Source organism: Medicago truncatula, chromosome 5 (genome assembly GCF_003473485.1).
Source record: "Medicago truncatula cultivar Jemalong A17 chromosome 5, MtrunA17r5.0-ANR, whole genome shotgun sequence".
Classification (NCBI taxonomy): domain Eukaryota; kingdom Viridiplantae; phylum Streptophyta; class Magnoliopsida; order Fabales; family Fabaceae; genus Medicago; species Medicago truncatula.
Genome location: NC_053046.1, coordinates 21,084,729 through 21,156,817, shown reverse-complemented (window position 1 = coordinate 21,156,817; position 72,089 = coordinate 21,084,729). Strand labels below are relative to the sequence as shown.

The 72,089-nt window shown below is 30.9% G+C and overlaps 1 protein-coding gene, 6 long non-coding RNA genes and 1 pseudogene across 9 annotated transcripts; 1 reads left to right on the top strand and 7 right to left on the bottom strand.

Annotated features, from left to right (window-relative positions):
* Positions 1-9,935: 9,935 nt before the first annotated feature.
* On the bottom strand, positions 9,936-11,191 carry LOC120580641 (probable tetraacyldisaccharide 4'-kinase, mitochondrial; annotated as a pseudogene).
* A 5,451-nt stretch (positions 11,192-16,642) lies between these two features.
* Positions 16,643-24,512, top strand: LOC11431634 (transcription factor BIM2). Its single transcript, XM_003614291.4, has 8 exons — positions 16,643-16,802; positions 16,894-17,039; positions 18,048-18,132; positions 18,813-18,882; positions 18,978-19,073; positions 19,654-20,069; positions 22,765-22,894; positions 24,032-24,512. The coding sequence occupies exons 2-8, from the start codon at positions 16,937-16,939 to the stop codon at positions 24,137-24,139; spliced, it is 1,008 nt and encodes a 335-aa protein (XP_003614339.1). The 5' UTR covers positions 16,643-16,802; positions 16,894-16,936; the 3' UTR covers positions 24,140-24,512.
* Positions 24,513-31,618: 7,106 nt separating this feature from the next.
* LOC11435364 (uncharacterized) lies at positions 31,619-32,135 on the bottom strand. Its single transcript, XR_003012193.2, has 2 exons — positions 31,975-32,135; positions 31,619-31,875 (listed from the first exon to the last, which is right to left on the bottom strand). It is a non-coding gene; the product is annotated as an uncharacterized lncRNA (long non-coding RNA).
* A 9,623-nt stretch (positions 32,136-41,758) lies between these two features.
* On the bottom strand, positions 41,759-44,813 carry LOC112421737 (uncharacterized). 3 transcript variants are annotated; one of them, XR_005646468.1, is made up of 5 exons: positions 44,545-44,813; positions 44,444-44,471; positions 43,048-43,463; positions 42,473-42,542; positions 41,759-42,043 (listed from the first exon to the last, which is right to left on the bottom strand). It is a non-coding gene; the product is annotated as an uncharacterized lncRNA (long non-coding RNA). The 3 variants fall into 3 exon arrangements; XR_003011957.2 differs by having other exon boundaries at positions 43,089-43,463; positions 44,545-44,811; XR_005646469.1 differs by lacking the exon at positions 44,444-44,471 and having other exon boundaries at positions 44,545-44,812.
* Positions 44,814-47,491: 2,678 nt separating this feature from the next.
* Positions 47,492-48,148, bottom strand: LOC112421697 (uncharacterized). The gene is made up of 2 exons (XR_003011904.2): positions 47,989-48,148; positions 47,492-47,745 (listed from the first exon to the last, which is right to left on the bottom strand). It is a non-coding gene; the product is annotated as an uncharacterized lncRNA (long non-coding RNA).
* Positions 48,149-51,278: 3,130 nt separating this feature from the next.
* Positions 51,279-51,959, bottom strand: LOC11431633 (uncharacterized). Its single transcript, XR_003012601.2, has 2 exons — positions 51,796-51,959; positions 51,279-51,552 (listed from the first exon to the last, which is right to left on the bottom strand). It is a non-coding gene; the product is annotated as an uncharacterized lncRNA (long non-coding RNA).
* Positions 51,960-58,420: 6,461 nt separating this feature from the next.
* LOC120580480 (uncharacterized) lies at positions 58,421-59,101 on the bottom strand. Its single transcript, XR_005646182.1, has 2 exons — positions 58,938-59,101; positions 58,421-58,694 (listed from the first exon to the last, which is right to left on the bottom strand). It is a non-coding gene; the product is annotated as an uncharacterized lncRNA (long non-coding RNA).
* A 6,454-nt stretch (positions 59,102-65,555) lies between these two features.
* Positions 65,556-66,236, bottom strand: LOC11423473 (uncharacterized). The gene is made up of 2 exons (XR_003012270.2): positions 66,073-66,236; positions 65,556-65,829 (listed from the first exon to the last, which is right to left on the bottom strand). It is a non-coding gene; the product is annotated as an uncharacterized lncRNA (long non-coding RNA).
* Between the last annotated feature and the right edge of the window lie 5,853 nt (positions 66,237-72,089).

Here is a 72,089-nt window from a genome sequence, read left to right as displayed (position 1 = left end):
AGTTGTCCAAAAAGATTCTTTAAATGATGATTGTCCTGGAAACGTCTTCCTCCAATTTCCATGGAATATGTGATGATCACTGAAATCTATTCGATCAACATAACGCACTCCCATCTGCACTTTAGACATGATAGAAAGAGAAGTAAGAGGAAAAGAAAAGGAAAGTTTACTTAAAACATTATAGCTAGATAGCATGCAAGACACAAGGGTTGCTCTGTGCTACTTGGTTAATTGATTCATGCATCAACTCTTTCAATTATTTTATTTATATTAGAACCCTTTATTGTCAACGAATTTCATGAATTTAAACAAAACGGTAGATAGGATTGTAACATGTTAATATGAAATAGTCAATCAATATGTTTCGATTTAGACTCTCTGCATAATGGATTACAACAACATCTGCTCGTCTGAGTGCTACAGTCAAAGGCTCTGTTAAAGATCCGAGTGGGAGTAGTTTACCGTTACCCCCAAAGAGTTAATCCATTGACCATCACAATATCCAAGTCTCGCCATAACCTCCAATGCTACATTGCATATCAATGATATGACTTAGAGAAAATGCCATGAAAAAGAGTACTAACAACAACTAAATTTTATTTCGTTTTCAGGTTCGTAAGTAAAAAGCGAATCATGTAATAGTAGATTAACACAAGGGAATAAATATAAGGGTAGTGCGGGGGAGAGTTGTGCTACCTGCATTGCATCATCAAGAACTACAACCCCATTTTTTTTCTGACTCAAGAGAACTTCGGGCCTTCCTATCAAGGTTTTGTTTCTCATACACTGAACTCTAGCGAATATCAATGTAGCCGTATTTTTGGATCGACTGACTTGCAAAAGCAGCTCGATTCACACCAACACCAAACTTAGTTAGTGTTCCACGTAACTGCCTTCGAAGCATGGTAACTTCGTCACCACCACCATAACCCTGCCAAAGGAATGTAGAAATTAACTTACCGTGTAAAACGTTATTAAATGAACATAATTTGAGTACTTTGGTTAGAATTTGACATGAATGGTGCAATATCTTTGATAACTTGAGACATGAAAAATCAAGAAAATGGAAGTAAATCCTACAGGGTATGGGTGCGTAGTACCATGGAAATAAACTGAAAACAAGTTAGGAATATGTCATAAGTTCTCCCAAACAGTCTGAAAAATGCTTATGCTTGTAGACAAAATTCAAATAAGTCAATCCAAACAAATCGTAATCATTTTCAAGTACATTTTCCATTGTATATTATTTCATTTTCAAATTCATAATTAAAAAAATTAACAGTGTTAGAATATTACCCTAAAAAGAAGTAGATGAAGAGGTGAAATTTCGGAACGGGCAATGAATCCAACCATTACCTCTCCATGTCAAATTTCCAACGAAGAAAGAAAGAAAAAAATGTTCTTTCTCATTTTTTCATCAAACTAAAAAAATATGAAGAAAGAAAATGAATTAGTTAGTTACTGGTGGATTTGAAAATGGAAGAAGCGGTGTTTGTAAAGAAAAGGGAGAAGAAGATAAAGATGAAGTGTGTGGAGAGTTTAGTGGGGTTGTTGGACCCGAGATCTACGACTGCAAAGAACTTTAACTGAGAATATAGAACTTTAACTAACACTCGATATATTAACATCCCTCCCTTAAGAACAATTCATGCTTCCCTCACAAAGTCGAACCGGGCTATGATAACATTGTTGGACCTCATGGGGGAGCTAACTTATGTGTGTCGACACATTGAACATAGAGGAGTCACATAAATAAGAATGGTACACCATCTTCACTCAATATTTTAAGTAAGACGAAGTTTTACCCTTTAGACTTGGTGTGAGTAATACCATTGTTTACCCTTTAGACTTGGTGTGAGTAATACCATTATTTATTCTTTGTATTTTTTTATCTTTTCTCAAGAGTTTGGGTATGTTAAAATATTTAAGAAAGATAAAAAAAAGATAGTCAACAAAGAAATAGACGCAAAAAGTCGTATGGAGTTGATTAATACAAGTTAAAAAACAACGAGGGAATCGCTTAATTTGGACCGTAGTAGCACTACCAGAGTTTTTTTAAGAAATGTATCACTTAAATGATTTTATTCTTTGTATTATTTTATCTTTCCTCTATTTGGAATTAAGCTATATCTATATACAATTCCAACTAGCATTGAGAGAGATACTTCTTTTGGGTATATTGACAAGGACTCCTTCATCAAAGTACTAAGACTATTTTGTCTCAATGTATTTACTCCCTCAACAACCAATTGAATGCGATCGAATCTCTCATATTCTTAGTTTATTCTTCTTTTGTTACTTTTGATACAAGAAAAAGATGAAGGCAATGGAGAGGATGAACAAGACTCAGGTTCCTTTTATTCTGAATTTTGATTTCTATCGATTCTTTTTACATGATTTAACCTTTTCTTTTCTTTTGGTTGTTTTTGCTTTTAGGTGACCTCTTATTCTTCTTTTGTTGTCGCTAATGTTGTTGCTACTCGATTGAGAAAAAATCAAACCCACCTTTCAGGTAAGCCTTGAAATTACCTATATCTTCAACGCAATGTATTATTTTTATTTTGTGTTCCTTCACAAACACTAATATAACTTATTTTAGTACACAATTAATTGCATGCTTTTATAAATTATGCGAGCCATTTGTTTTTTCATAGGTGAGATCTCCTCAAACCTTCCATTTTCCTGTGCTTTTGTTTACCTCTACAACATTGTGGTATAAGAGTGACTTGTATTCTTTATTAGTTTTTGAATAACTTCGTTGTAATGAGTTTTTATGATGGTTCTAGTAACGTAATTGTAAGTGTTTGTTTATTAAATGGTCATATTCATAATGACAAATTTAGTTTGCTTAATGTCATGATTTGGAGTGTAAATTTACTCTCTAGATCTGCACAAGGACAAGTGAGAAAAATAAAGTTTTTATGAGCTATTGTTGTTTATAATGAATCAAATCCATGTGGTTATATACTTGTTGCGGCTTTACATAGATTTCCAACAACACAATGCTTGATTTATTTATAGTGTTAGATATAAACTATTTTGTTATTAATTTCTTTTTTGAAGGTACCATCATTGTGATGAGGATCCTTCTTTTATTGGTTTCACTGGCGCTTGTAGGAGGGGATTATACATCGTCCCCTCAGAACCCATTTGTTAACGTCACTCATGTTCCCTCTCCTCCAGCAGCTTGCATACCTTCATCAAATGGGAGCTCTCTAGCTGCTCCACATGGGTTCACCTTTACCACAAAGAAATTGGTGCTTACAATACTTGGGACAATTGTCGGGACTTTCCTAATGCTAGGTGCTATTGTGGCATGTATTTGGTTTATTGTCAAATGCCTTAGGAAAAGGAAAAATCAAAACCGCTCAAGCAGAACAACCGTGGCGGTCAATTGGCCGTCAATTGGTGCTTATTTATTATGTAAATCATTGCAACACTTCAGTGCATGTTTCATATATAACTAGTAATAAACTGAAGTCTTTAAGGTTACTAGTAACACAACATGAAGATAATCATGAAAATAAGAAGTAGTTAGCACAATAACTTGCGTAGCAAGTTATCTAGCTTTAGTTAGTTTCTGTTAGTTACAAGAGTTTTAATACCCTATGATATGTCTCATTGTAATATAGTGCACCTCTTAGAGGCTATATAAGTTGTAATCAACACTGATTCACATATTAATGAGAATAATATTCATTGACTTTCTCTCTCATAATTAATTTTGTCGCGTCATTTTTCGGAGATCAACGCTATTTGATTAGCTTTTGACTCACTAATTATTTTACGACTGAACATTTAATTTTTATTAAGAAAAGGGGAAAAAAGTTCAAACTACCCATATTTGAAAAGATTTTGGGTTCGGGGGTTAGTTACATAAAGGGAAGGTATCAGCACCCTTTATGTCCGTAGTACTCTACGGGAACCTTTTGATTTTATTTAATTTTTTGTGCTATAAATTTGCTTGCTTTTGAAAAGAAGGAATTAAAGTGGAAAAATAAAGACCTAAATATCTACATTTTTATTGTTTGGAAGGACGAGTGTCCCTTGCCTACGTCCCCGTGAGGGATCAAAACCTCGTAGTTCGGGGTAAAAATTGACGTTTGATTGGTTTTTGTGTTTTTTATTAGTTTGAAAAAAGGTTTTAAAATGAAAAACCAAGTGGCAAATGAGAATTGGTTTGTATTTTTTATGTTTAAAGAAAATGGACTCAAATATGATTAGATTGATTGAAGTTTGATTAAGGAAATAAAAAAGACGATCACTTGATTTAGGATCAAGGTTTGTTTATGAAAATGTTTTTTGATTTTTTTGTTATTTGCATGTTTTAGTGGTTTTTTGAATATTGGACTAAAATTGAACTAACGGAGCAGAAAAAGCGTAGATAACTCATGGTGGCGCTGGTCCACCACAAGGACTTTTGACCTAAATTACAAAACAAAGACAGATAACTGATAAGAGGCATACACACACGCACGCACACATGTACCTACGACTATTACATAAAAGCCTATTTACATTCTAAGATAAGAGGCATACACACGCACGCACACATGTACCTACGACTATTACATAAAAGCCTATTTACATTCTAAGATAAGAGGCATACACACACGCATGCACACATGTACCTACGACTATTACATAAAAGCCTATTTACATACATTCTAAGATAAGAGGCATACACACACGCACGCACACATGTACCTACGACTATTACATAAAAGCTTATTTACATTCTAAGATAAGAGGCATACACACACGCACGCACACATGTACCTACGACTATTACATAAAAGCCTATTTACATTCTAAGGTCTGCAATAAAATAAATAAATTACATTAAGCCTATATTTACATTCTAAGTTCTATGCACAAAATAAAAATAAAAATAAATTACATTAAAGCCTATTTACACATTCTAAGTTCTATGTAATGAAATAAATGACTAAAATAGAAATAGGTATGCAATGAATAAAAATAAAAGCGGAACAATAAACCTAAATAAATAAAAATGAATGATAATTAGGAAATGCAGTGCTAACGGGAAAGAAAGAAATAAAATTACAGCAACAGGAGGTGCAGGTAGCATCATGGGGGTGTGCAGTAAGTGAAACAGAAACTGGGCTTTGAAAAGTAAGCGCGCTGTTGGGCCTTACGGTTGGGGAATTGGGTTTAAACCGGTTCAGTTCAAGCCTGGTTTGGTTCAGGAGAACCGAACCGGTCCAGGGAAGAATATAAATATGTTGTGAACTGGTTTTCTTTCATTTTAACACCTTCATTCTCTCTCTTTCCTATTTTCTCTCAAAAATTGCTCTCTCCTCTCTCTTCCTATTCTTCTTCTCCAACGGCAAGGTGAGGGGTTCCAGCGGTGGCTGGCCGGTACGGCGGCACCGCCGCGCCGGAACCCTGATTTATTATTTTTTCTTTCTTCTCCTATTCTTTTCTATTTATTTCTACGTGAAACTTTCAGAAGCCAAAATGAAACAAAACTAGATCTAAGGAACTACCTTTAGCTTGTGTTTGGACCCGTTTTGGTTTGATGATGTTGCTTGGTGCCTGGTTCGGTTTCTTTGTGGTGCTTTGGCCGCTTGCAATTTGGAGTCGGATTTGCAACTGGGTCTCGACGCCGGTGACTGGATGTGAACGCCGGTTGCTGGACTTTGGTTGTTCGCTGGTCGTTGGTGTAGGGGCGGTTGCAATTCTCTGCTCCGTGTTTTTCCTGTCTGGTCTTCTGGTTATTTTGCAGGTTGTATTTATAGTCTCAGGGTTTGAGGCTAGGGTTTGTTGAGAAGAACAAAAATTCCGGACAGATTGTGATGAGGAGGATTAGCTATGTTGGATTGGGATGAGAATGAGAACTTGGACGCAAAAGGAAACAAAAAGGAAAAAAGTGACTTAATAAAAAATAAAAATAGAATCAGAGTTTAATTAATTAAAAAAAAGATTTAAATAAAAGATGAAAATAATTGATTACAAAAAAAACCGAGTGAAGAGGGCCCGATTTGGAATCAAAATGAGGTATTTTAAAATACTTTTTGCCGAATTTTTACTAAAAAGTCAGGGATTGATCAGGATCAAACGACACATGAATGTAGACCTTAGGTCAAAAATTGGGGTATGACAACTTTTAAGTGTAACTAGACTTTTCACCCGTCATAAACATTTGGAAACATTATATGTCGAATAATATATAACGTTTGACAAAACCCCCCCTCCAATTATGTTATAGTAATGAACACAAACAATCTTACATCATAATAATTGTTTTAAACGTTCCTAAAAACCTCTCTAAACACAACCTTTGTAGTTTCGTTAACGGTGTTGTTGAGGAAGATATATTCCTACTTGTTTCAATGACTGGCCTTGAATTTTGTTGATTGTCATTGCAAAGGACACATATATAGGGAATTGTCAGCGTTGAAACTTGAAAGGAATCCTTGCATCAGAGGGATTTAGTGACAATCTATGTATGTAAACCTTCTCTCCAATGTTGTCACCGGTTATGCAGCCACGTAAAAGCCGCATATTAGTTGCAAGTGTCAAAACTTCACAATAATTCCACAACGATGAAGAATTCATTGGTGCAAGAACTATTTCTTGCCTTGTTCCTTTTGGGATAACTGGTAGGATTTTTCAAAAATCATCATCAAGAATTAGCTTAGTTTCGTAAAAAGCATTAGCACGTTAAACAATTTAAAGATGTTTCTTTTGAATTTGGTTATTTTCATCATACGCACATAAATAATAAACTGTGTCAACACTCCAAAGTAACGTCAATAAGGTTGCTTCTTTTGCCATTAACCTCTTTGATTTTCAAGGCATCCCTCTCAACAACGTGTCTTATAACATCTGGAAATAATAATGAGGATTAGTGATTTTATTTGGATAAAGATTATACAATTCTCAACATCAGAAGTTAATACATCATACACAGTGCTCAAAGAGAGTGCAGTAAACCAAGGTATGCTAATAAATGCGCACAACTCATCATGAAGGGTAGCAGTTCTAAATTGGCTGTTTAGTATTCCCACACTAAAAATCCTCAACAACTAATTATTAACAAAGAGAGTCCAGATTTTTCATTAATAATTTTCTGCAACTAACAATTTTATACTTCCCACTAAACTCAGAGAATTAATTACGGTGGACAAAATGGATGAGGTGTATGCATTGCTAATTATATATAACAGTATATAAACATCATACAATTAGCATGTTTATCATACAATAGTGCTGAAAATATTTAACTATAGCAAGATTGACAAAATATATAATTAAAAATTACATAAAATGTACATTATGATAAAATCTCACATTTCATTTGACGTAACTTATGTTACTCTTAAACTTATAAGGTATTAGACATTTAGAGCACATTATATAGTGATTAAAGAAACTATTATAGTGGTAGGATATGGGAACGTTATATTGTTTTATTCATTTCTAAAAACACAATACCAAGTAATCTAACTAATGCCAAGTAATGTACATAATTCTTTACACTAAAAAAAAAAAAAAAAAGCATGCTTCTTGTATATATATTTTCAGAACAAACGATATAAAAGCATGCTCAACTCATAAAATAAAAGTTAGCAAAGTGGTTAATTGAAAAAAATAATATAGAAGAGGCTCTGAAAGGACACTATACAAATGAAAAATTACATGGATAATGATCATTGTACCTAGATGTATATTGCTGCAATCCCACTTAGTTGTTTGTCCTTTCATATCCATAATTCACATTAACCAATTGAAAACTTAATTGACTTGTACTAAAAAATTTAACAATTTCATTGCCAGCATTAAAAAAAAAATTTAGAGAGGTACTGTCGATTTTTTTTTACGCAAGATCAAATGATTGAGTGTGTTAGAAAATTCTCACGTTCATTCTAAGTTAAATTCGACCAGTTTACTCTATATGCTACTGCTTGAATAAATATTAATACAAATTGAGACAATGATGAAACATAAAGGCCATTGCTTCTCTTCATTTCATCATCAATGGGTCCAGTATAAACATATAATAGAGAACAAACTTCTACTAATTAAGAAGGAAATACAACTTGTTAGACAAAACATAATGAAAATACTAAATGAAGATAGGGATTACTAAAGACATAAAAAAACGAAAAAAACCAAAACAACTTAGAAATAGACAAAGTCTTGCCAATTTAAATCAGTCCACACTTGCAGAGTATCGTTACTTCGAACAACCGGTGCACCAACCATCACATTAGAACCTTCACAAAGCCTTCTAGCAAGAACCATTCGATTGAAACCACTATCAATTTTAAACTGAACATAAGGACGTCTCTCAAAGACCAGAGTACACTCCCACAAATTTTCACAGTCATCTACCATCTTCAGCGCAGGCATCGCTATATCAAGCGTGAGCTCACAAAATCCACTATAAGCAAGGGTCTGTATGATGAAAAGAAGGAAAAAATATTAGGAATACTCCTTGTCATCCAATTAAACCATGTTTTATGTACTGAATTATGGATATTAGAAAGAAAACAAAAGTATACATGACAACCTACCATATAGCCATCCTTAATCTCATCAACTGACAACTTTTTCTCATAAATAAATTGGAAATTCATCAAGTCATGCACTAAAGGCAAAGGAACAACATGAATCAAATACGTTGGATTGTAGTTTCTTTCAATTTTAAACTTCATTGGAGGGGTAAATGTTGGACAACGATTTGTCTTACCAAACCTATCTTTGATCCTTATATCCAAACATGGTTAGCAGCATGACTACACCCTGAAAGTGCAAAGATTCAACAAAAAATCAGTAATAAAATTTACACCGGTCAATAATTGTTTCAAAACAAAAACAAACATGAAAGAAAACTGGACTAACATGATCAACGTCAAACTCTATTAGGTAAGGCTTGTACTTCATCCTCAGCTTATGGACAACCCGGTCCAACTCGTCCACAGGATTCAGATTCAATGGTGCTGGAAAAAAAAATAGAAACAAAGATCCTGTCATAAACCATGCATAATAACAGTAAATGGAAGGGAAGATAGGTTAACAAACAGACAAACCAATCAAACAGTTGAATAATGGCAAGTTTCAATATCATTGTTTACCATCACTCAATTGGTTGAAACCGAACATTAGCTTTGGTGAGATGTGATCAGGATATGAGTAATTTAGAGGCACTTTCAATAAGGAAGCTATAAGGTTGCAAGGGCTTAGGAAATGAAAACAACATTTATGAGGGCAAGCATTACTCTGGTTAGTTTTCCAAGCCGATTGTAATTTGGGAGGGTATTTGAAAGGTGTAGATCCAAGGGCTAGGATTGTTTGGCGCCTAAAAAAGTAGAATTAGGGTTTGGAGTGTTAATTGGAGTGTTAACTAGGATTGGGAATAAGTTAGATGCAATGTTTTTTCTTTTGTACCATTAACCCCAAGAAAGAACAGGGGATAATAGGCATGCGCAGTAGGCAACACCAAGAAAGAAACAGGGGATTTCAGGGAGCAAAGATACGGATTGAGATTTGCTGCGGTAAAAGGAATTCTGCAGTTACACACAGCTAAGTAAATCTAGACCATTAAAGTCATCCAATGTACCAGTTTGCTTCTCTTATATTTTATCATTTTTAATGTCCAAAATCCAAACGACGTCGCTCCATCGGCACAAAGTTGATGGCAGAACGACGGGATCTAGGCATAAAGTCCTTAATCTAACAATTCTAGCAGTCATATAGAACTTTAAACCCTCTATAAGGGATATTATAGGTTTGTCCCTATGTTCTAAAATTGCTTTGTTTAAAGCTTCACACATGTTATTCACCTGAAAGTCACAATGAGACTGAACGCTATAAGTTGACCTAATCCACATGGAAGGACGCAATTGTATCATATCCTTCCATGCCTCTTCATCCAACTTCTTCATATTCTCCATAACTTTCTCCCATTATGGAATTGTGGTAGCTCGAGCAGTTGTCCAAAAAGATTCTTTAAATGATGATTGTCCTGGAAACGTCTTCCTCCAATTTCCATGGAATATGTGATGATCACTGAAATCTATTCGATCAACATAACGCACTCCCATCTGCACTTTAGACATGATAGAAAGAGAAGAGGAAAAGAAAAGGAAAGCTCACTTAAAACATTATAGCTAGATAGCATGCAAGACACAAGGGTTGGTCTGTGCTACTTGGTTAATTGATTCATGCATCAACTGTTTCAATTATCTTATTTATATTAGAACCTTTTATTGTCAACAAAATTCATGAATTTAAACAAAACGGTAGATAGGAATGTAACATGTTAAAATGAAATAGTCAATCAATATGTTTCGATTTAGACTCTCTGCATAATGGATTACAAAAACATCTGCTCGTCTGAGTGCAACAGTCAAAGGCTCTGTTAAAGATCCGAGTGGGAGTAGTTTACCGTTACCCCCAAAGAGTTAATCCATTGACCATCACAATATCCAAGTCTCGCCATAACCTCCAATGCTACATTGCATATCAATGATATGACTTAGAGAAAATGCCATGAAAAAGAGTACTAACAACAACTAAATTTCAATTCGTTTTAAAGCTCGTAAGTAAGAAGCGAATCATGAAATAGTAGATTAACACAAGGGAATAAATATAAGGGTAGTGTGGGGGAGAGTTGTGCTACCTGCATTGCATCATCAAGAACTACAACCCCATTTTTTTTCTGAATCAAGAGAACTTCGGGCCTTCCTATCAAGGTTTTGTTTCTCATACACTGAACTCTTGCGAATATCAATGTAGCTGTATTTTTGGATCGACTGACTTGCAACAACAGCTCGATTCACACCAACACCAAACTTAGTTAGTGTTTCACGTAAATGCCTTCGAAGCATGGTCACTTCGTCACCACCACCATAACCCTGCCAAAGGAATGTAAAAATTAACTTACTAAGTAAAACGTTATTAAATGAACAGAATTTGAGTACTTTGGTTAGAATTTGACATGAATGGTGCAATATCTTTGATAACTTGAGACATGAAAAATCAAGAAAATGGAAGTAAATCCTACAGGGTATGGGTGCGTAGTACCATGGAAATAAATTGAAAACAAGTTAGGAATATGTCATAAGTTCACCTAAACAGTATGAGAAATGCTTATGCTTGTAGACAAACTCAAATAAGTCAATCCAAACAAATCCTAATCATTTTCAAGTACATTTTCCATTGTATATTATTTCATTTTCAAATTCATAATTAAAAAAATTAACAATGTTAGAATATTACCCTAAAAAGAAGTAGAAGATGAGGTGAAATTCCGGAACGGGCAATGAATCCAACCGTTACCTCTCCATGTCAAATTTCCAACGAAGAAAGAAAGAAAAAAAAATGTTCTTTCTCATTTTCTCATCAAACTAAAAAAAATGAAGAAAGAAAATGAATTAGTTAGTTACCGGTGGATTTGAAAATGGAAGAAGCGGTGTTTGTAAAGAAAAGGGAGAAGAAGATAAAGATGAAGTGTGTGGAGAGTTTAGTGGGGTTGTTGGACCCGAGATCTACGACTGCAAAGAACTTTAACTGAGAATATAGAACTTTAACTAACACTCGATATATTAACATCCCTCCCTTAAGAACAATTCATGCTTCCCTCACAAAGTTGAACGGGGCTATGATAACATTGTTGGACCTCATGGGGGAGCTAACTTATGTGTGTCGACACATTGAACATAGAGGAGTCACATAAATAAGAATGGTACAACATCTTCACTCAATATTTTAAGTAAGACGAAGTTTTACCCTTTAGACTTGGTGTGAGTAATACCATTATTTATTCTTTGTATTTTTTTAACTTTTCTCAAGAGTTTGGGTATGTTAAAATATTTAAGAAAGATAAAAAAAAAAAGATAGTCAACAAAGAAATAGACGCAAAAAGTCATATGGAGTTGATTAATACAAGTTAAAAAACAACGAGGGAATCGCTTAATTTGGAACGTAGTAGCACTACCAGAGTTTTTTTTAAGAAATGTATCACTTAAATGATTTTATTCTTTGTATTTTTTTTTTATCTTTCCTCTATTTGGAATTAAGTTATATCTATATAGAATTCCAACTAGCATTGAGAGAGATACTTCTTTTGGGTATATTGACAAGGACTCCTTCATCAAAGTACTAAGACTATTTTGTCTCAATGTATTTATTCCCTCAACAACCTATTGAATGCGATCGAATATCTCATATTCTTAGTTTATTCTTCTTTTGTTACTTTTGATACAAGAAAAAGATGAAGGCAATGGAGAGGATGAACAAGACTCAGGTTCCTTTTATTCTGAATTTTGATTTCTATCGATTCTTTTTACATGATTTAACCTTTTCTTTTCTTTTGGTTGTTTTTGCTTTTAGGTGACCTCTTATTCTTCTTTTGTTGTCACAAATGTTGTTGCTACTCGATTGAGAAAAAAGCAAACCCACCTTTCAGGTAAGCCTTAAAATTACCTATATCTTCAACACAATGTATTATTTTTACTCTGTGTTCCTTCACAAACACTAATATAACTTATTTTAGTACACAATTAATTGCATGCTTTTGTAAATTATACGAGCCATTTGTTTTTTCATATGTGAGATCTCCTCAAACCTTCCATTTTCCTTTGCTTTTGTTTACCTCTACAACATTGTGGTATAAGAGTGACCTGTATTCTTTATTAGTTTTTGAATAACTTCGTTGTAATGAGTTTTTATGATGGTTCCAGTAACGTAATTGTAAGTGTTTGTTTATTAAATGGTCATATTCATAATGACAAATTTAGTTTGCTTAATGTCATGATTTGGAGTGTAAATTTACTCTCTAGATCTGCACAAGGACAAGTGAGAAAAATAAAGTTTTTATGAGTTATTGTTGTTTATAATGAATCAAATCCATGTGGTTATTTACTTGTTGCTGCTTTACATAGATTTCCAACAACACAATGCTTGATTTATTTATAGTGTTAGAGATAAACTATTTTGTTATTAATTTCTTTTTTGAAGGTACCATCATTGTGATGAGGATCCTTCTTTTATTGGTTTCACTGGCGCTTGTAGGAGGGGATTATGCACCGTCCCCTCAGAACCCATTTGTTAACGTCACTCATGTTCCCTCTCCTCCAGCAGCTTCCATACCTTCATCAAATGGGAGCTCTCTAGCTGCTCCACATGGGTTCACCTTTACCACAAAGAAATTGGTGCTTACAATACTTGGGACAATTGTCGGGACTTTCCTAATGCTAGGTGCTATTGTGGCATGTATTTGGTTTATTGTCAAATGCCTTAGGAAAAGGAAAAATCAAAACCGCTCAAGCAGAACAACCGTGGCGGCCAATTGGCAGTCAATTGGTGCTTAATTATTATGTAAATCATTGCAACACTTTAGTGCATGTTTCATATATAGTTAGTAATAAACTGAAGTCTTTAAGGTTACTAGTAACACAACATGAAGATAATCATGAAAATAAGAAGTAGTTAGCACAATAACTTGTGTAGCAAGTTATCTAGCTTTAGTTAGTTTCTGTTAGTTACAAGAGTTTTAATACTCTATGCTATGTCTCATTGTAATATAGTGCACCTCTTAGAGGCTATATAAGTTGTAATCAACACTGATTCACATATTAATGAGAATAATATTCATTGACTTTCTCTCTCATAATTACTTTTAAGTGTAATGCAATGTTTTTTCTTTCTCTCTCAAGGGATAATGGGCATGCGCAGTAGGCAACACCAAGAAAGAAACAGGGGATTTCAGGGAGTAAAGATACAGATTGAGATTTGCTGCGGTAAAAGGAATTCTGCAGTTACACACAGTTAAGTAAATCTAGACCATTAAAGTCATCCAATGTACCAGTTTGCTTCTCTTATATTTTATCGTTTTTAATGTCCAAAATCCAAAGGACGTCGCTCCATCGGCACAAAGTTGATGGCAGAACGACGAGATCTAGGCATAAAATCCTTAATCTAACAATTCTAGCAGTCATATAGAACTTTAAACCCTCTATAAGGAATATTATAGGTTTGTCCCTATGTTCTAAAATTGCTTTGTTTAAAGCTTCACACATGTTATTCAGCTGAAAGTCAAATTGAGACTGAACGCTATAAGCTGACCTAGTCCACATGGAAGGACGCAATTGTATCATATCCTTCCATGCCTCTTCATCCAACTTCTTCATATTCTCCATAACTTTCTCCCATTATGGAATTGTGATAGCTCGAGCAGTTGTCCAAAAAGATTCTTTAAATAATGATTGTCCTGGAAACGTCTTCCTCCAATTTCCATGGAATATGTGATGATCACTGAAATCTATTCGATCAACATAACACACTCCCATCTCCACTTTAGACATGATAGAAAGAGAAGAGGAAAAGAAAAAGAAAGCTCACTTAAAACATTATAGCTAGATAGCATGCAAGACACAAGGGTTGGTCTGTGCTACTTGGTTAATTGATTCATGCATCAACTGTTTCAATTATTTTATTTATATTAGAACCCTTTATTGTCAACGAATTTCATGAATTTAAACAAAACGGTAGATAGGATTGTAACATGTTAAAATGAAATAGTCAATCAATATGTTTCGATTTAGACTCTCTGCATAATGGATTACAACAACATCTGCTCGTCTGAGTGCAACAGTCAAATGCTCTGTTAAAGATCCGAGTGGGAGTAGTTTACCATTACCCCCAAAGAGTTAATCCATTGACCATCACAATATCCAAGTCTCGCCATAACCTTCAATGCTACATTGCATATCAATGATATGACTTAGAGAAAATGCCATGAAAAAGAGTACTAACAACAACTAAATTTCATTTCATTTTCAGGCTCGTAAGTAAGAAGCGAATCATGAAATAGTAGATTAACACAAGGGAATAAATATAAGGGTAGTGTGGGGGAGAGTTGTGCTACCTGCATTGCATCATCAAGAACTACAACCCCATTTTTTTTTTCTGAATCAAGAGAACTTCGGGCCTTCCTATCAAGGTTTTGTTTCTCATACACTGAACTCTAGCGAATATCAATGTAGCCGTCTTTTTGGATCAACTGACTTGCAACAGCAGCTCGATTCACACCAACACCAAACTTAGTTAGTGTTCCACGTAAATGCCTCCGAAGCATGCTAACTTCGTCACCACCACCATAACCCTGCCAAAGGAATGTAGAAATTAACTTACTGAGTAAAACGTTATTAAATGAACAGAATTTGAGTAATTCGGTTAGAATTTGACATGCATGGTGCAATATCTTTGATAACTTGAGACATGAAAAATCAAGAAAATGGAAGTAAATCCTACAGGGTATGGGTGCGTAGTACCATGGAAATAAACTGAAAACAAGTTAGGAATATGTCATAAGTTCTCCCAAACAGTCTGAGAAATGCTTATGCTTGTAGACAAAATCAAATAAGTCAATCCAAACAAATCCTAATCATTTTCAAGTACATTTTGCATTGTATATTATTTCATTTTCAAATTCATAATTAAAAAAATTAACAATGTTAGAATATTACCCTAAAAAGAAGTAGAAAAAGAGGTGAAATTCTGGAACGGGCAATGAATCCAACCATTACCTCTCCATGTCAAATTTCCAACGGAGAAAGAAAGAAAAAAATGTTCTTTCACATTTTCTCATCAAACTAAAAAAAAAAAAGAAGAAAGAAAATGAATTAGTTAGTTACCGGTGGATTTGAAAATGGAAGAAGCGGTGTTTATAAAGAAAAGGGAGAAGAAGAGAAAGATGAAGTGTGTGGCGAGTTTAGTGGGGTTGTTGGACCCGAGATCTACGACTGCAAAGAACTTTAACTGAGAATATAGAACTTTAACCAACACTCGGTATATTAACATCCCTCCCTTAAGAAAACTCATGCTTCCCTCACAAAGTCGAACCGGGCTATGATAACATTATTGGACCTCATGGTGGGAGCTAACTTATGTGGACTGACACATTGAACATAGAGGAGTCACATAAATAAGAATGTTACAACATCTTCACTCAATATTTTAAGTAAGACGAAGTTCTAGCCCGTAGCACGGGTGTCCATACTAGCATTAAGAAAATGCAATAATTAAAAGTATTAAATTATCCTAATCAACTATTAGTTTATTTTTCAATAAATATTTTTTTTTAGAAGTAGTGTATATAGTATTAATTGAAGGGTACAATTGAAAAGAAAAAATTATTATTGCATTGGAAACTTAAATTGACAATCATTTTGAAATAAATATTTTTGACCAAAACGACACTCATTTTGAAACGGACGGAGTAAATTATACTAACTACTACTCCCTCCGTCCCAAATTGTATGTCGCTTTGGAAAAAATTTTGTCCCAAATTATATGTCGCTTTACAATACCAATGAAATATTAATGTTACTTTTCCTATTATATCCTTCACTATTAATTACTCTCTCTTCTTTCAATTATTTCATTTATCTTTTCCATACAATTTATTAAGGATAATATTGTAAAACAATTAATAATTTCTCTTCCCCACACAATATTAATTACATTTCTTAATACGTGTGAAATGGCCAAAACGTCATACAATTTGGGACGGAGGGAGTATTAGACAATTTGAAAAAGAAAAGAAAAAAAAGAGAGTAGAGATAATTTAAAGTTTTTTTTGTTAGAGAATGATAATTTAGAGATGAAATTGAGTTTTTATTGAAAGTTAATTATTTTGAGGAAAGGTCACGAGACAAGCATGAGTCGAACCACATGCTAACTTACTTTCCTCTCTCTCCGGCGCTGGTTACTCATGTCCTTTTCCCGCCGGAGAAACTCAACAACGGTGTAGATCATCATCCTTTCAGGTTCGTTCCAAACCCAATTCCTCTTTCTCTTTTCATTTCTCATCTGGGTTATTCATTTTTCGCTCAAAGTTTTCATCTTTTTCGGATTCAGAATTGTTGAGTGAGTGAGTGAGTGATACCCTTTGCCTACAACAATGAAAGCAGGGAAAGTTAATCATGAAGAAGATGAGTACGATGATGATGAGTTTAATTCTAACAAAAAACAAGCTACTTCCTCTGTCCCTAACACCAACAAAGGTACCCTTCCTTAAAAACATGTTTTTGTACTTTTCTTATGTTATTGTTAGATCTAATTATAAGGATGTTTCTTATTGTAAAAACAAATCATAGGGACTAATTTGGTATTGTTATTTGTCGAACTGAATTCGGTTCGGCTGCAAGGAAATTTTGAAGAACCAATGAGAAAATAGGATAGATGCTAACATTGTAAAATAATTTTACACTGTCATCCAATAACCACCGTGTGTTCTGTAAAATCACCTTCTACCTACAAGGCACGCATACGGACACGACACATACCCTAACACACTAGTAATTTGAGAAAATCACATAATTCAGTGTAATCATTGGTGTTAGTGTCGGACACGACACAAACACTGGCACTGACATGCTAGTAATTTGAGAAAATCACATCATTCAGTGTAATTATAGGTATTGGTGTTGGACACGACACATGTCAGACACCGGGGCACGCCTAATCCGAGGAGTGTCCGTGCTTTATAGCCCCCATACACCACTTTAATGATATGACATGGAGACATAGTTGATTCCTATTACATGTCTGTGTAAAATTGATTTACATTGGCAGAGCATAATCATTAAACTCTTTTTATATTGTACGACGTTTCATATGTTTTTTTTTTTATTGTAAAAACAATGGTAGAGAATATGGTGGAAACTAGACTTAGGTGATTTGGGCATGTAGAGAGTCAGATCACTAGTGATAACATAAACTAATAGGTGTATGTTTGGTTCAGCTTTTACGATAGTAACCGTGAAAGGTTGGATCGAAATATGTTTGGTTCACCATAGATTAAAGAGTTGGATAGAAATATGGTTTATGATAGATCATTATGACATAATTTGATTCATGTATCCGACCCCACGTAGTGGAATAAGGCTTGGTTATTGTTGTTGTTATTGTATTGATTTTGGAAAAGTTATTGAATATGGTGGGGTGACTTTACTTTATGCATTTGAAATGTTGTTTTAGATTGATTTGTTGGGTGTTGGTATTGAAAGCAGATGGGAAAGCTACTGATAAGGCTAGTGTGATAAGATCGAAACATTCTGTAACGGAGCAGCGGAGAAGAAGCAAGATAAATGAGAGGTAATTGCAAGTGCAAAATATAATGGTAAAATATGCTGGAATTTTCTTGGTGTGCTAGTGTATGTTTATTCGGACTAGACGGTTTAAAATTGAATGTAATTGTTGATTCTCTTATGCATGTTTATTTGGTTTTTTTATTTGATAGAAAGTAACCGTGAAAGGTGATGGATTTCTTGCAGTTTTAAATTGCCAAGGATATTTTCCCTTCATTGCTTCAGTTTATTTTAGTTTTAACAATTTGTACTGTAGAATTATTTGCGAGCATTTTGGGAGTTTTGGTTTTGTTTGGTGTTTCTTTACATTTGGGATCATCTTCATGTTAATGAATGTGAAAGTTATGTAAATAAAATAGTGTTGGGAGAGTGTCAAAAGCATGGAAATCGGTGTCTTTTACTGCTCTTGTATTATTTTCTCTATTTCAGATCAAGAAGTTTTGATATCAAAATCTGAGTTATTATATCGTGTGCTACATATGAAGTTTATATGAAACTTTTTAGATCAAGTTGTTTATTTTTTCAATAAGTTTGAGAGCTTACCCCCAAAACCTAGTGGGAAGGACTTGTGTTGTTTTTGCCATGATCTTTTGAGAGCTCACAATTTTAGTGCTTTCAGACTTCAGTTGTAGTTTTTATAATTTGTCACTAAACTAGAGATTGATGATTGGTGATATTTTCCTTCAGATTCCAAATATTGAGGGATCTCATACCTCAATGCGATCAAAAGAGGGACACAGCTTCGTTCTTATTAGAGGTACATATTAATATCAGAAAAAAGCTATCTTTTTCATGTTTATATCATTTGAGAATAACTCTCAGAGCCTGTGGACTGGTCATGTTTCTCTGCAGGTGATTGAGTATGTTCAGTACTTACAGGAGAGGGTACAAAAATATGAAGGCTCATATCAAGGTTGGAGTCAAGAACCGTCGAAGTTGATGCCATGGGTAAATTAGATGAACTATAGATTTAGGACTCTGTGTGTTGACCATGCAAATCCCTAATTGTGTAATAATTATTAGCAAAAAAGAAAAATACTTATTAAACATGGTAAAATGATGACATAAAGTCTGGCTAACATGTGCACAATTTCAATTTTCATAAATATATATAGGTTTCCATAAATAGCGAGTATTTATTGAAAAAAAGTAATTATCAAAAGTTTGAGAAATAAACTGGCACAATTTCCAATACATAATTTCTACCTTTGGCATATTATTTGCCAAATTGGCCCCAACTATTTGTTGTATTATGTTTTTGTAGTGATTTTCATATAAATGATTTTTTACGCTTATTGTGTATTTGTCAACATGTTTATTGATTGATACCGTTGTGAGCTTTATTTTAACTATCTTATTTTTATTTCCATCGATTTTTATTTATATTTTTGCCATCATGTTGCAATTTCTCTAACTTATCAACTTGAGTAGTTAACTAATTATATAGAGTAACATGCATGTTAATGGAATCAATTTGCCGGTTTAAATTGTTATTGCTATAGAATGCTTATCTGCTATAATTGTACAGAGAAATAGCCATTGGCGTGCCCAAAATTTTGTCGGTCAACCTCCAATTGTAAAGAATGGTTCAGGTCCAGTATTACCATTTCCCGGAAAGTTTGATGAAAATAGTGTTGGTATCTCTCCAACGATGCTTAGTGGCTCCCATAATATGATAGATCACGATCCGACTCGGGATATTGTCGGCAAGACGGCGGAGAGGCAACCTGATTTGGCGAGCAAGGGAATTCCTCTGCCTATGGCTATGCATGCAAACATGTCTGTTCCTGTCAGAAGTGATGGTGTACTTTCCCATCCTCTTCAGGGAACTGTTTCCGATGCACAATCAACTGAATGTCCCACAACGAGTGAACAACTCAACCAGCAGGATGATCTTACAGTTGAAGGAGGGACAATTAGCATCTCGAGTGTATACTCCCAAGGGTAAGTATTACATAAAAATAATCCTTTTTGTTTGCCCTGAAAATATCTTACTACTTGTATGGCTTGTTTGATATCAATGTTTTCTTACTTTTCTACACAATATTACTTATTGTTTCTAAAAATATTTCCCTTTGTTACAGTTTTAAAACTCCAACCATGTGAAGTTCTTTCTTTTGATTTTTGAATGTAAAATTTTCTATCTGCTAATCATTGGTTTGAGCTATAATCTAATGCCTTTTTCATATGTCAATAATATACGTTCATTGAGATCTCAATAATGGTATGAAATTTGACTATTTCAAAGTTTCATGTGTGTTGATTTTGTCCTGTTTGTTACAATGAAGCACGGATACGGATACGAATACGGACACTGACACCGGACACGACACGGACACTGACATGCCGACACAGCTAATAATTTGAAAAAATCACATAATTCAGTGTAATTACAAGTGTCGGTGTCGGACACAACACGTGTCCGACTCCGGGACACGCCTAATCCGAGGAGTGTCCGTGCTTCATTTACAATTCATTCAAGTTTGTAAATTTGTCAAAAAATAAATAAATTCACGTTTGTGAATGACTTTCTTTATGGAAAAAAGGAACCCTGTGAGATCTGCCAGTTGCTCTGGATGAATTAGCTACTAAAGTGAATTGGTTCTACCAGTTTTTATTTTACTCAGTGGCTAGGTTATAGTATTTCGTAGGCTGCTCATCGTAATTATTCCTATGCTTCAACGAAATGTTGAAAAGCTAGGGATCACATTATTTATCGACTCTGAAGCTATAACTTTTATTGACTTGGTGTGAGTAATACCATTTTTTACCCTTTAGACATGGTTGTTTATTTCTCAAGTTAACGTATAGAATCGTATCTGTTTACGAGGTATCAAATCTTGTTAACTTGCTTACGGAATCACATGTGTAAACTCAATTAGACTTGAAAGTTTGATGAGGACGGCTGAATGAGTCTACACCAATGATGTTAAATACCCGGTATAGCACTGTTATACCGCTATTTTCCACAATACACTTTACGTGTAATAGTAATTTTTTCCTAGACATACCTTAGATGACAGTGGTTTAGTGTTTTTTAAAATCCATCTGCAACTACAATAAGATTTTGCAGTGCATGAAACATTAACCTTACTAGTTTAGCACTTGAATCCACATATGCATTTGACATCATAACATCACATTCACAAATGTGAATAATTTTGTATTGAGTTTCAACTCAACATTATTTAAGTTGCAAACTAGAGAACTTGAACAAATGCTTCATTGCTAGTTTGCAATGAAGCCAAGAATAGACGCCAATGAGTTGAATGAACCAACCTAACTCTGATGAGTTGAAACTGAACCCTACTTGTATTAGCCGAATCCAACTCCACTGAGGGTCTAGCACACATGTGGTTGGTGCGCACTACGTATGTGTGAGTGCTGTAAAATATGGGGGGTACCGAGTTTGATTGCTACTTATTTTAAAAAAGAACTTCGTGATTTGTCATTTCATCCATTGCTAGGATATTGAATAAAAGGGATGTAGAGTAGTAAAGAGTATAGTTACATAATTCGCTCTAACACCTTACAAACCGCAAATTGGTACGCAGGTACCGCGAACGGGCACATTTACGAATTTGGTTCTCATGAATTCATGAAAAATTTGTAGAAAACAGAGTTCCTAGTTACATAATTCGCTCTAACACTGACCCACAATGCGCACGATACAACGCAATGCACTTTTCTTAACCTAGACCTCATGTTGTACACATATGTATAATGTAGTTTGCCTTTGTAAGCTTGCATGACCTCCGATGTGGGATTTTTGTTAACTCTCTATGTTTGATAAAGCTCATGCATAGCGATTTGTTTTCTTTTACGGATAGTAAATAACATGAAGGTTTTTTTTGCGACATATAGAGAATGAAATTAATAATTTAATATAACATTATTAATAAGTACTCGCAATTTTTGTGACTGTACTATCTTTTTTGTGCTGATTGTTGTGACTATATTGTCATTTTTGAACTTCTTATGCTTCTTGTGTGCTGTATTGTGAACCTATCTCCTGGCCTGTGAATTTGGTCATTAGTTTTCAATTGTGATGCTATGTTTATTTTGGTCTGGTAAGTTCCGACCTTGTGATTTGTCTATTTATCCATCGATTCCGATCTTGTTATGCTCTTTCTGTGCTCTGAGTTGTGACCATATCTGGACATATGTCAATTTCTCCATCAACTTTGAATTGTGATGCTATTTGTATTATGCTATGATTTGGTCTGGCCTGTTATGCATTTTTTGTATTAAGTAACTGTAATGCTCCTTTGGTTCGGACTTTCCCAAGGTTAACCTTGCTCATTGTTGTCAACCTCGGATTGTGGAAAAACAGCAATTTGTTCCAATTCCGCTATGTTACATTGCTATTGCGCTGCTATAGCAGCTATACGACACTTTGTACTAAATCATGTCCCACATAATAATAGCGGTTTGTCAAAAGTTCACTACGCTACAATGCTATAGTGCCACTACATTCTCTATTTGTCAACACTGACGTTGCCTCTTAATTTTATTTTTTTACAAAATGGCTTAGATTAATATTTATCTGCAAATGCATGCCTATTAAGATTAATTTTGTAGCTTATGTTGAAGTCTCTGTGATCTCTTTAATGAGACTTATAAAATCTTCTGTAAACAGGCTGTTGAACAATCTGACTCAAGCGCTACAGAGTGCTGGGTTAGATCTGTCAAAGGCCAACATTTCAGTTCAAATTGATCTTGGGAAGCGTGCAAACAAAGATCCAAGCGGCACAGCCTCATCTCCCAAGGTATACAGAATGGCCTTTTGTCTTCATTAATATTTGTACCTTTTAATTGGCAAGGCGTCTAAAAAGAAGTTTTATTATTTATTTTTCATGTTATATACAATAATATAATCTTTGTCCTCGACTTTTAAATATAAAAACATGGAAAGCATTATATATTTCATGAAAGATTACTATTATTACTGAATTTAAGGGATTGATTTGACAAATATTAGTGCTGAGGTCTGATTTTATCAAAGATAAAATTAGGTTTGAAGTTGTAACCAAGGCTATCAAATGCAAGTTCAAACATAATCTCAGTCTGCATGAGAGTGATGTTTTAACTAGAAATTCATTCATTCTTATATATTGCATAGACCATCATCATACTCCTATGTACCGAGGTTATCATATTGCATAGACATTCATATATATTGCATGAGAGTTATTTTTTTACCAAGATTGCCTTTGCATTTTGCTGTTCTCAGTATTTATCAGAAGAGCATTATGTCTGACAATGATAAATAACACTCATTGTGAGAGTATTAAAATTTTAAAGGTGTAATTTTACTTTTGGTCATTCTGTTTGGACTATGTGTAATTTCAAAAGTAAGCAAATACAGTACTTTCTGTGAATTTCCGTTTATCTAAAACCTTCAAAACTCACTAACATGGTGTTGTAAGAGTGACTAAGGTTTGACTAAAGAAAAGAACAAGATGTTATAAAAACCAGATGCCCCGCTGTCTTCTTGCGGGTTAGCATCATAGAGGGCCTACAGAACCCGAGCCTATGGCGCGCTCAATGGTTGTTAGATTATGAAAGATTTGGTTAGACTAGCAGTAAAAATCCTTAAACATAGTCTATCCTTCTACTAAATACTCTTGCTTTCTATGGTTGTTAGACTATGAAAGATTTGGTTAGAATTTGTAATATTTAGTAGAAGGAAAGTGACGAAAGGACACTGTTATAAGAATTAAAAAAATTGAGGGATTAAATACACTCAACACATATTTTGATATCCTCAAAATTCTCAAAATTCGAAGTTAATGATTATTTTAGAGGCTATCAATTGAATAATATATATATTTTTTTGTATGATTGAAGTTAATGAAGCATTTCCCTTTCAGGACTAATTGTTTTATTTTATTTTTATACTCCAGAATCATGATAACCCTCTTTGTTGCAATCAATCATTTGCACATTTTAGAGATGGTGGCAATAGAGAAGACTCAGATCAAGCTCAAAAAAGAATGAAAACATACAAGTGAATAATTCATGTGGCTCTTTTATGAGCCTACATTTTCATCCTCATTTCTTACTTTGTTTCTCTCCCTTGTTCCTTTGTGGTTACTGTAAATCCTTCCCCATTTGTTTGAGCTTAATTCCTTTCATGAAGGTTATTTTAAAGCTGCAAAATCCTTTACTACATAATTATTTGTGGAGATGATTAGGTTTCTGCTCTACTGCTTATGTCATCTATTTTCATTGTATCCTTACTAATTATGATTATGCAGTTTTATTAAGCTTTTGGGTTGCAATTTTATGTAAGTAATTGGTTATTTTGTGGGTGTATCTGGACAAACTAAATGTGGGCAGTTTTTTATATCTAACGCCCGAAATCTAGGTTTTTATTTCTCTTTACATAATGTCGCAATTTTGGTCGTAAAAGTTGTTACTTTTTGGCCTAAAAGTGTAATGTTTTGGCATTTTCTCTTCAAATTCAATATTGTGGCCATAGTTCACCACTTTTGCGGTCATATATGAAATTGGAGGATAAAAAATCTGGGTTGTTTTTCTTTGGGACAAATTTTGGGTGCATTTCTTATGTTTTTTTTTGTATGGTTCTTACCTAAAAATACATCTTTTGTGGTTAAAACATTGAGAAACTTATGGATTTAAGGAAACCATGACGAATTGAAAAGCACATAAAGAAACTTTTAGTGCTTAATGTGTTTTATATTTACATTGTGCTGATGTTTGATTGGTACTGTATGTATACCGTATGGTTGTTGTATGTATATTATGTTAAATGGTAAATATTGTATTGTATGTATACCCCTTTGTATAATTATTGTATTTGGTATGTACTATGTATACCTTTTTGTATTTGTATTAGGAACTACATCATATACATTGTTTAGATGTATTCACACTGTTTTTATACATTGTTTTAGACTATGATGTTGTTTACTGTGGTGTTCAATACCAATGGTAACTTTGTCAAAGACCCTAAGTTAAAATATGAACGGGAACTAGACATTGATATGTGCTCAGGCAAGAGACAACATGAAGATTCCTAAGGATCATATCATCATAATATAAGTTTTTAATATGATTTTGTTGCATAAATCTTGGGTTGGAAAATGATTTTAATAAAAACATTGGTTAAAAAGAAATTTTCACATTTTTATGACGTTTTTCTACTTGTGATTTGAATCATAAATATCTTGAACCTATTCAAGCCTTAATATTTCAAAAATTTAACTTTATGTTTTGAATGAATCGATTCATAACATATGTGAATCAAATCACAAAACTATGAATCTTTTCAAATCATGATATTTTCAAATTTCATACTCTTTCGAGTGAATCAAATCCCAGAATCGATGAATTAAGTCATGAATCGAGTCATTCTTTGTCAAGATCATTTGTTCTTGGTGATCAATAGATACAATCTTCATATGAACAAATAATTCGTTTTTGAACTTCTGAATCGAATCATAACGTCTCTGAATCGATTCATGTCCTGTTTTATCACTATTTTTCAGCTTTCATTTGTTCTAAACCACTCCAACTATAAATATATCCCAAACAGATAATTACTCACTTTTGAAACAATCATTTCCTCACTTTGTTTCACAGGATCTTTCTCTCTAAACTCTTGTCAGAACACTTATTCAAGAATCATAGTAGAGATAGTTTCTTAGATTGAGGGTTCAACTAGGTGCTTATAATGATTTTGTTCTCTCAAGGATTTTGATTGTGTGAATCAAGAGTCTAAAGGTAGATGATATGATTGTCTGTTTTAGACTTTTAGTAGAAAAATTACACGATTTAATTATTGTATTTTTTTTATACTGATACAAACTATAAAGGTTGAAACAAAGTTCGAAAGAAAGTTAAGATCTTGTTTAGTTCATATTTTTAGTTTAAAGAAAAATAAAGAAATGAACTACTATTAAGTTTAGAACGATATTGGAGCTGCTTTCGACGGAAACGATATTGCAACCACTTTTGAAGAATCCGAAGGTAAGGGGAATTACTACTAATAAGTTTTAAAGATTTTGCATAAGTTATGTGCTTAAGTGATTATATGTGACTAAATAACTCTACTTGTGAGAGTTAATTTCTCGATGATGTGGTAATTTCTAGCGATCAAGTACATGTCAAAGGACATCGACTTATATGTGTTTTAGTTAATATAATTAGGAGTTTTTGAAAATATAATACATAAGTAGAAGAAAAAGTTTTGTAAATGATGAATTGATTAGATAGTTATATTATGTTTATTTGGTATTACTCTTGTGTAAGTGAATGAGTATATAAATTTCAATAACTGTTAAGTGATTTCGATGAGTGAAATTAGTTGGAAATATATGATTAAAAGTGTCATTATGATTCGACGCGATAATTTATAATGTTAATCGTGATTAAAAACTTCTCTAAAAAAAGAAATGATCTAAAAGAGATAGTCTCACCTCATTAATTTTATGGTATCAACTTAATAAGACCTTACTCATAGGTATGTTGTAAAGGAAAGAAACTTAAGAATGCCAAACTATAATCACTAACTTAGTACATAGACATAGTATATATAGTTATACCGTACGTACGTGTAGGAAATTCTTAAAAACAAATGTATATGTGTTGTTTAACTAGGCAACCTGAATTATTCTTTGTTGAAATATCATGAATAAAAAGAACATGTACTAGTTTAATTGAATTACCTAAATTCTTACTTACTGCTGGAATTTCTATGCTTATAAATAAATGAAAAAGAACATATGATGGTCATTAACTGTTGAGTTATTATGTACTGGCTTAACCGAATTTCCCAAATTCTTACTTGCTGGAATTTCTATGCTTATACATAAATGAAGAGGAACATATGCTGGTTATTATTTGTTGAGTTATTATGTACTGGTTTGATTTACATCACTGTCCTAATTGAATAAAATTATGAAGTGGCTAATCAATTTTATAAACATAAATGGTTAATTGTTTGACATTGTTGAGTATGAGTGTTTTATCTTGTCTAAAAAGTAGGGACAATTAAGGAGCTATAACAGGTCCCTATACACTCAGGTGTAGATGGGAATGAGGATACTTATCCTATCCTATCTCTATTTTTCTGTCAAAATATTCTAAAACGATTTCTTTTTGAGAGGTAAAGAGATTTTTTTTTTTTTATTCTCTTCTTTTATTTTTCTGTCAAATATTTCTAAAATACCAATAAACATTGTTTTTATTTTTATTCTGTTATCTTTTTCTCCAAAATACCCAAAAAATTTAGTTTTATTTTGTTATATTATATTTGAGTCAAATATTCTAAATTTTTTAAATAAATTTACATTTTTGTTTTGACAAAACATTTTATTTTGTTTTGTTTTGTTTTATTCTTTAGTAAAATATTCTCAAAAATCTAAAAAATGTTTTGTTTTTTTTTTTGTTTTGTTTTATTTGGTTCGCTTTCCTATTCTTTTAATTTTTCCGTAAAAAAAATTTAAAATCCGAAAATCTTTACCTTCTAACCATTTTAGATCGCTAAAGTTACTTAGGTATTTATTTGATGCGTGCTCCAAGTTAATGTGTAAGAAAGTTTTACGCAATGTGATTGAGCCATTCTAACCTTTCTTAGAGCAACACCAATGCATGTTCTACATTATATTCTACACACCTAAAAACTGTTCTTGTTATTTTTTAGCATTGGAGAACATCCACTTGTCATCCAAGGTGGAGAACGGTTGCACCACAAGAACCGGTTCTACATAACCATAAGCTGCTTTTTATGTACAGACATCAGAACTTGGAAAATGCCAAAGCACAGATGCAAAATAAAGTCATATGTATTACTATTATTATTATAGATAGCTGCTTTAAAGTCAAAGCTCAAAGCACACATGCAAAAACTCATTATATATTATTATTATTATTAATTTTTTATTATAAAAGAAAAAATTATATTACTAAAAAAATTGAAATTTATTATTATTATTATTAATATTAAATAAATTAAATTTGTAATATTTTTGTAATATATGTATATACATATATATATATATATATATATATATATATATATATATATATATATATATATTACAAAAATAAGAGATATATATTACAAAAATAAATAAATAGAAATACATATATACTTTTTTTATTTAAAAAAATGTATATATATTTATTAATTTTTATTTATCGGTGAATTAAAAAAAGTTGTATTTAAATATAAGTGTAATGTTTCGTCAAAAAATAAATAAGTGTGATGTTTTTTACCAGCATGAGTTTTTTTTTTTTTTAAAATTTTTTAAGAACTTTAATCATAGTTTAATATTTGAAATTTGTTCTAAAAAAACATTTGATGAATCATACAAATAATTTCTTGTTACCAATTATTAATTGTGTTAAGGAAACATAAATGTTGATTGAAAGCAAAAAAGGAAACCTAATATTGTTAAAATGATCAAGAATGGTGACACACATGGTTATTGATAAGACTTAAATGTAATCCATTAGATTAAGATAAAATTAAAGGTGGAGATGTGGAGTAACTCCTTAGAGTTACTCTTGGAGTCAATATATCTTTTCCCATATATATATATGTGGGTCTAATCATGTTCATTTCTTTATTACAAAAATGCTAAAGTGCACGACAGTCTTTTTCGTGTCAAATGCACGACAGTACAAAATTGCTTTCATTTTAATTTTTTTATGACTTAAAATGATCCGGTTAGTGTTTAGGTAATTAATTGTTTATGAAAAGTCAAATTACAACTCTTTTTTTTGCCACTTATCTGAATCACCCAAACCTGGGCTTTATTATGTCTTATCTCTTTTTTGTCTTATTAATCATTGTACTTTATCCATTGGTTTAGGATAAGTACCAACATTCCAATACTTATTATTGTTAAAGTGTTAAGTGAATTAAATATTTATATTTGAAGTGTTAGATTTGTTTTTAATTACTTGTTGTTTCAATCTGTCGTGTGTATTCGTGTGTGCATGTGTGTCGTGCTATATAGCATGACTCTTCTTTATCATGGTATTGATGATAAACAACATATACCGAAGGGTGTGGTTTCTTAAGCCATAAAACTTTTATAGATAACTTCAACTTATATATATTTTTTTCTTTTGAATCAAGAGCAAAGGACATCAAGGAAAAAATCAAGATCCCAACTAGGTTGGCACCTCAAATAAAAATATACCTAAGGAAAGCGATAAATAGGAAGATCATATTTGTCTCTAAAAAAGTTAAGAGTTTCACTAAACAACATTATCTATTATGTGGTCGTGGTTAGCAAGCTTCTCTGCACAACAGTTGCTTTGCAAAAATTATGAGAGGAAAATTAAAACAGAAGACTTTGAAAGCAATTTGTGACTCGAAGTACCAATACCTCTAATATTCCAAAAAGGATCTTCAGGAGTATTTGTTTGTTCACCCTTGGATCGGGTTTATAGGCTGACCTGCTAATTTGTTTCTTTTGCTTTTTTGTTAAGTAAAGTATGAATGGCTTGTTTGCATCATTTGTTGCTTGCACTAGCACATGCCTAATTAAAACAAGATCTTTTTGAAGGACTTGGCACATATGGGATTTGTTTCCTTCAATTTGATGTGTTGTAGTAACCTTGACTGGTTCCCTTGACTGCACCACCAAGGGCGTGGATATTATCAGTGTGTTGCTTGATTTGCAAGCCAAAAAAATTATAAATCTTACTTCTACAATCATGCTCATTTCAAATTCATTTTGCATATGGTCAGTAAATTCCTTACACATGTTTTCATTTGTTGAGCCATAGATGATATTATCGACATAGACTTGAACGATCAACAAATGAGATTCACTAGATTTTCTGAAAAGTGATGTTTCAATTTGTCATCTTGAAAAACATTTTCTTTCAAAAAGGAACTCAATCTCTCATATCAAGCCCTTGGTGCTTGTTTGAGACCATATAGAACCTTAGTGAGTTTGAAAATATGATTAGGTTTTTTGTTGTTGATGAAACCAGGAGTTTGATGAACATGGTCTTTCTCGTTTAGAAATCCATTAAAAAAAATACATTTTTTATATCCATTTGAAAAAGTTTAATGCAAATTGTTCTTTATGTATCTCATATTGGTAACCAGACTAATTTGTTTCTTCTCAAAAGGCATATTGGATATAACTGTTGATAGGCTTGTCAATCTTGGAGTAGTTGGACAATTACCATTGGTGGGGTAGCCAGTGGCGGACCTTCTCGGGAGCGGAAGGTAGCCACGGCTCCCCCCAAATTTTTCCATATTTTCTTTATATACTACTACTGCTGTGCTCACTTATGTGATTGTGATCATCTTCTCCCTCACGGCACCCCCAAGTTCACTTTCTAAACCGACCACAACAACTCTTTCTGGCCGCCGCTCTCGAATTTCCGGTCGCCGCAGATTCCAAATTCAATTCCTTTCCTTCCTAAAGCTCTTGTGCCTTCTTTTTTTCGTTATCCTATCAACGACAGTGCGGGATTGTGATTTGGTTTCTGGAAATTCACAATTGTAACTTGAGTAAGAGAATGAATTTGTTGAGCGAAACTCATTGAAGAAGATGAAAGTGCTGGAAAAATTATTGAGTTGGATGTAAGAAGCAGATATGGGGGTAGAAGATGACAATGGAGATGGGTTACGATAAAAGCCTATCCATCATGCTTCTATATATCTATCTGCAAAAAGCACAAATGCAGTGTTGTGGGTTCTCAGCGTGTTTTATTTTGTGTTATTTCTCATTGTATACATATTTTTATTATTTTTTATTGGTTAATTTAATATTGAATTTTTATAAAATATGCATATCTCTGATCAACTTCAATGGTCACATATCAGTGGTGTTTGCGGCTCCCCCTAACATTTTGAGCAAGATCCGCCACTGGGGGTAGCATTCCCCAAGTGTTTTGAATGATTTCATTAGAAATTGACTGGGTTGACATGAATATAGGTTTTGTTAGCTTATGGATGTTTGATCACTACCCTATTTTTTCCCTTCACTTTTGTTTTATCCTATTGAATTTAACAGTGTTTTACCCCCTTTAATATAGGTCATTTCCGATTTTCCATCCTGTAAAATTTTTTGTTTAGTTTTCGTCCTTGTAATTTGAAGATTATTTGGTTCTTGGACCTTCATGGCAAATTTTGCACCCTTTAATTTGAGAAAATTTCGGTTTTCACCCCTGTATTTTGAGAAAATTTTGATTTACCCCCTGTTAATTTGAGCAAATTTCGGTTTAGCCCCCTGCAAAACCGTCTATTTTGTACTGTCAAAATTCATGAAAGTTCAAAACCAGAAACCTTCATATTACAAGGACGAAAACCAAACTAAAAATTTTACACGATGGAAAACCGGAAATGATCTATATTACAGGGGGTAAAACACTATCAACCCTTGAATTTTTAATACTTGCTTACTTGGGTTTTGATCTGGTTCCCACAAGTTTTTGTAATCTGTTTATTTATTTTTCCAATAATATATATTGAGTGCTGCAAATGATAGGTGCAATGGATGGAATTTTAATCTATTTGAAATGTCATTCTTTTCACACGATGCTTTTACACTCAATTTGTTTTTCATTTTTATTTTAAATAAAGTGAGACGTTCAAATACATTATACACTTATAAGAAAGATATAATAATTTTTCATATTAATGGTTACACTTTTGCTTACACGCACTCACAAACAAAATAAACGCACTTTGCAATTTCAGGAGAGCGACACATATCTTTTTGACAATCACTGTCATGTTTGCACTGCAACCCTGCAATGTTAATTAAAAATAAAGAATGTTACCAAAAGGTAATGAGATATTATTTAGAATATGAGGAGAAAAATATGAAACTAATGTCAAATTACTAACGCCTTATGGTTTCAATAAGAAGTAAAGAAATAAATATTGTCAGAGGATAAATAATTTTCGAAATTATAGCCATAATTTTTTCTCCTTGCATGTACAAATAAAAAGTTGTTTGAGTACTTTATAAGTACAAATATCATGATTATTTTATTTCAAGTAAATACTTTAGCATTTAGGAGGTGCCAAAAACCATTAATAAATTAGAGTTAATGTTAAATGTCTCTGAGATAGATCAATATGTTGTGTTTATCCTTTAGCTCACTGAAGTGATCACTTAACCTTAGTAAATATCTTAAATAAATGTATGATCATCAAAGATTCATCACATTTTTTATTTTTATAATAACCTTTCATGATAGGCTAGAGAAAAATCGCAATAGAAAAATAATATAGATGAACGATAAAAAATATATTTTTAGAAATACTGCATCAAAGAGGCCACAACATTGTTTTTTTTTGGTACAAGAGGCCAAAACATATTTATTTACAAATTAAAAGTACAATTTGTTTTTTTTGTTTGACAAAATTATAGCATTGAAGTTGTGACACCCTAAACTCAAAATAAAATACTTGGTATTTGTAGGTTGACTTAATTGTACTTTTAACCCCTGCGATTTTCAAATTTGGCAAGCTTATCCCTCTCATATGTCCATTTTTAATGATATGGTCTATCCAACTATGATCCACCATGCGAATTATTAAAAAAAAAACACAAAAATATAGGAGAACACGTGATGTTTCCCCCTTTCTTCTTCCTTTAATTTCTTCTTCCTTCATCCTTCCACTCAGGGACGGAGACCGAAATTTAGCTTAGGGGGGACCGAGTTTAAGAGTATAACTAGTAAAGAAAAGACAAATTTTTATATGCATGATAAATTCAAGGAATTTAAGAAATTATATGATATATCCAAAGTTAATATGTATCCCAAATTATAAAAAAAATTCAAAAGATATAAGAAAGATGAGTTCCTTGAGGCTTGCTTTTGTACGACGATACTAAAGAAGATTTTTGAACAGTCAAGAAAGAAAACATGAAAAAACAAAATGCATAGAGTAAGATGAAAAATTCAAAATAAAATCATGAGGACTGAATCATTGGTATGAGAGTGCGTAAATAACACTGCATGCAATAAGTAAACAAAATTGAGCGAAATTGTAACAAGGAATCATAAGTTAATATTCGTTAAGGATTAATATTCATTTGTAGTAAATTGCAAACAAAATTTTACTTTAGTTTTCATTGTTATGCATTCCAAATAATAGTTGGTGTAATTAAGGTTAGAAACTTGAGTGTTCAAGGCTAAATAAATAGGGTAAAAAAAATGCTCATTATACAATATCATATAAAGTTTGTAAAAAATAAATATAGTGACCAAAAAGTATAATAGCATATTAATATGAAAAGTGTTATAAATATTAATAGTGGATGTTCAAATGGCAAATGTGTTAGTGGGCCATACTACTAGGTTATTGGGCTTAATTCATAAGCTACTCTATATTTTCCTATAAATAGAGCTCATTTGTAACATTGAGATACACATAAGTGAATAAGAATACTTTTCTCTAGTATCTCTTCTTCTCCTTCTCTCTATTCATGTCTCTATTTACTTATTTTCATAACACGTTATCAGCACGCTCTAATTACTGAAAAGGTATTAGTATAATCTATTTCACTAATTCATAGTTTTTCCCCTTGCATATAATTTAGTTGTTTGTATACGTGATAGCATATATGATATCTATGTGCTTGTTTAATTGATATTATAAATTCATATAACAACATGACTCTTTTGGTGATAATCGTTTGTATTTTTGAATCGATGGTTTTAATTTGTTAAAAAGGTACATGACTCTTTTTAATTATTATAATGTATAAAATAAGGTGAAATTTTGTATCGATGATTTCCATTAATTGGAATCAGTGTCTTATAGATACACATAATTGTTATTGTGCAAGTTATTTATTCTTGATTCAACATCCATGCATCCCTGAAATCCTTGCATGATAGTGTAAGAGATTGATCACATCTATAATATAATTCCTGAAGAATTATATTATATTAAAAAAAAAAAAAAAAAAACATCCTTGAAGGATTGCTTATAAAAATTCAATCTTTCCTAATGAATTCCTAAAGTGAAGAATTCAACCATAGTGCATTCCTGAAGGATTGCTTAAAAACTCAATTTTTTTTTATGAATTTAAGAAAAAAAAAATCTATTTTTTTAATTCCTGAAGAATTCAATATGCACATCTGAAGGATTGAAACGAAAAAAAAATGATTTGATTATGTATAGTTCCTGGAGAACTTAAAAACTTTTTATCAAATAGTTGATTTAATTGTGTATAATTCTGAAGTAAAACTCATGTTTGTTTACCTTGAATTTCTGATTATTCAATTAGATGTTACATAGTTCTCGGAGAACTAATTTTTACTGTTTGAATTCATGAATAATTTGTAACCTACTTTGAAATGTATATTACTCCTAATTTGAAACGTATGTAACCTACTTTGAAATGTATATTACTCCTAATTTGAAACGTATGTTATTCTTAATTTGTTCCTAAGAATATATATTACTTTATTACCTGATTTGTTGCCTAATTTATGAAACATAGTTTGAAAAGTTTGATACCTCGTGAGATTTAAATTGGAATTTGAATCACCGATTCACCATGAAAGAAAAGGGTTTGACAAGATTTGGTCCACAATTTTGTTTTGTTTCGAAAACTGAAAATTAATTTTCCTATATTTATGGATTCAATTGGCACGTCAGTGTAGTGGTTGTTTGTTTCCTTAATCTTTGGTAGCTAATTTCTCTATAACAATCTGATTTTTTATTTTAAGTATACTAATGTATAGATTTGATTGTAAGTTTCCGAAGAGCTACGCATATATATATATGATATATGCGTTTGAGTTTCTGAAGAACTATTTATTTAACCTAAAAAATTTTGAATGATTATATGTATATAAACAAAATTTTCTTAATGAATTAGAATTCAACACTAATACTAATTCATCCCTGAAGGATTGCACATATAAAATCTTCTGAATGAATTCCTGAAGGATTCGACAGTAGTACTAATGCATCCCTGAAGGATTGTACATACAAATTTTTTTAATGAATTTCTGAAGAATTCAGTACCTAGATCATCCTTAAAGGATCAATTAAAAATCAATTTTTTATGAATTTCTGATGAATCAACAGTAAATGCATCCCTGAAGGATTGAACAAATGTTTTATCAAATTTGGTATATAGTTCTTGAAGAACTTAAAAAAAAAAATACTATTTTTTCAGCTATGAATTCCTGCAGAATTCAACGTCCACGCATCATTGAAGGATTGGTTTTTTTTAGAAGGCATGAGGATTCAACTCATATTGAGATCTATTATAAAGTTACTGTAGAACTCAGTGAATTCTTGCAGAATTCAATCCAATAGTGAAGCATCTTTGAAATATTGGCAAAAGAATTGATATGATTGTTTATAGTTCATGAAGAACTTAAAAACTCAATTTTTATTGCTTCCCCGCACGATTGCATAAATAATTGATATTGAATGAATTGAGATCAATTACGATTTATGCATGGAGTAGTGGATTTTTGTGTTGCGTGCGTTATTGTATTTTTTTTTAATTCAATTAAAAAAAAAACGTTGTTTATTGTGTATTGATACATGGTGTTGTGTTTCGATTATTATTAGTTTTAGATCCAAAATTTTGGCTTAAAAATCTAGTATACAGGGGCGGATCTTCCTTGGGACAGGTAGGTGCCATGGTACCCCCCAAGTTTTCTATATATATATTAGATTAGGCATAGTCTTAATGCTAGTATTCAGTTGGTGCAGCGGAAATGAAGTATGGTTTTCATATGGAGGTCGCGTGATCGACACTGCCATCCCCTTTTTCTTTATTTTTCTGTTATATTTTTTCTATTTTGTTAAAAAAAAGCCCTTACACAGATTCGAACCCGCACCCCCACCCTGCAATCAAGCAAAATAAACCACTGGACAAGTTAACAATTATGATACTTTCTTCACACAGTTTAAAATATATTTCATACAATACTGACACCCCCAAGAATTTTTTTCAAGATCCGCCACTGCTAGTATAAGTAACAAACATAGAATTATTTGGTTGACCGGGTAGACAATTTATTTAGCCATAAATTATATTTTACCGATTGCTGCTTTACTATCGTTAATTACGTCTTGATTTTTATAATTATGATTTTTATTATTGTAATTATTAATATCATTGATTGGTTCTAGATCTCTTGTGACATTATTTCGAATTTGAAGAACTAATTTCTTGTATTATCAAAGCATATATGAAAGATTGGTCAACGAAGCAATTTTTTCATTGATTATTAATATCATTTATGATATACTCCTAAAGAACTACAATTTTTTTTTAGAACATCCTTGAAGGATCGCTTAAAGAATGATTTTTCAAAGATCATTGCTTATGAACATTTGTGATATAGTTCTTGAAGAACTAAAATAAACATATTATTAAAAGCATTCATGAAGGACTACTCAAGGAATGAATTATTTCAATCATTGTTCATGAAGATTTGTGGCATAGTTTCTGAAGAACTAATACTTTAGTATCAAACACCCTTGTCATCGTGTTTGTAAATTTGATGTTGAGTTCCCGAAGAACTATACATTTAAATCATAATAGAAACTTTTTATTTGATCATCATATTAATCTGGAAAGAAAAAGAAAACTAAGAGGGGATGTATGTGTGTAGTTCTATACCACTCAACTATGTGTTCTTGAATTAGTCACATTTGTAATTGAACAAATAGTGGGAATTGATTAAAATGGTGAAAGGTCACATCATAAATTGAACGTCATTCGCAGAAGTGAATGGTTCATGCTATTTGTTTTATATATCCAACACTGTGGTTATGGAAGTTGATTTAGTAGATATTACTATTGATATGATACATGTCAAAGTCATAAAGTTCCACTAGTATGAACTTAGATGAGTTGAAAATTAGTATCAAAGAATTTTTGTTTGAGGTAATATTTTAAACTTCTATGCTTTGTTTTCTTTCATAAACTTGCAAGATTGTTCTCTTATTCTATGAACAAAAATATATTTGATTAAGATTTTCTTCTTCCTTATTCCACAAGATTTTTATCTCGTAAATATTACATGAGAGATATCCATATTTTCTTCTGTCAAACTTTGAAAATATATCTTATTGACAGTTTGTGTTGCCTTATTACTCACCTGAGAAATGTGTATGCTTTATAAAGTCTTGTTTATTGGAGAAATTTTGTGTTAATCTATATTTCTATCTATGGTAATGCAAAAGATAAATTTAGAATATTTATTATACTGTTTCACTTGGATATATTTTTTTTGGTCATTATTGTTTCAAATAGATAAGAACATATGAAACACGTAATATTGTAAACCAGAAGTTTACAAATCATGTTTAGAATGCTCATTTTGAGTGTATTAAAGATTGCTCAAATAATGATTTATCTTGATCATTTATGATATAGTTCCTCAAGAACTACATGATTAATGAAGGCTTCTGAAGAGCATGATTTTTTCTTTTGTTATTCGGTGAAATATACTCTGAAGAAAATAAGTGTTGTGGAAAAGTTATTTTCCTCTGATTTGTACTACACTTATATTAATGCAACGGAAGCACATATTATTGTAAACCAAAAGTTTACAAATTATATTAAGTTTTTAGTTGGCAATACCGGTTGGGTTATCCCGGATTCGTTATGATGCGAAAAATAAATAAATTTTAATGAATTTGTATTGAAGAGCCAGAAGATTCTTCAATAAAATACTTTTTGTGTCTTAACTATTTTTTTTTCGAAGTAGAAAATTTGAGAATTTTGGTCTCTCAATATATGTAAATGCGTATAAGTTGATATTTGTGAATCAATATATCGAAAGTGTAGATGAACTAAATGACGTGTATGGTTATTATTAACCCACAAACCAGAAGTTTGTGCGATTATCTTGTCAACAAATTTGACAAAGAGTTTATTTTCTGAACTTTTCAAAAAAAACATTTGATAAGTATCATTTATCAATTGAAATTGATATTAAACAACTTGTAGCATATGCTCATAAAATGGACTTGAAGATCCATTCTTTAGACGTCTAAAGTTAATTGTATGATTTATACTTATGAGACCATACCTTCAAAACTCTACTTTGGGAATAACTAATATGTTGAAATATTGATTCGCATCAAGCCAACAAGTTACCATATGTAAGTCCTCCCCTTATTTTATAATTTATATTTTGGTTGAGAACTTAATATTTCTCACCTAAGTAAATTTTTGGATGTGTTGTGTCTATCACAATTACTCCAATATAATGCACTTAGATTGAATATGATAGAATATTGGGAAAATCTATTTGATATGAATCTTCATCTATTATAAATTGTATTGAGCCAACTTGTTTACAGCCTAGTAGGCTGATTAGTTTTCCCAATATTAGGGGGAGAGAATAAGCAGCTGAAAATGTGAACCTGAAGTTCAAATGAATTATTTGAAAGAAAATATTATTGTCTCATCTTGATCCTCAAAATATAACTCGTTTGCAAAGTTAATCAAATAAAATAAGCAGCTGCTAATGCTCCAATCGAAATAGATGTCCCTATCGATTATTGTAAATGAGTCTCAACTGCGCATGAAGCGTGGTAGACCAATCAGTTCCACATATAAAATCCTCAAACAATAAAAGGAGCTAAAAATAAAGATAACCCAAATAAGGATGTGTAAACTCTAAAAGAGTCATCTGACATATTTGATTTTAAGTTCCAGAAGAACCGACCAGGTACCTGAGATGTATGAAAAATAAAGAGATCTCGATAAATTATGTCATGAATGGAATGAGGTGGAACAAAATTTAAAGTCAACGTTGACGATGTTTTTGCTTATAACATAACGCTATATGTGATGAGTGTTAACGAGGATCATGGATTAAAACATGAAATCAAACTCGCTTTGTAAAGTCGAACTTTTTGGACTTGTGGTCCGCACACTTGAAGATGTGAAGTTAATTAGATATATAAGATTTTTCGCGCGAAAGAGAATTACATTGATAAAATACATATGTAAAGAGTTTGATATGTTCACCGGAAGTGAGCTGATATATGTCTAACGTTTATGTTTAAGAGACATATTTACCTGAAGTTAATTCAATAACTTTTTCTTGCTTGATTAAGTTTAGTATTACATGAAAGGCTAAATTTATATGAAAGATGTGTTGCAATATAGTTGTATGACTCACGTGATAGTGATGAGTATATGAAACTCTCCGATAAAATTAATTTTCGTGAGATATTGAAGAAATGACATCATATGTCCATTCTAAATCTTTGAAAATGAATTTGTTATAATCATTTTAATGATGATGATATAAATATTATTGAACTCCTGAAGAGATTCTAACATCTATTGATTATAGAAATATTTGAAATTAAATATGTTGCATGCACAAAGTTTGTTTGGATTTGAAGATTTATTATTTAATTGAGATTTTATGCATCAAGAAACTTATATAACAAATGTATTTGATATGGACACATCTAGTTGACTGTGTACTATAATGATTGTGATGTCACTTGATATTAGTATAGATCATGTCCTCAAGAAAATGATAAACAACTTGAATTGGTCCTGAAGTACCATATCTTAGTTCAAACGAGGACATCAATGTATTTTGTTAATGATATTTATTGTGGTATTTTGGTTTGCCAATGTTAGTAAATACAGATATCAGAACAAAGTCAAGCATATATTTTGTATCTTAAAGAAGCAACATAATCAAGGAAGTGAAGAACGCTCTTTTATCAAGGATGATGATTTTACAAGTACAGGAAACTTGTTGATTTCTTAAAGGGGGTCTTGCAACAACTCAATATGAAGAAACTTCTCAAGCACTGCTAATTTGAAGATGACTATGAAGATAAACCAGATATTTCAACAAAGTCGATGCAAGTAAACTTTTGAGTAACTAGAATAAATATTATTTGACTTTCTTTGTCTCATAGATGATTGTCTTTATGAGGGGGAGACATAAATGTGTTCTGCACTCTTTTTCCCTTAACCATGGTTTTGTCCCATTGGGTTTTTCTGGTAAGTTTTTAACGAGGCAGATTATCATACACAAAAGGGATATTGTACTCTTTTTCCTTCACTAGAATTTTTCTCCTATTAGGTTTTTCTCTAGTAAGGTTTTAATGAGGCATATCCTCAATGGACATCCAAGGGGGAGTGTTATAAATATTAATAGTGGATGTCCAAATGGCAAATGTGTTAGTGGGCCATACTACTAGGTTATTGGGCTTAATTCATAAGCTACTCTATTTCCCTATAAATAGAGCTCATTTGTAACATTGAGATACACATAAGTGAATAAGAATACTTTTCTCTAGTATCTCTTCTTCTCCATCTCTCTATTCATGTCTCTATTTACTTATTTTCATAACAAAAAGAATATTATAAAAATATGAGGGGGTTAATCGGAGTTACTTGCAGGATCAAACTAGAAATTCTAGGACATGTGCAATGATTTTCCAGAAAATGTATGAATGTTCATCATATTCTTGAATTTGCTTATGAACAAGATGAAGGAAACGGTTTTATGGTGAAGATAATTGTTTTCGATATGAATCAACAATGTGTTTGAAGATTCAAAACTAAAAGACTTAGAATTCTAAAGGCAAATAAACTAAAAAGAAAGTAAATTGCATTGCTGAAATGGAAATGGTACATCAAATCATGTTAGATACATTTTGACTCTTTTCTCTCTGTGTTCCTGGATAATTCTTGTGTAAGAACTTTTGATAATGATTTGTCACTTGTTTTCCCTATGAAAAACTACTATATATACATAAGAGAAAATAACTAACAGACTAACGGCTAAAAACTACATCTTTTCGACAACTTTAACATGCCTTCAATGTGTTAGGACATTTGATTTTTCCTTTTCGGGAAGGATTTGAATTGGGTTGAAAATCAAAGAATCCGTTGAAAACCAACCTTGTTGAAAGCTTCCTGCTCTGATCTTGGACTTAGATAATTTTGTAAACTTGACTTTCTTCTTGCCTGTCGAAATGCATAAGAGTAAAAACATGCTAAAAAATTGCCCCCAAAAAAATATCTTTTTCGACTAAAACAATTGAGGGAGAAGATGGACATTTTTTGTAAAAAGTTTATACTTTCTAAAAAACAAAAATTAAAGGTGAGAAAAACACACAAGATGGGGGGGGGGGTGGGCGGGGGTGACTTGTGTATGCTTTTTCATGGGTTTCTTTTTCTTTGGTCGAACAACCTGACCAGATTCTGAGGTGTTGCACTACTACAAAAATTACATTTCACATCAGTGGAATTCAAATTCTCACATCGGGTCCCAACCGATGTGACTAAAGGTGATGTTGTTTGTCCACCCCATTTCACATCGGGTATTTGCCCGATGTGAAATATATTTTTGCACATCGGGTTATTTAGCACTGATGTGATAAGCGTCGTTAAGAGCAGCACATGGGGGTTTTCACTACGGCAATAATGTATCCACCGATGGGAAATCCATATTTTTGAAATAAAAAAAAATATATTTTTCCCATCTGCATCAGGCTTAACTGATGTGAAATCTTACTTTTTTTATTTATAAAAAATCAATATTTAAGCTATTTTTTTAACTGCATTACCATATGAGATCTAATCTTTTTCTTATACCATACCAAAACCAAAATTTTTCTTACTATGATATACAATCATGCATAACATAAATTATCCAAAATAAATTGTTATTAAAAGTAAAAATATTTGTAAGTTCTAGTCCTTACCCATGTGATTAACAAACATGCATTATGCATAACACAAATTATCTACAGTTCAAAATTGAAGTACATCACATTACCATATCCAAAATCTGATGTTACTAAAAGTAAATATATCTGCAAGTTCTAGTTCTTATACATGTTCTTTGTACTTGGAGACTTAATCCATCAACTTAAAAAGTTCACTAGCATGCAATTGAATCTCTTGTTAACTTTGTTTGATCGTTTCCTGCAACTTCAGATACAATGTTGTGTTGTTAGTTGTCACATAAATTCAGTCAAATTTAATAGAGGTATTCAGCAAAGAGTAGTATAAGTTCACTGGAAAGGGAAAGGATTCAGCACAGTACGAGAAATATAACAAGTAGCGAAATTAAGGAACTATGCCAATAATTACAGCAAATTTCAATAACCCTCCAAGTTGATTGAAACATAACACATATAACAATAACAAACAGATGAATATTCAATACATATAAACAACTATCAAAGCCTTTTCACAGTCTTGTTCAAACAAATTAAAATTAACAAGTTGTACAAACATCTACAAAATAGCCTAAAAATTAACTTTGTAACTTATACTAAATAGCCTAGCCTAAAAATAACAGAACCAAAAACAAGTTGTTCAATATTTTAAATCACATTAATTCACTTAGTAACTTACAATTTGAAGTTTAATAGTCCTCCTGTCCAGCACAACAATGAAAAGCTTTTGTTTGACATCCCATCTTTCGCTGTCAAGTGAGAGTAATTTTCATGTGAGAAGGAGGAGTAAATCTTTCCATTGAATCTAAACATGAAATAATATGATTAAAGTTGTGTCACTAATAAAAGCTTTTAATCTTGACTGTATATGGTTAATGGTCAAGATTTTCTCTCGTGCACATTAGCCTACTCACAGTCTAACTATGTGTGTGTGCGTGCGCGCACACACACACGAACACACAATTTCAATGACTGAAAAACCATCCAAAGTTCTGAATATACAACCTTATATGGAAATGAAACAGTGGAAATATTCAACTTTGTAAGTACAAAAACCTATTCATTTTGACTAAGAAACCTATTCATTTTGAACCATCGATAAATTACTAACCAAATTCAGAGGACATTTGATGTTGGGTTAACCCTTAGAAAATACAAAAGGGAGGTCACGTAGACTAATAAACAATTAAAAAAATGACTACATAAATGAAATGGAACAAACTCATATGACAAAAAAAATTCTCTGCAACTTACTTTTATATATAGAAAAAGTGAGAAAAGAGATAGAAAGAGACCAATAGTTGTCAAGTGAAGAAGACAAAATGTTGGCAGTAGAAGCAAAAGCTTAATTTGGATATGCAAAGGGAGAAGGAGAAATCACTCTCATCCACAAGCAGTATTTGATGATCACTACAATAATGTTTCAACCATTTTGAACCCTCAGCTCCTTTTACTCCACATTTATGTCTCTTGCACACTTTTCTCCTTCTTTTTGTTGATTTAAGTGGACTCCAAGAGTCTTTTCACCTTGCTGCTACTGCATCATCATTATACAGCAAGTGTGTCATTGTACTTAAACATTTTAACTATTGTGTGCCATTTTAACCCATTGAGGCCCTTTGAAGTTGAACACCACCAGAAACATGCATCCATCAACTATAAATTCTTACCTTCATCATTTTAACAATTAACAATTAGACAACTAGATCCTTCATTTAAGATATAAAAACATGCTATAAAATGTACTCTCAAAATCATTCAAATTGTACAAATAAAATTCCTTGTAAACATCATACAAGTGACCATGACCAAGGTTCAAATAACAAAAACTATAGATTATGTGTATAACTGCTATACCATGTTGAATTGGCATTTCAGTATCATTAAACTCAAAAAATAATTACTTATGAACTTTTCGTAAAAATATTTAGCTATATATCTAATAGAATTCATTAACATGATATATATCACACTAGACTAAGCACTAATGTCTAGCACCTCACTTCATCTTTAAATTAATCACAACCAAAGTTTTATAGCTTCCAACCATTAGACTAAACCCTGTAAAGTGTATATAACAATTTATGACTAACGAAATTAATTACTAGAGCATGATCAATCCACACTTTCAATGTTAAAATAACAAAATGCAAACAAAAAACAAAGAAGGGATAAGACTAAAATAAGAGCAGTAACTGATATCATTTCAATGGTTTGTAGATAGACAAAATACTTTAAACTAAAAAATCATGCATTCAAGAACCATTAGAGAGACACGAGATTATCAACAGAATAAAGACCTCCACTACTGTTGAATTCCATTTGGCTAGTTATATACCATACATTAGCTAAAGACAGAACATGGATACAACCTAAATTAGAAAAATAAATAACAATATATACATAAAAATGTAATATACAATGAATGATTACAATAACTGAATAGTTAGCTCCCTCTATCAATATATTGGGAAGAAAAACAATGAAAGAAAAATGGGGAAAATATTACAACAGTGAGCCGATTAAAAAGGGCAGATCATCAACAAAGCAAAATTCATAAAGAGAGAGAGAGAGAGAGAGAGAGAGAGAGAGAGAGAGAGAGTAAACAACAACAAGAAATTCCTAAAAATTAGGGTTAACAAGAAATTACTTGTAGTGAAAACCCATATTTTCAGAACCTGAAAAATTCATAAAAATTAGGGTTAACAAGAAATCACAGTATGAAAACCCATTTACTTTGTGAAAACATACCGGAGAAGAGCTTTTCTTCCACTGACAACGAGAACCCATACGAGAAACGGCGAGAACGACATCGATTGAGTGAAAACAACATCACAATTGGATGAAACGTTGAGAACGACGACGATTTGAGGAGTGAGAACAATGGCTTTCAATGAGTGAGATTATTAGCAGAAGGGTTAAGAGAAAGGGGATCTGAGATCTACAAAAAACATTTTCTATTGGTTAAGAGAAGTTTAGGCAAAATTGCGAAATTGCCACCGCTTTTGTTTTCGCTTCATTTAAAAAATCCACCGATGGGAAATGTTATTGGCTATTTAGTTTTACCCTCAGCTACCTGGGTCCACGGATGTGAAAGATAAATCCAACTTCAATAAAATTTCAAAAATGCCACCGTGCTAGCTTTCCCTTCAGATATTTTGTCCACTGATGTGAAATGTATATTTTCTAGTTTTAAAATGTTACTTGTAGGATCAAACTAGAAATTCTAGGACATGTTGTGCAATGATTTTCCAGAAAATGTATGAATGTTCATCATATTCTTGAATTTGTTTATGAACAAGATGAAGGAAACTGTTTTATGGTGAAGATAATTGTCTTCGATAAGAATCAACAATGTGTTTGAAGATTCAAAACTAAAAGACTTAGAATTCTAAAGGCAAATAAACTAAAAAGAAAGTAAATTGCATTGCTGAAATGGAAATGGTACATCAAATCATGTTAGATACATTTTGACTCTTTTCTCTCTGTGTTCCTGGATAATTCTTGTGTAAGAACTTTTGATAATGATTTGTCACTTGTTTTCCCTATGAAAAACTACTATATATACATAAGAGAAAATAACTAACAGACTAACGGCTAAAAACTACATCTTTTCGACAGCTTTAACATGCCTTCAATGTGTTAGGACATTTGATTTTGCCTTTTCGAGAAGGATTTGAACTGGGTTGAAAATCAAAGAATCTGTTGAAAACCAACCTTGTGAAAGCTTCCTGCTCTAATCTTGGACTTAGATAATTTTGTAAACTTGACTTTCTTCTTGCCTGTCGAAATGCATAAGAGTAAATACATGCTAAAAAATTGCCCCCAAAAAAAAATCCTTTTCGACTAAAAGATTTGGGGGAGAAGATGGACATTTTTTTGTAAAAACTTTATACTTTCTAAAAAACAAAAATTAAAGGTGAGAAAAACAGACAAGATGGGGGGGGGGGGGGACTTGTGTATGCTTTTTCATGGGTTTCTTTTTCTTTGGTCGAACAACCTGACCAGATTCTGAGGTGTTGTTAGCTAGTATTTTTACCAGCCTCACTTAATGTGGTCAACATTAGTTGACTTTTACTCTTGCAGGAAGCGAAGTCTTTCCTTCAATCAAAGGAGTTCGACAAGAAGTTGGGGCTTAGTGTAAAGAGTCTCGAAACATTAAGGTTCAACAAGAAACAAGAAGCGAAGTAGTCGAAGTCAAGTCTTTGGTGCGAGAAAGATTCAAATTTCAAAGGAGAAGAGGTTTCCTATAGGAAGAACGTGGGAAACATGTAGTTGTCTACATGGGAGGCGTGCTGATCGTGCGATTAGTTTCTTTCCACTTATTTCTTATGTATAAATAATAGTTTTCCATAGGGAAAACGGGTCGCAAATCGCCTATATAGAATTCTAAGTCTTGATGCGTTTAGCGTATCTTGAGTTAGCGGTCCTAGGATCCCTTGACCGCCATGACACATATGATGTAAGCAAGACCTTTATGACAAGTTAAAAAGAACCTACGACGGATCTAGTATGCACGACCGTCTAGGAAAGCATGACCCACACACGTATAACCAACCGTCAGATTCTATTGTAAACACGTGGTGACCATAGGTTTTCCCCGAGGTTACCTATTGCCTAGGATTAGGTAGAACTCACTGAGACATTATGTCTCATCCCAATCCTTATTTGTTTAAGATAAACAGGTTGGTATTGCAAGCTCGTAGTCGGATGGATATTTCAGTAAGTGCTCGTTCGTGCCTGCTGCAAGAGGTCATGGATATCAATGATGCACTTACTATGTTTTAGACGAGTAGAGTTGTATTGTTGTTGTACGAACGTGTATTGTTGTATAAGATATTCATTCAAATGTATTCAAGTTGTAAATTTTAATGTATCCAGTGCTAAAGATAATGAACATACTAAACTTTTAAGATACGTTTAGTGTGGGCGTTACAGAGATGTTCATGCATTCGTCTTGGAAAAGAATTCCACCTAAATCTAGCACGGAGTCCAGGTTGGGACTCATTAATCATTAAGAAGTATTTTGTGAAATAAACTATTAGGTATTGATGTGATAGATCATAAAGGTGATGCATGTCATTTGAAAGTATTGTTATTTTTTTTGAAGGAAAATTTGAAAGTATTATTATATCATGTAGTGAGATTGTCGAAATAAAATCATGTGGTAACTTTGTTTTTATTAGAGGAAATGACCAAAATACCGCCATGTTCTATTGGTTTCTTCACTTGGAATTCGGAAATCGCAATTGATTTATTTGATTGTTTTAATTGCTATGAATTTGGAATGTGTCAAATAGATTTTACAGTGATTCAATGGTTAAACTTTCATATTGATGTTTCTAACTCATTGTCTCATTACAAGGTTTCAATTCAACGTGTGAATTTCAATGTTTTAATTCAAAATTTCTTATTGATGTTTCAATTAAAATGCACTTTATTAATGATGTTTCAGTCAATGTTAGATATGTAAGTGAAATTTATTATCTACTCTTCGCATACTTTGTGCTTAACGTACCTGTCTATAGTATTATTTGTATTAAAAAATTTGTTAGTATTTGTTGCTCCTCCTAATATTTTTGGCAAGATCCGCCACTATTTTAGATAACATATATAATTCAACGAATGTAACAATTTTTTTTATAATATAACTATAAAATTTTGAGCTTCTCAAAGAAATTTAAAGGCAAGAAAAATATAAATCAAACTGTGAGGAAAATTATGAAGTACAAATAAATTGTATACTTATTACAAATTGTTATTTTTTAGGAAAAGGAAATTATCAAGAAAGAAAGCCCCATTGAAATATATGATTTTTAATATCATATAGTTATTTTTAATATTAATCGGTACTGATCGAGTGTGTGCACTCACAAATAAAATTAATGCACTTCGAAACTAGAGAAGGGAGATACATATTTGTTGGACAATCACCATCATCTTTACATTCTTCTGCAAAGTCAAACAACAACAAATCAATGTTACCACGAGGTAATGAAATACTCCCTCTGTTTTAAAATATAAGTAAATTTTACTTTTTAGGTTCATTCAATTAATGATGTATGTGGTCCATATTATAAATCACATACATCATTAATTGAATGAACCTAAAAAGTAAAATTTACTTATATTTTGAGACGGAGGGAATATTATGTATATAACATTAAGAAGAAATTAATGTCAGAAACTACTCACGTCCATTGGTTACCACAAGAAATATAAAAAGAAAGATTGTGAAAGCTTAACAAGTTTAAGAATTTGAGCCATATTTTTCTCCTTTACATCTAATAAATAAAATGTGTTTTTAAACTTTATAAATAAAAACTTCTTGCTTTGTTAATATCAAGATAATAGTTTTTTACCCTTAAGAAGTTGTAAGAGATCATTAATAAATTGAAGTTATTGTTAAAGGTCTTTAAAATAGATCATTGTGTTGTGTTTAACCTTGATGCTCATTAAATTTTTATTATATATATTTTTAATTTATATTAGCCTTTCATAATAGATAAGGGATAAGTCCGAAATGATAATTAATAAAGATAAACGTTGAAAAATAAAACTAATTTTATAAATAATGAACCTAAGTGGTGCCAACACAATTTTTTCTAAATTAAAAGTAACATAAGATGCATTTTGTTGTTGACAATATTATATGATCGATGTTGTGACACTCTACACTAAAAATAAAATATTTGGTATTTATCGTTAAATAATGAAATTCATTTGCAGATAAAAACTCATGTTTTCAAAAGCCTTTAATATCAAGGTAACTCTCCATCATCTTTTGAAAAATCCACAATAACAAAACTTTCCTTAATGCCTAATATTTTAAAATCATGATCATTGTACAATATTAGAGCTGTCAAAACGGGCCGGGCCGTATGGGCCCGCCCGTTTAGCCCGATTAATTATAGGGCTTGGGCCTTAAATATTGAGCCCGAATTTCAATAGGGCTTTTTAGCCCGGACCTAAAAAGCCCGCTACCCGTTAGGGCCAGCCCGAACGGGCCGAGGGTAGCCCGCTAGCCCGCATAACAAAAATAATCCTATAAATTATATATATTTGTCAAATAATTCTTTACTTAGTTGATCCTTTAGGGATCTTTAAAATAACAAATTAATTCTTCGAGAACTACATTACTTTCTTAACGCGTAACTCTCCATTACTTTTTTAAAATAAAACAATGATAGAATAGATATTATTTTCAACCATAAATCTATCAACACAAATGAAGATTATAATTTTTGGTATCCTTCGAGGATGCTTAATATTAAATATTTAGTTCTTCAAGAACTATTATATATATATATATATATATAACCTTCATAAATAAGGATACAAATTTGATTGTTTGCCAATCTTTCAGAGATGTTTTAATCTTAATTTTTTTTTTCTTCAGGAATTATATTATACATGATCTATATAATGATTAAGAACAATTCTTTTGCGCAATCCTTCAGGGATACTCGATATTAAATTATTGAAAAATTTATTAAGAATATCAAAGATACTAACGTGTTAACTAAATAAAAATCAATAAAAATATAATAGATTGGCATGACAAAAATGTAAATTTAGTAGATATTAACAAAGATCTAGTTCTTCAAGAACTCACCACAAACATCTATCGAGAACAAAGGAAAATCACAATATTTTTATTTTGCAATCTTTTATGAATTCTTAAAATTAAATTATTCGTTATTTGAGAAATCCTTCAAGGAGATTTAATAATAAAAGGAAAAAAAAATTAATTCTTCAAGAACTGTATCATAAAATATCTTCATTGTTTGAACTATCCTTCAGGGATGATTTGTTGTTGAATTCTTCTGGAATTTAACAAAAATAAAGAAAAAAAAGATATGTTAATTATAAGTTAAAGAGCATTTTCAACAAAATTTATGTGCGATATAAAATAAAAATAATAATTGACATGAAGCATGTTCTATATTTTTAAGCTTCATGGGTGCGAAATTAAAGCTATCCCTTGCCTAATTATCATAGTCTATACACTGAGAAATTAAAAAATTGTAGATAATTCACTAAAACAAAATTTGAAACAAAATGAAGAATTAAAAACATAGAGATGTAATGAACCATTAGCAAACATGAATCACGGTCTAGAACCATCAAATGTAGAACCATCAAATGTTCAAATTGCTTCTTTAGATTCTTCAACTCTTTTCATTGTAGAAATTGTGATTAATCTTCTGCTTTTGTTTATGACTATATCATACTCTTTATCATACTCAATCTCATATTGTTAGAGCTTCGTGTTGATAACGTGTTATGAAATTAATTTAATGTATTGCAAGATATTGTACAACATAGAAGAACAGAGAGAAAGGGATAAAGAGATAACAAAATGAGTATGTTGACAAGGTTACTCATAAAAACTCAATAATTTTTCAAATTTTAAATTTAAATTTAAATACAAGCCATAATATAAGAAACATAAAAATATTGACAAATTTTAGTAAATATTTTTATAAACAAAGATGATCCTTTTATAAAATTAAATTTGAATTTAAATAAAATAACATTATTTTTTTACCTCAAATTTTGATACTTTAATAATATAGATACTAAAAAATTAAAATTAATTAATTAACTCTAAATTCTAATTAATTAAATATTTTGTGTATTGAAATATTTATTAATTTTATTGTTAGTTGTATTTTTGTTTGGTTTAATTCAACTAATACACAAATAATGTACATACTTTTTTTTTAGGAAATGTACACACTTTGATGTGAAACTGATTAGGATAGTTAAAATGAGATATTCATGCATTCGTCTTGGAAAAGAATTCCACCTAAATCTAGCACGGAGTCCAGGTTGGGACTCATTAATCATTAAGGAGTATTTTGTGGAATAATCTATTAGGTATTGATGTGATAGATCGTAAAGGTGATGCATGTCATTTGAAAGTATTATTATATCATGTAGTGAAATTGTCGAAATAAAATCATGTGGTAACTTTGTTTTTATTAGAGGAAATGACCAAAATACCACCATATTCTATTGGTTTCTTCACTTGGAATTCGGAAATCGCAATTGGTTTGTTTGATTGTTTGAATTGCTATGAATTTGGAATGTGTCAAATAGGTTTTACACTGATACAATGGTTAAACTTTCTTATTGATGTTTCTAATTCATTGTTTCATTACAAAGTTTCAATTCAACATGTGAATTTCAATGTTTTAATTCAAAATTTCTTATTGATGTTTCAATTAAAATGCACTTTATTAATGATGTTTCAGTTCAATGTTAGAAATGTAAGTGAAATTTATTATCTACTCTTCGCATACTTTGTGTTTAACGTACCTGTCTGTAGTATTATTTGTATTAAAAAATTTGTTAGTATTTGTTGCTCCTCCTAATATTTTTGGCAAGATCCGCCACTATTTTAGATAACATATATAATTCAACGAATGTAACAATTTTTTTTATAATATAACTATAAAATTGTGAGCTTCTCAAAGAAATTTAAAGGCAAGAAAAATATAAATCAAACTGTGAGGAAAATTATGAAGTACAAATAAATTGTATACTTATTACAAATTATTATTTTTTAAGAAAAGGAAACTTGCCAAGAAAGTAAACCCCATTGAAATATATGCTTTTTAATAACATATAGGTATTTTTAATATTAATCAGTACTCATCGAATGTGTGCACTCACAAATAAAATTAATGCATTTCGAAACTAGAGAAGGGAGACACATATTTGTTGGACAATCACCATCATCTTTACATTCTTCTGCAAAGTCAAACAACAACAAATCAATGTTACCACGAGGTAATGAAATACTCCCTCTGTTTTAAAATATAAGTCAATTTTACTTTTTAGGTTCATTCAATTAATGATGTATGTGGTCCATATTATAAATCACATACATCATTAATTGAATGAACCTAAAAAGTAAAATTTACTTATATTTTGAGACGGAGGGAATATTATGTATATAACATTAAGAAGAAATTAATGTCAGAAACTACTCACGTCCATTGGTTACCACAAGAAATATAAAAAGAAAGATTGTGAAAGCATAAACAAGTTTAAGAATTTGAGCCATATTTTTCTCCTTTACATCTAATAAATAAAATGTGTTTTTAAACTTTATAAATAAAAATTTCTTGCTTTGTTAATACCAAGATAATAGTTTTTTACCCTTAAGAAGTTGTAAGAGATCATTAATAAATTGAAGTTATTGTTAAAGGTCTTTAAAATAGATCATTGTGTTGTGTTTAAACTTGATGCTCATTAAATTTTTATTATATATATTTTTAATTTATATTAGCCTTTCATAATAGATAAGGGATAAGTCCGAAATGATAATTAATAAAGATAAACGTTGAAAAATAAAACTAATTTTATAAATAATGAACCTAAGTGGTGCCAACACAATGTTTTCTAAATTAAAAGTAACATAAGATGCATTTTGTTGTTGACAATATTATATGATCGATGTTGTGACACTCTACACTAAAAATAAAATATTTGATATTTATCGTTAAATAATGAAATTCATTTGCAGATAAAAACTCATGTTTTCAAAAGCCTTTAATATCAAGGTAACTCTCCATCATCTTTTGAAAAATCCACAATAACAAAACTTTCCTTAATGCCTAATATTTTAAAATCATGATCATTGTACAATATTAGAGCTGTCAAAACGGGCCGGGTCGTATGGGCCAGCCCGTTTAGCCCGATTAATTATAGGGCTTGGGCCTTAAATATTGAGCCCGAATTTCAATAGGGCTTTTTAGCCCGGACCTAAAAAGCCCGCTATCCGTTAGGGCCAGCCCGAACGGGCCGAGGGTAGCCCGCTAGCCCGCATAACAAAAAAAATCCAATAAATTATATATATTTGTCAAATAGTTCTTTACTTAGTTGATTATCAAAGTAATAAATAAAAGTGAAAATTCAATGAATTGACACAAATATACATGTAATATAAAATTATATTTACTTGTTTCGTTATTTATAATTTTAAAGATCGAATATATAAATATCTATAACCATAACGTATCTAATTTATTTAAAATTGCTTTCCTCGCCGTTTTAGTTTACGACATTTGTACGAAAATGTTTACAATTTATTTTTGTTCTAGACATTATTTATAAAAAAAAAATTATAGGAGTATTTTATAGTGCTTTTTTTTTAAAATATATATATATATATAATTTTTAATACAGGCCGGCCCGTGTAGGGCCGGGTTCGGATAGTATATTTCAAACCCGTTTTTCAACCGGGCTTTTTGGCCCAGACCGATAAAGCCCGAAGCCCTTCAGGGCCGGCCCTAAACGGGTCGGACCGCCCGTTTTGACAGCTCTATACAATATTAATCAGAACGTCTATGATCAAATTAGCATACATTTATCCCAACCCGATATTACTTATTAGAGAAGACAAAATTAAAAAATAATAGACATTAAACTTTAATATTGACACAAAATAAGTAAACTAAGATCTTAAAAGAAAACACATTTTTCAATCCAAGTCAGAAAATATGAAAGATATTATAATAAAATATTTTTTAATAGGTTTTCCTAAACACATAAACATCTTTATCAAATCATTTAACTCTATTGAAAAACAAACTAGTTCGAGTTAAACCATAAAGAACATCCTGTATCAAAATAAAATAGAGAGAAAGGTAAAGGAAACCACATTGTATGTCTATATTAGTTCACAATCTAACTGACTACTACCTCTAGTCCCCTATAAAGAGAGACTTTCCCTCAAAATAATCAAGGACTTCATCAACTATAAGTATTCAATTATAATTACCATAGTACTCCCTCCGTTTCTTTTTAATTGTCACTTTTGAGTTTTTTACACAAACCAAGACAACAAATACATTTTACTACTTTTGATACAACAATTCATCTTTTTTCTATAAAAACCTTCATCATTTAATATCTTATTTCATATACTTATCTCTCTACAATAAATAATCAAGGGTAATAAAGGTAAAACAACATTTAATGTTGCATTGAACTTTGAAAGTGACAGTTAATTAGAAACAAAAAATTTATGCAAAAGTGACAATTAAAAAGGAACGGAGGAGATAGTATGTTCTAGGAGTAGTAGCATCCTATGTCTGCTATATTTTCCTAAGTTCAAGTTCAGCTTTTTCATAACCCACTTGGCCTTGTATTCTAATTCAATAGAAAAATGATAAACATTTCCATAAACCAAAATATCTTTATATCTAATCCAAATGTGCATTTGCAAACAACATTTAAAAAACCCTAAACCAAGCAGATTTGGCGCTAAGAATATAATATTCAGATCTCCCAACTAATCCCCCCAAAACTTATGTAATTACCTAGATGCATTTAATGATGATTTTGAAATTCAAATCTCCCAACTACTTCATCTATATTCAGTTCTGGCATGTTTCCAAAGCATTAGGGTTCCAATGAAATGTGTTATTACTATCTATAAATTACATTATTCCCTTGCTCTTGCTTGCCTCATTCATCACCCCTGTGAAGTGATGGCTCATCACAGCATCCAGTATCCTACCATTGTTTAACTGGTACTCATCTTCTCTCTCATTGATGCGCTATTTCTTCTCTCCGCCTTCTCTCTGTTTCTGCCTTCTCTGTTTCCGCCGTCGCATCATTCCGACATCTGTGAAATTACTGCTGTTTTGTTTTTTTTAAAAGGTTGTTGATGTTTTGTTTTGGTGAAGAGTGTGAGGCAGAGAGAACAAATACAGAGGCGAGAGAGGGTGAGGACGGTGGCAACGGTGGTGGTGGTGACGGTGAGATGATATGGTGATAGATGACGTTAATGGCGTTCAGATCTGAGTGCGAGGTGCTGGATGGTGGCGGTGGTGTGATTTGTGTACTGTTAAAAGTGAGAAGAGAGAAGATGGAAAGAGAGAGTCGAAAGTGAAATACTTTTGCTCTGATTGGCATTCTAAGAAAATGTGAAACTATAATGGATTGTGGATGTTTGAATACAACTGTAGCACCTGCTATGCTTTGTGTTTTGTTTAAATCATATTATTTGTTATAACTCATTGTTGTCCACCATTTTTGTGTTTGCAAGACCAAATCAAATAGACTGAAATCCTTTACTAATAAAATAAAAATCTGAATGCACTAATCTTCACAAAATTTTGCTCAAATCTGCCCCCTGTACCTTTCATCTGAGAACCTAATCCCCTATTAATGATATTTTGGTTTTAAACGGTCTACTAAAGTTGGAAATGTAGAGCACATATTAAACCAAGAGGGTCTCATTCTCTTTCAATTCTATGTTAATCGGAGGAATATTTTCTGCTTATTATATATGGTTATGACGTAAAAGTGTATGAGTCAATTGTTAGTAAACATAGATTTACTGATATGTTAGTGTCGTTTGTAACTAGGCAAGATTTGCTTTGAGTAATCACCATTAACATTGTTCTAAAAGTGGCATCTTTCTTATTCAATCTATATGTGCCACTTTGATATTAGTTTAGCTGTTCATATATATTTGTTGAGTTGTGTTATTTGAACATCATTTTATATGATAACCCTTGCAACAAACAAAATTTTACAAAGAAAATAAGTGATTGGCACAAAAACCAAAGCAATAGAAAGAGAAAGTGAAAATATAATGTGAGTATGAAAGAGAAAGGTGTCACAAAAGTTGTCAAAAAATGGTTGTTCAAATATCATTTCTCATATTTATTTTGCATTTGTGCTCTTGCTTTTTTTCTTTAAAATGATTTTATATTTTACAGGTCATTCTGTTTTTTAGTTAATGAATTGGAAATTATTCACATGTGTACAATATATTATCTCTGGGTAACTATTTATTTTGTTCATGGTGTGGTTATCATCTTGGTACTTGGTTTATTATATTAGTGTTGGTTCAAGAAGTTGAGATGTGTAGAAGTTTCTTGATATTATTTTCTCAATTTTTTCTACTTCAGGAGAACATTCAAGATGCATAAATAATTTTTTCTTGAATTCTTTTGATGTAATTTATTCTAAGATCAAATAGATCTTATATATTTGAATTGTGGTCAAGAACTCCACAAACCTCTATGAACAATAAGCAAGTAAAATCATAATTTTTGCAATCCTTCAAGGATGATTTAATATTAAATTTTAGTTCTTCAGGAGTTATATTTCAAATCTTCATAAACAATTATCAAGAAACTTCTTTATTTGAGCGATCCTTTAGAGATCTTTAAAATAACAAATTAATTCTTCGAGAACAACATTACTTTCTTAACGCGTAACTCTCCAATACTTTTTTAAAATAAAACAATGATAGAATAGATATTATTTTCAACCATAAATCTATCAACATCAATGAAGATTATAATTTTTGCTATCCTTCGAGGATGCTTAATATTAAATATTTAGTTCTTCAAGAACTATTATATATATATATATATATATATATATATATATATATATATATATATATATATATATATATATATATATAACCTTCATAAATAAGGATACAAATTTGATTGTTTGCCAATCTTTCAGAGATGTTTTAATCTTAATTTTTTTTTTCTTCAGGAATTATATTATACATGATCTATATAATGATTAAGAACAATTCTTTTGCGCAATCCTTCAGGGATACTCGATATTAAATTATTGAAAAATTTATTAAGAATATCAAAGATACTAATGTGTTAACTAAATAAAAATCAATAAAAATATAATAGATTGGCATGACAAAAATGTAAATTTAGTAGATATTAACAAAGATCTAGTTCTTCAAGAACTCACCACAAACATCTATCGAGAACAAAGGAAAATCACAATATTTTTATTTTGCAATCTTTTATGAATTCTTAAAATTAAATTATTCGTTATTTGAGAAATCCTTCAAGGAGATTTAATAATAAAAGGAAAAAAAAATTAGTTCTTCAAGAACTGTATCATAAAATATCTTCATTGTTTGAACTATCCTTCAGGGATGATTTGTTGTTGAATTCTTCTGGAATTTAACAAAAATAAAGAAAAAAAAGATATGTTAATTATAAGTTAAAGAGCATTTTCAACAAAATTTATGTGCGATATAAAATAAAAATAATAATTGACATGAAGCATGTTCTATATTTTTAAGCTTCATGGGTGCGAAATTAAAGCTATCCCTTGCCTAATTATCATAGTCTATACACTGAGAAATTAAAAAATTGTAGATAATTCACTAAAACAAAATTTGAAACAAAATGAAGAATTAAAAACATAGAGATGTAATGAACCATTAGCAAACATGAATCACGGTCTAGAACCATCAAATGTAGAACCATCAAATGTTCAAATTGCTTCTTTAGATTCTTCAACTCTTTTCATTGTAGAAATTGTGATTAATCTTCTGCTTTTGTTTATGACTATATCATACTCTTTATCATACTCAATCTCATATTGTTAGAGCTTCGTGTTGATAACGTGTTATGAAATTAATTTAATGTATTGCAAGATATTGTACAACATAGAAGAACAGAGAGAAAGGGATAAAGAGATAACAAAATGAGTATGTTGACAAGGTTACTCATAAAAACTCAATAATTTTTCAAATTTTAAATTTAAATTTAAATACAAGCCATAATATAAGAAACATAAAAATATTGACAAATTTTAGTAAATATTTTTATAAACAAAGATGATCCTTTTATAAAATTAAATTTGAATTTAAATAAAATAACATTATTTTTTTACCTCAAATTTTGATACTTTAATAATATAGATACTAAAAAATTAAAATTAATTAATTAACTCTAAATTCTAATTAATTAAATATTTTGTGTATTGAAATATTTATTAATTTTATTGTTAGTTGTATTTTTGTTTGGTTTAATTCAACTAATACACAAATAATGTACATACTTTTTTTTTAGGAAATGTACACACTTTGATGTGAAACTGATTAGGATAGTTAAAATGAGATATTCATGCATTCGTCTTGGAAAAGAATTCCACCTAAATCTAGCACGGAGTCCAGGTTGGGACTCATTAATCATTAAGGAGTATTTTGTGGAATAATCTATTAGGTATTGATGTGATAGATCGTAAAGGTGATGCATGTCATTTGAAAGTATTATTATATCATGTAGTGAAATTGTCGAAATAAAATCATGTGGTAACTTTGTTTTTATTAGAGGAAATGACCAAAATACCACCATATTCTATTGGTTTCTTCACTTGGAATTCGGAAATCGCAATTGGTTTGTTTGATTGTTTGAATTGCTATGAATTTGGAATGTGTCAAATAGGTTTTACACTGATACAATGGTTAAACTTTCTTATTGATGTTTCTAATTCATTGTTTCATTACAAAGTTTCAATTCAACATGTGAATTTCAATGTTTTAATTCAAAATTTCTTATTGATGTTTCAATTAAAATGCACTTTATTAATGATGTTTCAGTTCAATGTTAGAAATGTAAGTGAAATTTATTATCTACTCTTCGCATACTTTGTGTTTAACGTACCTGTCTGTAGTATTATTTGTATTAAAAAATTTGTTAGTATTTGTTGCTCCTCCTAATATTTTTGGCAAGATCCGCCACTATTTTAGATAACATATATAATTCAACGAATGTAACAATTTTTTTTATAATATAACTATAAAATTGTGAGCTTCTCAAAGAAATTTAAAGGCAAGAAAAATATAAATCAAACTGTGAGGAAAATTATGAAGTACAAATAAATTGTATACTTATTACAAATTATTATTTTTTAAGAAAAGGAAACTTGCCAAGAAAGTAAACCCCATTGAAATATATGCTTTTTAATAACATATAGGTATTTTTAATATTAATCAGTACTCATCGAATGTGTGCACTCACAAATAAAATTAATGCATTTCGAAACTAGAGAAGGGAGACACATATTTGTTGGACAATCACCATCATCTTTACATTCTTCTGCAAAGTCAAACAACAACAAATCAATGTTACCACGAGGTAATGAAATACTCCCTCTGTTTTAAAATATAAGTCAATTTTACTTTTTAGGTTCATTCAATTAATGATGTATGTGGTCCATATTATAAATCACATACATCATTAATTGAATGAACCTAAAAAGTAAAATTTACTTATATTTTGAGACGGAGGGAATATTATGTATATAACATTAAGAAGAAATTAATGTCAGAAACTACTCACGTCCATTGGTTACCACAAGAAATATAAAAAGAAAGATTGTGAAAGCATAAACAAGTTTAAGAATTTGAGCCATATTTTTCTCCTTTACATCTAATAAATAAAATGTGTTTTTAAACTTTATAAATAAAAATTTCTTGCTTTGTTAATACCAAGATAATAGTTTTTTACCCTTAAGAAGTTGTAAGAGATCATTAATAAATTGAAGTTATTGTTAAAGGTCTTTAAAATAGATCATTGTGTTGTGTTTAACCTTGATGCTCATTAAATTTTTATTATATATATTTTTAATTTATATTAGCCTTTCATAATAGATAAGGGATAAGTCCGAAATGATAATTAATAAAGATAAACGTTGAAAAATAAAACTAATTTTATAAATAATGAACCTAAGTGGTGCCAACACAATTTTTTCTAAATTAAAAGTAACATAAGATGCATTTTGCTGTTGACAATATTATATGATCGATGTTGTGACACTCTACACTAAAAATAAAATATTTGATATTTATCGTTAAATAATGAAATTCATTTGCAGATAAAAACTCATGTTTTCAAAAGCCTTTAATATCAAGGTAACTCTCCATCATCTTTTGAAAAATCCACAATAACAAAACTTTCCTTAATGCCTAATATTTTAAAATCATGATCATTGTACAATATTAGAGCTGTCAAAACGGGCCGGGCCGTATGGGCCGGCCCGTTTAGCCCGATTAATTATAGGGCTTGGGCCTTAAATATTGAGCCCGAATTTCAATAGGGCTTTTTAGCCCGGACCTAAAAAGCCCGCTATCCGTTAGGGCCAGCCCGAACGGGCCAAGGGTAGCCCGCTAGCCCGCATAACAAAAAAAATCCTATAAATTATATATATTTGTTAAATTATTCTTTACTTAGTTGATTATCAAAGTAATAAATAAAAGTGAAAATTCAATGAATTGACACAAATATACATGTAATATAAAATTATATTTACTTGTTTCGTTATTTATAATTTTAAAGATCGAATATATAAATATCTATAACCATAACGTATCTAACTTATTTAAAATTGCTTTCCTCGCCGTTTTAGTTTACGACGTTTGTACGAAAATGTTTACAATTTATTTTTGTTCTAGACATTATTTATAAAAAAAAAATTATAGGAGTATTTTATAGTGCTTTTTTTTAAAATATATATATATATATATATAATTTTTAATACAGGCCGGCCCGTGAAGGGCCGGGTTCGGATAGTATATTTCAAGCCCGTTTTTCAACCGGGCTTTTTGGCCCAGACCGATAAAGCCCGAAGCCCTTCAGGGCCGGCCCTAAACGGGTCGGGCTGCCCGTTTTGACAGCTCTATACAATATTAATCAGAACGTCTATGATCAAATTAGCATACATTTATCCCAACCCGATATTACTTATTAGAGAAGACAAAATTAAAAAATAATAGACATTAAACTTTAATATTGACACAAAATAAGTAAACTAAGATCTTAAAAGAAAACACATTTTTCAATCCAAGTCAGAAAATATGAAAGATATTATAATAAAATATTTTTTAATAGGTTTTCCTAAACACATAAACATCTTTATCAAATCATTTAACTCTATTAAAAAACAAACTAGTTCGAGTTAAACCATAAAGAACATCCTGTATCAAAATAAAATAGAGAGAAAGGTAAAGGAAACCACATTGTATGTCTATATTAGTTCACAATCTAACTGACTACTACCTCTAGTCCCCTATAAAGAGAGACTTTCCCTCAAAATAATCAAGGACTTCATCAACTATAAGTATTCAATTATAATTACCATAGTACTCCCTCCGTTCCTTTTTAATTGTCACTTTTGAGTTTTTTACACAAACCAAGACAACAAATACATTTTACTACTTTTGATACAACAATTCATCTTTTTTCTATAAAAACCTTCATCATTTAATATCTTATTTCATATACTTATCTCTCTACAATAAATAATCAAGGGTAATAAAGGTAAAACAACATTTAATGTTGCATTGAACTTTGAAAGTGACAGTTAATTAGAAACAAAAATTTTATGCAAAAGTGACAATTAAAAAGGAACGGAGGAGATAGTATGTTCTAGGAGTAGTAGCATCCTATGTCTGCTAGATTTTCCTAAGTTCAAGTTCAGCTTTTTCATAGCCCACTTGGCCTTGTATTCTAATTCAATAGAAAAATGATAAACATTTCCATAAACCAAAATATCTTTATATCTAATCCAAATGTACATTTGCAAACAACATTTAAAAAACCCTAAACCAAGCAGATTTGGCGCTAAGAATATAATATTCAGATCTCCCAACTAATCCCCCCAAAACTTATGTAATTACCTAGATGCATTTAATGATGATTTTGAAATTCAAATCTCCCAACTACTTCATCTATATTCAGTTCTGGCATGTTTCCAAAGCATTAGGGTTCCAATGAAATGTGTTATTACTATCTATAAATTACATTATTCCCTTGCTCTTGCTTGCCTCATTCATCACCCCTGTGAAGTGATGGCTCATCACAGCATCCAGTATCCTACCATTGTTTAACTGGTACTCATCTTCTCTCTCATTGATGCGCTATTTCTTCTCTCCGCCTTCTCTCTGTTTCTGCCTTCTCTGTTTCCGCCGTCGCATCATTCCGACATCTGTGAAATTACTGCTGTTTTGTTTTTTTTAAAAGGTTGTTGATGTTTTGTTTTGGTGAAGAGTGTGAGGCAGAGAGAACAAATACAGAGGCGAGAGAGGGTGAGGACGGTGGCAACGGTGGTGGTGGTGACGGTGAGATGATATGGTGATAGATGACGTTAATGGCGTTCAGATCTGAGTGCGAGGTGCTGGATGGTGGCGGTGGTGTGATTTGTGTACTGTTAAAAGTGAGAAGAGAGAAGATGGAAAGAGAGAGTCGAAAGTGAAATACTTTTGCTCTGATTGGCATTCTAAGAAAATGTGAAACTATAATGGATTGTGGATGTTTGAATACAACTGTAGCACCTGCTATGCTTTGTGTTTTGTTTAAATCATATTACTTGTTATAACTCATTGTTGTCCACCATTTTTGTGTTTGCAAGACCAAATCAAATAGACTGAAATCCTTTACTAATAAAATAAAAATCTGAATGCACTAATCTTCACAAAATTTTGCTCAAATCTGCCCCCTGTACCTTTCATCTGAGAACCTAATCCCCTATTAATGATATTTTGGTTTTAAACGGTCTACTAAAGTTGGAAATGTAGAGCACATATTAAACCAAGAGGGTCTCATTCTCTTTCAATTCTATGTTAATCGGAGGAATATTTTCTGCTTATTATATATGGTTATGACGTAAAAGTGTATGAGTCAATTGTTAGTAAACATAGATTTACTGATATGTTAGTGTCGTTTGTAACTAGGCAAGATTTGCTTTGAGTAATCACCATTAACATTGTTCTAAAAGTGGCATCTTTCTTATTCAATCTATATGTGCCACTTTGATATTAGTTTAGCTGTTCATATATATTTGTTGAGTTGTGTTATTTGAACATCATTTTATATGATAACCCTTGCAACAAACAAAATTTTACAAAGAAAATAAGTGATTGGCACAAAAACCAAAGCAATAGAAAGAGAAAGTGAAAATATAATGTGAGTATGAAAGAGAAAGGTGTCACAAAAGTTGTCAAAAAATGGTTGTTCAAATATCATTTCTCATATTTATTTTGCATTTGTGCTCTTGCTTTTTTTCTTTAAAATGATTTTATATTTTACAGGTCATTCTGTTTTTTAGTTAATGAATTGGAAATTATTCACATGTGTACAATATATTATCTCTGGGTAACTATTTATTTTGTTCATGGTGTGGTTATCATCTTGGTACTTGGTTTATTATATTAGTGTTGGTTCAAGAAGTTGAGATGTGTAGAAGTTTCTTGATATTATTTTCTCAATTTTTTCTACTTCAGGAGAACATTCAAGATGCATAAATAATTTTTTCTTGAATTCTTTTGATGTAATTTATTCTAAGATCAAATAGATCTTATATATTTGAATTGTGGTCAAGAACTCCACAAACCTCTATGAACAATAAGCAAGTAAAATCATAATTTTTGCAATCCTTCAAGGATGATTTAATATTAAATTTTAGTTCTTCAGGAGTTATATTTCAAATCTTCATAAACAATTATCAAGAAACTTCTTTATTTGAGCGATCCTTTAGAGATCTTTAAAATAACAAATTAATTCTTCGAGAACAACATTACTTTCTTAACGCGTAACTCTCCAATACTTTTTTAAAATAAAACAATGATAGAATAGATATTATTTTCAACCATAAATCTATCAACATCAATGAAGATTATAATTTTTGCTATCCTTCGAGGATGCTTAATATTAAATATTTAGTTCTTCAAGAACTATTATATATATATATATATATATATATATATATATATATATATATATATATATATATATATAACCTTCATAAATAAGGATACAAATTTGATTGTTTGCCAATCTTTCAGAGATGTTTTAATCTTAATTTTTTTTTTCTTCAGGAATTATATTATACATGATCTATATAATGATTAAGAACAATTCTTTTGCGCAATCCTTCAGGGATACTCGATATTAAATTATTGAAAAATTTATTAAGAATATCAAAGATACTAATGTGTTAACTAAATAAAAATCAATAAAAATATAATAGATTGGCATGACAAAAATGTAAATTTAGTAGATATTAACAAAGATCTAGTTCTTCAAGAACTCACCACAAACATCTATCGAGAACAAAGGAAAATCACAATATTTTTATTTTGCAATCTTTTATGAATTCTTAAAATTAAATTATTCGTTATTTGAGAAATCCTTCAAGGAGATTTAATAATAAAAGGAAAAAAAAATTAGTTCTTCAAGAACTGTATCATAAAATATCTTCATTGTTTGAACTATCCTTCAGGGATGATTTGTTGTTGAATTCTTCTGGAATTTAACAAAAATAAAGAAAAAAAAGATATGTTAATTATAAGTTAAAGAGCATTTTCAACAAAATTTATGTGCGATATAAAATAAAAATAATAATTGACATGAAGCATGTTCTATATTTTTAAGCTTCATGGGTGCGAAATTAAAGCTATCCCTTGCCTAATTATCATAGTCTATACACTGAGAAATTAAAAAATTGTAGATAATTCACTAAAACAAAATTTGAAACAAAATGAAGAATTAAAAACATAGAGATGTAATGAACCATTAGCAAACATGAATCACGGTCTAGAACCATCAAATGTAGAACCATCAAATGTTCAAATTGCTTCTTTAGATTCTTCAACTCTTTTCATTGTAGAAATTGTGATTAATCTTCTGCTTTTGTTTATGACTATATCATACTCTTTATCATACTCAATCTCATATTGTTAGAGCTTCGTGTTGATAACGTGTTATGAAATTAATTTAATGTATTGCAAGATATTGTACAACATAGAAGAACAGAGAGAAAGGGATAAAGAGATAACAAAATGAGTATGTTGACAAGGTTACTCATAAAAACTCAATAATTTTTCAAATTTTAAATTTAAATTTAAATACAAGCCATAATATAAGAAACATAAAAATATTGACAAATTTTAGTAAATATTTTTATAAACAAAGATGATCCTTTTATAAAATTAAATTTGAATTTAAATAAAATAACATTATTTTTTTACCTCAAATTTTGATACTTTAATAATATAGATACTAAAAAATTAAAATTAATTAATTAACTCTAAATTCTAATTAATTAAATATTTTGTGTATTGAAATATTTATTAATTTTATTGTTAGTTGTATTTTTGTTTGGTTTAATTCAACTAATACACAAATAATGTACATACTTTTTTTTTAGGAAATGTACACACTTTGATGTGAAACTGATTAGGATAGTTAAAATGAGATATTCATGCATTCGTCTTGGAAAAGAATTCCACCTAAATCTAGCACGGAGTCCAGGTTGGGACTCATTAATCATTAAGGAGTATTTTGTGGAATAATCTATTAGGTATTGATGTGATAGATCGTAAAGGTGATGCATGTCATTTGAAAGTATTATTATATCATGTAGTGAAATTGTCGAAATAAAATCATGTGGTAACTTTGTTTTTATTAGAGGAAATGACCAAAATACCACCATATTCTATTGGTTTCTTCACTTGGAATTCGGAAATCGCAATTGGTTTGTTTGATTGTTTGAATTGCTATGAATTTGGAATGTGTCAAATAGGTTTTACACTGATACAATGGTTAAACTTTCTTATTGATGTTTCTAACTCATTGTTTCATTACAAAGTTTCAATTCAACATGTGAATTTCAATGTTTTAATTCAAAATTTCTTATTGATGTTTCAATTAAAATGCACTTTATTAATGATGTTTCAGTTCAATGTTAGATATGTAAGTGAAATTTATTATCTACTCTTCGCATACTTTGTGTTTAACGTACCTGTCTGTAGTATTATTTGTATTAAAAAATTTGTTAGTATTTGTTGCTCCTCCTAATATTTTTGGCAAGATCCGCCACTATTTTAGATAACATATATAATTCAACGAATGTAACAATTTTTTTTATAATATAACTATAAAATTTTGAGCTTCTCAAAGAAATTTAAAGGCAAGAAAAATATAAATCAAACTGTGAGGAAAATTATGAAGTACAAATAAATTGTATACTTATTACAAATTATTATTTTTTAAGAAAAGGAAACTTGCCAAGAAAGTAAACCCCATTGAAATATATGCTTTTTAATAACATATAGGTATTTTTAATATTAATCAGTACTCATCGAATGTGTGCACTCACAAATAAAATTAATGCATTTCGAAACTAGAGAAGGGAGACACATATTTGTTGGACAATCACCATCATCTTTACATTCTTCTGCAAAGTCAAACAACAACAAATCAATGTTACCACGAGGTAATGAAATACTCCCTCTGTTTTAAAATATAAGTCAATTTTACTTTTTAGGTTCATTCAATTAATGATGTATGTGGTCCATATTATAAATCACATACATCATTAATTGAATGAACCTAAAAAGTAAAATTTACTTATATTTTGAGACGGAGGGAATATTATGTATATAACATTAAGAAGAAATTAATGTCAGAAACTACTCACGTCCATTGGTTACCACAAGAAATATAAAAAGAAAGATTGTGAAAGCATAAACAAGTTTAAGAATTTGAGCCATATTTTTCTCCTTTACATCTAATAAATAAAATGTGTTTTTAAACTTTATAAATAAAAATTTCTTGCTTTGTTAATACCAAGATAATAGTTTTTTACCCTTAAGAAGTTGTAAGAGATCATTAATAAATTGAAGTTATTGTTAAAGGTCTTTAAAATAGATCATTGTGTTGTGTTTAAACTTGATGCTCATTAAATTTTTATTATATATATTTTTAATTTATATTAGCCTTTCATAATAGATAAGGGATAAGTCTGAAATGATAATTAATAAAGATAAACGTCGAAAAATAAAACTAATTTTATAAATAATGAACCTAAGTGGTGCCAACACAATTTTTTCTAAATTAAAAGTAACATAAGATGCATTTTGTTGTTGACAATATTATATGATCGATGTTGTGACACTCTACACTAAAAATAAAATATTTGATATTTATCGTTAAATAATGAAATTCATTTGCAGATAAAAACTCATGTTTTCAAAAGCCTTTAATATCAAGGTAACTCTCCATCATCTTTTGAAAAATCCACAATAACAAAACTTTCCTTAATGCCTAATATTTTAAAATCATGATCATTGTAAAATATTAGAGCTGTCAAAACGGGCCGGGCCGTATGGGCCGGCCCGTTTAGCCCGATTAATTATAGGGCTTGGGCCTTAAATATTGAGCCCGAATTTCAATAGGGCTTTTTAGCCCGGACCTAAAAAGCCTGCTACCCGTTAGGGCCAGCCCGAACGGGCCAAGGGTAGCCCGCTAGCCCGCATAACAAAAAAAATCCTATAAATTATATATATTTATCAAAAAATTCTTTACTTAGTTGATTATCAAAGTAATAAATAAAAGTGAAAATTCAATGAATTGACACAAATATACATGTAATATAAAATTATATTTACTTGTTTCGTTATTTATAATTTTAAAGATCGAATATATAAATATCTATAACCATAACGTATCTAATTTATTTAAAATTGTTTTCCTCGCCGTTTTAGTTTACGACGTTTGTACGAAAATGTTTACAATTTATTTTTGTTCTAGATATTATTTATCAAAAAAAATTATAGGAGTATTTTATAGTGCTTTTTTTAAAAAAAAAATATATATATATATATATATAAAATTTTTAATACAGGCCGGCCCGTGTAGGGCCGGGCTCGGATAGTATATTTCAAGCCCATTTTTCAACCGGGCTTTTTGGCCCGGACCGATAAAGCCCGAAGCCCTTCAGGGCCGGCCCTAAACGGGCCGGGCCGCCCGTTTTGACAGCTCTATACAATATTAATCAGAACGTCTATGATCAAATCAGCATACATTTATTCCAACCCGATATTACTTATTAGAGAAGACAAAATTAAAAAATAATAGACATTAAACTTTAATATTGGCACAAAATAAGTAAACTAAGATCTTAAAAGAAAACACATTTTTCAATCCAAGTCATAAAATATGAAAGATATTATAATAAAATATTTTTTAATAGGTTTTCCTAAACACATAAACTTCTTTATCAAATCATTTAACTCTATTGAAAAACAAACTAGTTCGAGTTAAACCATAAAGAACATCCTGTATCAAAATAAAATAGAGAGAAAGGTAAAGGAAACCACATTGTATGTCTATATTAGTTCACAGTCTAACTGACTACTACCTCTAGTCCCCTATAAAGAGAGACTTTCCCTCAAAATAATCAAGGACTTCATCAACTATAAGTATTCAATTATAATTACCATAGTACTCCCTCCGTTCCTTTTTAACTGTCACTTTTGAGTTTTTTACACAAACCAAGACAACAAATACATTTTACTACTTTTGATACAACAATTCATCTTTTTTCTATAAAAACCTTCATCATTTAATATCTTATTTCATATACTTATCTCTCTACAATAAATAATCAAGGGTAATAAAGGTAAAACAACATTTAATGTTGCATTGAACTTTGAAAGTGACAGTTAATTAGAAACAAAAAATTTATGCAAAAGTGACAATTAAAAAGGAACGGAGGAGATAGTATGTTCTAGGAGTAGTAGCATCCTATGTCTGCTAGATTTTCCTAAGTTCAAGTTCAGCTTTTTCATAGCCCACTTGGCCTTGTATTTTAATTCAATAGAAAAATGATAAACATTTCCATAAACCAAAATATATGGAGACATACCAAGTGGTGTCTTATAGGCAGTCCTATAAGGCCAAAGAGCATCATGCAAAATAACAGGCATAGGATGCTATCAAAAAACTGTAGAAAGGATCTCTGGGATTGGTGTGTAACCAAATAAACTGTAGAAAGGATCTCTGAGATTTCAATCCACCTGTATAATGTGAAAACTGAGCACAATGATTTAAAATGTATTGTATATTGGGAAAAAATATGCATGTGAAATATTACCTATGTGCAGAGAATTATGAAATAAGGTCTATTAGACTCCATTGCTGCTGAAATGGATGAAAATTTAATGAAGGAGGGACAATGTTTGTTTTGGGAGAGAAAAAGAAGTAGTATAATTAGGTATATATATTTATAGAAAAAGTTTTTAGTAACAAGGACTTTTAAGTCATTCATAAAATTCAAATGCATTATCTATTGTTCAACTTTGGTTAACTATATATATATATATATTTTTTTTCTTTCGCATCGGTTTTCTATCCACCAATGGTGGGCGACTAATCCAACTCGTGCGTAGAGTCATGCGCACTGGTCAAACGTTGTTCCCCCTGAAAATCGAACCTGGTATTCCTCAAATACGTCCTTGCCACTGGAGTCCAAACAACTTAGTTAACTATACTTTGTCTGTATACAATTTGCCACTTTCTGAAATAGAATATATTATTTGAAAGTGTGTGTAGGACATATCAAGTTAGAGTACTTTTATTGTGATAGATGAGAGAGTTTAATCCTGACCTTTAGATTAATCATTACCATGATATTGAATTTTCATAACCACATGGTATCTTTCATAGAATCATATTCTGTGTCTTTTCCTTTCTTCACCATGAAAGAAGAATCCAAATTCTTAGAATCATCCCTTTGTATTAGTGTCGTGATATATTTTTTTTCTTTCTGGTTCTTAGTTGAATCAACTCATATTCTGAATTTCCTATCTCTTTCATACATCTATAAAATTCCACATTTCTTCATCTCTTTGTTCATATGATAATTTTCTATTTACATTTATCTACCTTCCGAATCTAGATCAATGACAAGCGTATGCTTTTCATGTTCAATTCAATTTTGCAAATCAAATCATGTAATTGACCTAAACAAAATCCAATTTTTAACCTAAAAAAACAAAAAAGGACTTATTATTATTATGGTTAATAGGTCTTTACCCCTGTAATATAGGTCATTTTTGGTTTTCTTCCCTGTAAAATTTTTATTTTTGATTTACCCCCTGTAAAATATTTTTGTTTTGATTTACTCCCCTAATAGGCCAAACAAAAACAAAAAAAAATAAAATAAAATTGGTCTTTGTTTCAAAGAAATTTACATGGGATAAATCAAAACAAAAACCAATTTTATTTTTTTTTCAAGAAATTTTCGTTTTTGTTTGGCCTATTAAGGGGGATAAATCAAAACAAAAATATTTTACAGCGGGTTGAATCAAAATAAAAATTTTACAGGAAAAACCAGAAATGACCTATATTACAGGGGTAAAAACCTATTATCCCTTATTATTATTATTATTATTATTTCACCAGAGTTTCAAATGGTCAGTGGTCATGAGACATAGTCGAAGTAATTAGTTGGCAATGTTACTGTTCGTCGGTGTTCTTGTTTAGCGTAGTTCGTCGCCGTTGTTCCTCGTCTGGAACAAAAGTTTTTTCATGGTTGTGCGTATTTTTGGATCTGAGTTTAGATGTTCCTATTTTCATATTACTTTTTAAATTGGATTTTTCATGGTAATTTGTGGTTATAAATTAAAATAATGAAAGAGATACTAAAAATAAAGTAAAAATTGAATCATGGAGATGAACCAAGTGGAGAGGGAATTATGTGAAGAAGTGAGAAGAAGAAAACATGAAAAGTAAGAGACGATGGAAAAATTGAGAATAATCAGGCACGTAAGTCCACTATTATAAGATTTTTAATCAGGACCATTGATTTTGATCTAATGGTTGATAAAAGACCCTCTCATCTCTCATTGTAATTATTCTCTTTACTTGATATGTCTTATATATATATACACACACCATTAATATTTTGACATTTTATTATTGTACTTATACTTATAGGTAAAGTAGAGGTTTATTTGATTGTTAACCATAATATATATATATATATATATATATATATATATATATATATATATGAGATAGGATCAAATGACACCAAGGTGTCAAATTAAATTTGACACCAAATCCTAGCCATTAATACGGTTTTAATCTAACGGCTCCCATAAACTCATTAAGTGTTCACATGCTTGATCAAGTGACCCATCTTTTATTTTTAGAAATAATTTATTCTTTCTTCTTTTGGTTAATTCCTTTCCAATAATTCTGTGATTCTATTTTTTTTTGTTGAAAGATTCTACATGTTTATTCTTAGGGCTCTTTTGCACATGAGTTACCCCTATTTCCTATTTCATTACTCCAAAACTTAATTGCCGTAATTTTTTTGAGGTTGTGTTTCTCTAAGGGGGGTGTATTGGATTAGGATTTTAAAGGACAATTTTTGTTTAAAAAAGTCTTGAGGATTTTAAAAGATTTTCCAAGATTTTGATGACTTTGATGATTTTAAAAGACTATTAAGGATTTCAATGGATTTAATTCATAAGATTTTAAAGGATTTGAAATGATTTTATGGATTTCAAGAGATTACAGATTTTATGAATTTTAAGAAATAATTGAAAAAAATATCATAACACACTCTCTTTCACAAAATCTCAATAAAGACTCTTTTATTTATTTTATTTTATTTTTTACGGGAGAGCTAGAGCTACAAAATCTCAATAAAGACTCTTTTATTTATTTTATTTTTTACGGGAGAGCTAGAGAGAGAATGAATGAATCAGAGAGAGAGAGAGAGAGAGAGAGAGAGAGAGAGTGGTTTTTTTACGGGAGAGTTAGAGAGAGGTTTTTTATGGGAGAGCTAGAGCTATAGAGAGAGAGAGAGAGAGAGAGAGAGAGAGAGAGAGAGAGAGAGAAGGGAGGAGAGAGAGGGAGAGATAATAAAATCTTAAAGAAAAAAACAATCCTAAGAAATCTCATGTTTTCATGAAAGACTTTTTCATGCTAAAATTTCACTAGAAAATCCCACAAAATCCATCAAAATCTGATTTATTAAACAATCCTTCGAAATTTGAATGATTTTGAATACCACTAGACTTTTTTTAAGTGATTAAGAGTCTTGATTGAATACCACAAGACTTTTTTTAAATGACAAAGAATCTTGATTGAATAACACAAGACTTTTTTTAAATTGGAAAGAGTCTTGATTGAATACCACACGACTTTTTCATGATAAAAAAGTCTTTTAAAATCCCTTAGAATCATGATCCAATACACCCCCCTAAATCAATCACGTATGTTGTTATGTTATGGACATTATTTTTCTTATTAAATTATATACTAGTAATGATTCTTTTTTAATTGGTCCAAGATGACATTACCAATACATGTTGTGCTTCTCACATACCTCTTTCTCTCTTTATCAATATGGTGTTAACAATTGTTATATGGACTTGATTTTGTAGTTATTGGCTTCATGTAATTCCTTTGTTAAAAATTAAATTGAACTTCAGGCGAAGACATGTTTGATTTTGTGAGAGAAGCATACTTTAGTTAAATTGAATGTTGTCTATTTCTATATCACGTCGTTTTCGTTGCATTATTTTTGTCTACGGTTTATCTAGGCCAAACTTGGTTACGGTGGCCTGTAGGATTTTCTGATTTTGGTTGGTACAGATGTTGCGTTACGGATTTCAATCATCGCGGTATGAATTACTCATA

Coding starts and splice junctions, on each gene's coding strand:
- LOC11431634 (XM_003614291.4), top strand. CDS start 16,937: ATGAAAGCAGGGAAAGTTAATCATGAAGAAGATGAGTACGATGATGAT. Junction 18,883..18,977: donor CAGCTTCGTTCTTATTAGAG/GTACATATTAAT, acceptor GTTTCTCTGCAG/GTGATTGAGTATGTTCAGTA. Junction 22,895..24,031: donor GCACAGCCTCATCTCCCAAG/GTATACAGAATG, acceptor TTTATACTCCAG/AATCATGATAACCCTCTTTG.